The sequence below is a fragment of the Pleuronectes platessa genome, chromosome 16 (genome assembly GCF_947347685.1).
Source record: "Pleuronectes platessa chromosome 16, fPlePla1.1, whole genome shotgun sequence".
Lineage (NCBI taxonomy): Eukaryota > Metazoa > Chordata > Actinopteri > Pleuronectiformes > Pleuronectidae > Pleuronectes > Pleuronectes platessa.
Genome location: NC_070641.1, coordinates 8109906 through 8179649, shown reverse-complemented (window position 1 = coordinate 8179649; position 69744 = coordinate 8109906). Strand labels below are relative to the sequence as shown.

The window sequence follows — 69744 nt, the reverse complement described above, 5'->3', positions numbered from 1 at the left end:
AAAGTCATCGTCCAGCTTCAACCGAGAAATAGTAATCGTCGAGTCCTCATTCCTCATCATCATGTGACAAGACTTTAGAAGGAGACACACGTCTGTGTTGCTTTTATTAGTGTGTGTTTCCGTGTTTGTGAGCGTGTTTGTTTTGTATTTTCTGTGTGTGTGCGTATGCCTGGGTGTGTCACTGTGACCTTGTGTGTGACACGTTCCTGTGTTCCCCCGCCTCCCTCGTCCGTTTCTCTGTCGTCGCCTCCCCCACTTCCCAAACTCCCGGCATCCACAGACTGAAACGCTCGTCTCGGGGCCAAACGTGTCTCCTGTCCCGTGTCTTTACAAGGAGCCATTTTGTGTGTGTGTGTGTGTGTGTGTGCGTGAGTGTAAGTTTGGGAGAGAGAGAGCATGTGTGTGTGTGTGTGTGTACGTGTGTACTATACGTGCCTCATTGCACTAGGTGGGGGAACACTGTCTTTCATAGACATTAGTTTGTATTGTCTATGTCGTCTCAGCTGCCAATCATTCAACCCTCCTTTCCTCTCTTACCCTTTGCCTGATGTAAGTAACTGTGTTGACCGTGTACTTCTTTCAGTAATTTGTGTACTGTATGTGCGAGAAAAAAAACAAAAAACTGAAGGCACAGCTGGTTGAAAATTAAATTGTTGGGTGTGTTTTGATGAAAGAAGGAATGCAAAAAAAGAAATGCAAAAAGCCTCATTTGTTGCGGCCTACAGATCATGACCAATTTAGTTCCCCTTAAAGCAAGACATCAGGGAGGAGGTGTTGTGAGAAAAGAGGCGACTGGATCTTTTCTGCACTTCCTGTGTGAACCGATACAGACTTATAAAGCCATGTCTGTCACTGCTACTACGACTACTACTGTAACCTCAGCAAAACAACAGTATAACACCTCACTGCAGCTACTTGTATTGCTGTCGTTGCCCTTCTCTCATCGTTTTCACACGAAAACACACACCGTTTCTTTGTGTGTACGTGTGTTTGTGTGTGTGTGTTTGTTTCAGGGGGAGGGATCCCGTTTATTTCTCTTTACCTTTGGGTGGTGAGAGTGCAGCGAGACTTGCGGGGGCGTGCTTGATCAGGTATTCAGGAGGTGACACGTCCTGCATTATACCCAGCAAGTATTCAGGGTGGGTTTGTCAGCTGCGGGGTTATCGATCTGCTTGTATAAGTAGATATGGTATTGATCCATCGGTCTCGAGGCCCCATAATTCTCTCTCTTTCCCCAGTCTCTCTACGTCTCTGCTTTTGTCTACCCTATTTAGCCCTTGTGTTAGTGCCTGGTGATAAATTACAGAACTCATAGTGGAACCAGCACATTCCCCTATTCTCTCCCTCCCTCGTCCTGCCTCCCCCCCATCTCTTTTTCTGTCCGTCTGATTACTCTCTGATTACTCATTCTCTCCCCCAGCGATCCTTACCTTTCCTCCTCTCCCGCCACCTATTCCTTTCTCGCTCTATTTTTCCTCCCACCGCCAGCCCCTCTCCCCCGCTCCCTCCACATCCCTCCATCTTGCCCTCTTTTTTTCTCTCGTTCGTTTCTCCGTGTCTCTCCCCTCCCTCTCTATTCTCTTTCTCTCGCTGTCTTCTCGTGTTAGTGCAGTTCCGAATGGTCATGGGGAAACATGTTTGCATGCTTATATTAACATGAATGATGTCAACTTGATGCAATGAAAAATTATATAAGTGATGCTTTAAGCAAAATCTGACAATGAACTTGATACTAATACTACTAATGATGACTAAATGGAGACCTAGCAATTGTTTATCTCTGTGGTCAAAAACAACAATGATGAAAAAACATTGTTTATGCTGTATTTATCTTTCTGGAATTGGTATTCTTTTTTGATCTTCAGTTGTTTTTTATATATGATTTCTTCAAGAGGTTTACTTTTTTATTGGTTATTGCTGAGAATTTGAGTGAGGGGTTCAGTCGGGGGGGGGGATTGTTTCAGTCAGGACAGCTGTATCAGGTCGCAGGATGTTGGTGAATGTGTAAGCAACAGTGTGACTGAAGCAATGATAATGGAAATAAAGAATATGTATAATCCAGCCTCGTGTTTCTCGCCCCTTTTTTCGTCTGCTCGCTTTAGGAGGTAGACAAGGTGGTGAGGCCTTTGTCACATGTGTCAGGTGGTGAGCTATATATAAAATACAAAGCCGTGAGCGATTCAGACGCACATAGTCTATATGTGACTCAGGTATGGAAGGTTAGACACTCCTGGACAGAAATAGCATGAACTTGAAATTTATTTTTCAAGCTCTGACTTTCTGCTGTGCATTAAGTCGTGTGTAATTATTCAGCCACTTTGTCATGAATTCTTTATTGTGGCCGCGTTTTTGCCTAAATGCAAAATGGAGCACGGAGGCCTGCCCTGTGTGCTTTCCTCCCCCCCACATCTGTGTCATCCCCCTTTATTTTTAAACACTCTTATTATTATTATTTGTCATGTGGCTATTATGTCCTGTTTATGTGAGGAGGCCCAGTAGTAGCAATCCACACACAGAGAGAGATAGAGAGAGAGCGAGAAGAGGAAGACCAAGCTAAAATGTGCAGGGAAATGACAGAGGAGGAGGAGTGGGAGAGGATTAAACAAATGAAAGAGGATGAAGAGCGGGAGAATGCCAGTGAGGAGGTGGAGCAGGAGGAGGACACAAATGGGAAAACCTGGAGAGGAGAGGAGATGGCTGCATGCAGGATGTGAGTGGAGACTGGAGGTGGAGGAGGATAGGCTCCGTATATAGACACACTCATCATGGGGCACCTGCAGCATACTGACAGTGTTAACAGTTCAAGAAGAGGGAAACACACACATACACACAAACAGTGATCACATGCACACACACACATACACACACACACACACACACACACGTGACAGCGCACCAGTTAGCACAGCTTTAATGCTGTGGACTGTTGAGAGAAAAAGTGGGAGGAGGGAGGGGGGGGGGGGGGGCTGTTGTCTCCATGGCAACGTTCCCACCGTGCTAAAAAAAAAATTCATTTAGTCGGAAAGACATTTCACTCAGTTCAGTGAGCTGAAAGAGGCAAAGAGGGAGGGAGGGGGAGCAAGTTAGAGACCAGGGGAGGTGTGTGTGTGTGTGTGTGTGTGTGTGTGTGTGTGTCTGTGTGTGTGTGTGTGTGTGTGTGTGTGTGTGTGTGTGTGTGTGTGTGCTATATAGAGCTGTTTGGATCACACTGGAGGGATTTATCTCAAGTGGGCTGACAGAGGCATTAGCTCTCATTGCTAATATACCTGATTATTATACAGCACATATTGATAATGAACTCCCTGGCATCATCAAAGATGGATGCAGTAGGTTTGGGTGATACTCGTGCTATTACGTTTGCATGTATCTTTATGTTCAAATGTATTTAAGAGCATGAGATTGCACGCCATAAACCTTCCGTGACTCTAACGCCAAAGTTTTGTTTGCGCAACAGGACCCTGACCTCTTCATAAAACTCCTTATTATGCCACGCACACAGTTTTTAACATTTTATTCCATCACTATAAATAATACTCAAAACCTTTCAAAATAATGAATTCAATGAATGCATGCGAGTGGAAACCTCAGCCAGTATTAAAGTAGCTTGCCTCTGCAGGGGAACAGTGTATTAATACGTGAGCGGGGCCCCGGGATCTGACCTTCTCTATAAATTGCTTTCAAGGCAGAACTTAACGATGTTCACCTTACAAACACAAACTTCTGTGAAACATCCTCTGACATCACGTCTCAGGCACCACGGCTTCGAATAAGGAACGCTAAAGAGCAATTCACAACTGTGGGATTTTTCATCAAAGGAATTAAATATTTTATGCTATTTAATAAACGGAGGCCAAAAAAAATCCATATTTAAGCTCTGTTCATTACTCACTACCTGAACTGCACCGCACCAGTGCCAGACTCGATAGAAAGAGCCCCAGAGGCAGGCAGGGCAGGGTTACTATCCCTGCATCCCAAATGCTCTAGGTAGTTCTGGTAACCCATTTGTGTGGATGTCAGTGTATCAGCATGCTGGCTGTGATTACCTGTTGTGAGCGGACCATCTGGCCCTCAGCATCCCAGCTGGGTACCACGGTCAGGAGAATGATTGTCTTCACCGCACCACCTGGACCTTGCAGACATGCAGCACCGGCCATATTCCTCATTCATATTTTATTATGTCGTTTTCTGACCAAACAAAACAGAAATTTTTTCGGAGGTACACCCGAATGCAGGCTTTCTGTAATTGCTTGGCAACTGCCGGCACTGTGTGTGTTGAAGTTCAAAGCAGCGAGTCACACAGTATATTCCTCTGAGCAGCATAAAGCATCAGAGTTGCAAAGTGAAGGGTTGCCTACGCAGGCACATTCACACACATTAACACACACACACACACACACACACACACACTCACACACGCTGAGAAACATTCATGAGCCATTCTGTCAGTTTAATTTGGCCATGTTGCTCAGTCAGAATAAAAAGCTCTTTTGGGGCGAGGGGGGGGGGGGGAGGCTACTTCCATGCAGGAAGTAGCCTTGAGCACCAACCCTCCTCAGATGAACTCTTCTCAGGTCACCTGTCCCTGCTCATTGACGCCTAAATGGAAAAGCTGCTCGAGCCCACAGCTTGTTGGCCTTCACAGGATTTGGGTTAAATTGACATGTAGCATTGTTTCTGTGGGAGGCTTTGAGTTTGATGAGCTCTGAAGCCCTTTGCTTTGCTGAGCAGATGAGCTGGCATTGCCACAGGGGAGATGATGCTATTGTTGGACCCACAGAAACCGTGCTACCAATGTGTTACAACCACAGGTTAAAGGCCCTGGTGTATTCCACTGATTTGACAGCAGGGTCACATGCTGTGAGCTGGTGCAGTAACTATCCACCTGTTTTCTGTACTGAAGCTATAAGGGAGGTTTAGTGCTGTACAGGAAATATTGTTTGGGGTAGAAGAGCTGCAAACCATGTGGCAGCTTCAGTGTTTCTATCAAATCACAACACGTTTTATTCATTTAAAAACAATTTAAAGAAGAATCAGATGAGATACCACCAAAGGATCAGGCTGTTGTTGGTTTTTGTCCCTGGAGCTATTCCTTTATGTAACTTTACTTAGTCTAAACATAACACATACATTCTAAAGATAGATCCATCTCAAGGCTTTCCGGCTCATGGGATTGCAAGGCCCTATGAGTAACCATATGTAACAGCAAGAACCGGCATCTACTGTATTTACTGTAGATATTTGCTGACATCTCCTGGAGATCTGGCTCAACAGCATTTTGAAACCTCCAGTGTTTCTGCTGAGAACGCTGTTTCAAACAAGAAGGAACAGTATGACCTGTTATCCATAAAACATTTTATTTCACCAATGAATGTCTCTCACAGGACTTAAGGTTAGGTTTGCTGTCAGCAAATCTCAAGCCGACACCCGTAGTTTTCTACATGTTTTGTCCAGAATATTTTAGTCTTTGAATGGTGCATATTTCTCACATCGCCCTGCTTTCTATGCAAGAAACATACTCAAGGTCAATCTTGAGCAGGGGCTGGGTATCCAGCAGGTCCTGTAGCAGCATCTATTCTGCTGCTCTTCACGTAATGCCAGCAACATGTCAGGTTTCTCTCTCCCCTTCAGGTCGAGCATCACACCAGCAGCAGTTCGATTTGTATATAACCTCACATCTGTAAATGATCTTCACTGGGTCAGCAGAGCAAAACTGAATTGTATATCATGCCTCTGTCATTGCAATAATTTAAAAGTCAATGGTTAATGCAATGCAATCTTTTCACAGTCATTTAGGATTTTAAATGTCTTGCACAGATTTCCAGTTTTACCCTTGTCGAAAGTCATCTGTTGGCCCTCTGCCCTGTCTGCCTCAGAATGGCCATTAGATGGATTTGAAGCAGATACGATAACAGATGACCTTTGCAATGACTGATGCCACCCGAGGAGCACTTACAAAGAGTGAGGTTTCAAGGTTTAATCCAAGATAATACTGTATGAGTGATGACCTGGCGCTTCCCAGCTTCATTCAATGTCATCATCTGATGTCAGAAAAATGCAAATAGACTTGAAATCAATTCAACTTCACTGGATGCACATGCATAAATAGCCCCCTCAAATACAGAAGGGCTGCACATTACAGTTTAACTGAGTTAATTTTCTTACCAAATTATATTCAAAGAGATTGTAGATATGGTCTCTTGAAAAAGCATTGCAAATTTCAATTTAAAACATGTTTGGCTGCTCATTGTGTCTTTGGAGGTCTTTACAAAAAGTCACTGACAATGAGCCTATTCAAGAAAGGGGAACACATCACACCACTTCTCAGACCTCTATGCATTTTCTCTCTGTTCATAAAAGACATTAACAACTAAACTTTACTGTTGGATGGTTGGGGGCCAAAACAAAATATCCTATTTTGTGAACCGTCCAGATGTCAGTTCTTCTGAGACAGTTGTGTTTACTGCCCAGAGGCAAAAAGCCTAACAAAAGTGTAAACTTTAATGCACCAAGAATCGCGAACAACCGCCGAGCAGATTTCCAAGCTATTCTTTAGGCCACTGCCATATTTTCACATCTGTAACCATTATTCATATATACTGCACTGTCTCTGAGCAGTATATATTTTGTTCTATACCTGTGTATACCTGTTTTATTTTTTTATGTTTAGAAAAAATATTTTCCTTTACATTTTGCAAATCTCAATGTAATACATTGTATGTGTCATGACAAGCCCTTTTTGGTATTTAAAAGTGCAAATAAATAAATTTGAAAGGGATGATAATGTGGCATTATCACAACCATGACACAGAGATGCTTTAAATTGAATGGATCCTGCTGGCCAATAAAAACAGGATAGTGGATGCCTGTGGTCTTCAATAAAATACATTTGGCCCCATGATAAAAACAAGTTTCCACTTTGATAGTTTGCAGCATGATTTTACACAGATTTTCCCAAGGTAAGAGCTCTATTGATCCGAATCAATATAACATTGTAAAATTTATTTATAGACAGCACATTTTTCAAACATGGTTGCATAGTGCCTCACAATAAGCAAGACAGCAAATCAGTGAAATCAACATTTAAATAATCAAACAACCCAATGTATGTTATTATTGTTATAATCTTGTGATGAGCAGCATTTAACAAACATCCTTGAATCAGCCTTTTTGTTTTGCATCCATCTTGATTGCAGACTTTAAACAGTAGGTGGCAGCACTCCGCCCCGGTGCGTCTTATCTGCACAAGAGACGGACAAGATGACCCCAACGTCATATTTTATGGGCGTGTCTTTGTGTCACTTCCGTCATAAATACAACAAATGGCTGATGCTAGCTGTTCCGCTTCAGTCTACTGTCGATTCAAGCTCTGCTTTTCCTTAATTTTGTGTGTTTTCTGAGCCCGAGTCTCCATTAGCGGCCGCTCACCATCAGGTCAGTGCACAGCATGTACCACCCGGATGCTAGCTGGCTAGCTCAGGCTGCTTTAGCTGAGTTAGTTCAAATCGTACCCTGACGTTTACCCTCAAACCACCGTCAAAACCCTGTTGTGGACGCGCAGCGTTCTTATTGTATTTCGTGTGCGCGTGAATAGATAGGTAATATCAGTCATAAGGACATTATTGCTTTGTCTTAGGTGCTAGGGTGGACGCTAGCTTGTTAGCATGCTAGCCCCAGTGCTCACTAACTTTTGGGAACAACAAATACGCACAAACCTAATCCACAAATGACACTAGGTAGGATCACATTATCAGGAACAGGAAGCGGTTACAGTGCAAAAGTCAAACTTTGATTACACGTGTGATACTTTTGGTTTTATAGCCATCAGAGGAATAAAATGTCCCATAAGATGCACTGGCTCCATTTTTCAACTTGTATCGCAAAGCATGTTGGGTAGTTCCATGTCAAATCATCAGGCTCATTACTTCATTATAAACAGTGATGTAAGTGTGCTGAACGAAATTAAATTGATATGTATCTAAACGGGATCTTTCCCAGCCCATCAACACATACGTGCTTTGGTCTGACCATGCTGTGATGCTACTTGAGATAATCAATGATATCCCAGCAAACCAAAGACCTGGATGTTCTGTTGATATAAAAAATATACCTGGTTGAAAATGTTACCAATTTGATTGAACTGCTGTTTTTGTAATTCAACTTTAAATGTTATAATCACTCATGTGCTTTTCTATTCAGGATAGTGCACTGTTAATTTAAACTGACATGAGAATTTCTCTCCGTGACTTGTCAAGGGAGATGTGACCAGTTTAAATCACTGAGTCCCCGCAAAAGGTTTATTCATCAAAATGAGCTTTCCCTTAATTGAGAGCTTAGACACATCCAATTGTGGTTCCAATGATCCAGTCGTTCAATGTAGTTAGTGTCACTGAATGCTGAAAAGATTTGATGCTGCTGCTCGTCTCTCCCCGTTGTTCCTTTTCTTTGCCGATAATCAACATAACAGATGAATGAATTTTCTAGGGAGGCATTTCATTACATGTCAAATCTGCTCCTTCTTTGTCCAGTTCCATGGTGGCAGGTTCGACACTCATGGAGCCGTCAGCTAAGCCTGGGACCAACCAGGTGGCCGATGTGGTGTTTGTCATCGAAGGGACAGCGAACCTTGGACCCTACTTTGAATCCTTAAGGAAAAATTACATTCTTCCAGCTATTGAGTAAGGACACAGCGGCACTCCGGTTCTCAGAAATTCATTTTTTATTCATGTATTATTTATGTTTTGATTTATTTCTGATTTTTGTTTACCATAGATATTTCAATGGAGGGCCCCCAGCAGAAACAGATTTTGGTGGAGATGTGAGTTTTTTTTGTCCTTTTTACTATAACAAAAAATGTAATGGGTAGTTTAATAAGTGTTTTTTGAATGTGACTAATAAACTGTTTTTCTGCTGTTCAAGTATGGAGGAACACAGTATGGCCTTGTGGTGTTCAACACAGTGGACTGTGCTCCTGAGTCATACGTCCAATGCCACGCACCAACAAGCTCTGCCTTTGAGTTTGTCTCATGGATCGACAGCATCCAGTAATACATCTATTATCTAATTAAATATTAAGAAGTGGATGTAACCCTAACTCTAATCGATTGAAAGCAGACATTATAAATGGTTAAATATTATCTGTTTTTTTCCACACAGGTTCATGGGAGGTGGAGCAGAAAGTTGTAGTCTAATTGCAGAGGGCCTCTCTGTGGCCCTGCAACTCTTTGATGATTTTAAGAAGATGAGGGAGCAAATGTAAGACAGTCTCTCTGTTACACACTCCTTACAAAGTTATCTTTAAACAACTATGCATCACTCAGCCTATTGCACTTTAGAAGTTTGTCCTGTTTGGTCATAATAAAGTAAAGTAATTATCATAGTAGCAGTTGGTACTTAACTCTTATAGGGACACTAGTCATGGGGAAAATCTCATCTATTTGCCTTTTCTCTTTTTGCCTTTTCCAGAGGTCAAACCCACAAGGTGTGCGTGCTGCTGTGTAACTCTCCTCCTTATCTGCTCCCTGCTGTGGAGAGTGTCAGCTACACCGGCTGCACAGCAGAAAACTTGGTCAAAATCATCAGAGATGTAAGTTCTGAGTGATATTTTCTCCATTAGGCACTTTTATTTCAAAATTAAGTGCATCGTTATTTTTATTATACATATTCTTAGAATTTTGTTTTGTTGTTGGCTGTGTTAGCTTATTATAGAACAACATTATTTCATTTCATTAAAGGTGTTTTTATTTTCATACTTTTCTTAGAAAGGAATTCACTTCTCAGTGGTGGCTCCTCGGAAGCTGCCGGCTCTCAGGTCGTTGTTTGAGCGGGCGTCTCCTGGAGTTGGCGTGGTTGAACCCCATCCAGACTACAGTCAGGACCCTTTCCACATGGTCCTAGTCAGAGGAATTTCACTACCTGGTGAGAAACAATGATTTAAACCTCTATCATTCTGAAATGTCCTCTGAAAGGAACAAGATTGCATTAGACTGTGAGGACATGCTTAATAATATATCTTCACTGATTAGCCCTATTGCTTTTCGTTTGATTATTCAGGAAATTTGAATCGCATTTTTTATGGCTTGAACATACTCAAAAACTCCCCAAGCTTTGCAAGTGCTTCTGGCCTGATGAAAATGTAGACTTTTTTAACTTAACTCAAGTACAGTATAAAGACAGAAGACAACTTCTTAGGTAGAGATCTTATTTTTGAATTGATGATTCAATTTAGTGTACTGTTTTCTCTAGCAGTACGCAGAATAATGGAGTTTTATAGTTTTCCATTTTTCTTAGCACAGTACTCTGCTTTTTTCTACTTCTTCAGGCTTCAATTGACATGAGTAAACCCGACTTCCACTCTGATTTTGTTTTTTGTTTTATTCTTGCCAGTTTCCTTTAATCACATCCCGATAAAATCTGGTTTTACATCACCAGTTGCTAATTTTACATCTGTTAATTGCTGCAGGAGATATAAAAAAAAATGTGTTAAGTTCGCGTTAGTTCCCATTGTTATAAATAAAACCATTTTGAGCTCTTCCCATTGGCTACTCCTACACTTTTTAGAGATGAATAGAGAATTCCCTGATAACTATGTGTTATTTTTTACCTATAATGAGGCACTGTTGTACTCTAACACTGTGAATTCTAAATGTTCTCAAGTTTGCCTTGCAAAACTCAGCACTAAGCATCTATTATTGACTGTCTCCAGTTTCCTCAGGTGTAGGACCCGGACCGCTCAAACCCGTCCTTCCTCCTCAGCCGCTCCCTGTCTCTCAGCCTCTCGTTGGACCCTCACAGCCCCCTCTACCCATAAACACACCCCACCCTTATCAGGTAATGGGCAAGAAGCCATACAGCGCAAGGCTGACTGGAGACTTAATTCCTACCGCTTGCTTTTGGCTCAGTTTCAGACTGTGGTGTTTAAGTTCCTTCCCCAAAAGTTTCACCCTTCTTTGTTTTACTCTGCATCTGCTTGCTGACAGAATTCGGCTGCCATGAGTGCAGCTCAGGTGGCTGCACAGATGGCTGTGGAGGCAGCCAACGTCCAGAAGAGTCGCTGTAAGTTACCTGTGGATTCTGTGGGCGTCTGTGAACAATTCATGTTCGCCAACATTTTAGTTTCCTTGCCTCTGTGTTAACGTACTTTTAGTGTGACTTAAAGTTTGTGCTTTTTACTGTATGCTCTCTCTTACTGGACAATATTTTCTTAAAATAGTATCGATGTATAGATTCTGCATATTTAGATGATTCACTTGTTGCCCAGAATGACAGAAAAAAATTGACAGTATTGATTGTTTTGGGGCATCATAGCTTTTTTGTCTCTTACCATCAATAATGTTCATGTTTTTAAATATATATAGTGTATGTTCTGACTAAACCTTTTCTCTCTCCTCCTCCAGTCCCAGGAATGGTCAATCAAGGCCCCCCGTTCAACAGTCAGCAAAACATCCCATCAGTCCCTGGGGTGAAGCTCAGTCAGCCCAGCATATCAACGGTCACCACGTCATCGCAGCCTATGATGCCACAGCAACAGGTTCCTCCAAATCAGCAGCAGCCGGTCCCACCCCCAGGGCAGCCGATACCCAATCAGCAACCGCAGCAGCAACCTCAGCAGCAGCCCTCAGTGAATCAGCCCACAGCGCCTTCAGTGCAGCCCAACATGGTATGTTCTGACAAGAATCAATATTATTAAACTAATGAAATTATACCATTTGTTAAAACTTCCGGAACAGTAGCTTAACACCACCTAACTCAATATATAGCCATTGTCACATATTGTTTTATCACTTGAACTCCTGAACCTAAATTTATATATATCCAAAACATAACAAAAAGCAGAACCTAGAGCCAGAGCCTTAAAGTATACGTTAACACTTTTTAAAGTTTCCCGTATCGGTGATTGGTTGCTGTAATCCTTCTTCCTGTCTATACTGGTCTTAAAGCAATCCCCTAATCTATTCAAGTGCCAGATTCCCTCTGTGCTTCCTCTCTGTGTTTTCTTGAGGAGCAGTAGTTGAAGGATCGTAACGCATTGCAGGAATTTGTACAAAAGACTCAGTAACTTGGAAGAAACTGGCTTGATTTGATTCGCTCAGACTGCTAAAACCAGATGCTACCTTCAACTGAACCTGCACAGAACGAGGACTGTAGATTCTGTCCCCTTTGTCTTACATTGTGAATATAAAAGATCTACTATGTAGAAACAAATATAATTTCTAGGTTAAAGGAAGCTCCTCTAAACCTTTAAACTGGAAGACTTGCTTTGCTGTTTTCACCCCCTTGTAAACAATATTAATGCTTAAGTCGTATTGATATATTTGAATGGAAATGGCCCAGCTTAAGTCTTGAGTCAGTAAAACCAAGACTTCACTGATCTGTGATGCTGTATCACCAGCAGCCGAGAGCGGAATTTGCAGACGAACACACTTGTCTGAAGTCTGATATCAAAATGAATTTTAAATGTTAGTAGTACGATCAGATCAAAACCAGAACATGTTCCACTTTCACTAGAAAAGCACAGAGGGTACAGTCATTGTTTTCTTTCTGTTCTCAAATTCATTCATTGAATCTTCTTTCTAGTAGAAGAACATGAGTTTTATTTAAATATTGGTTAAACCGTCTAAAATGAGCCAAACCTAATATTGAATGATGTTCAACTTTAATCCACTCTGCAGAATGACATGCTTTGTATTATTAACTTAATGTGAAATATAATTTATTTTATGAATATGTGCTTCAACAAAAGTGTTTGACAGGTAGAGGTTCTTAAATTGCAGCTGTTGACAACATGTAACCACCTCCTCTTCTATTTCTTTTGACAGCCTGGTGTGTCAGGACCTCAAAGCAATGCAATTGGACAGCAGCAAGGAGTAGCCAATAAGATTGTTGCATGGACTGGCGTTCTCGAGTGGCAAGAGGTAACACTCAGTAAAGTCTATTTTTTAAATAGATCCTTTTTAGTGAAAGTTGACTCCCACTAACAGAATGTCTGATACCTTCAAAGAATGGAATTTCCCAATGGAATTAGTTGGGAACTGGATTTGAGCTGCACTGGCAGGTCGACTTTGTCACCTACAGACAGTTTTTCAGTCTTAATGCTAAGCTAAGCTAGCAAGCTTCTGGCTCCAGATTTATATTTAACAGACAGATAAGAGAGTGGTATTGATCCTCTCATCCTACTCTCGGCAGTAAAGTGAATATTTCCCCAAAACATCAAACTGTTTATTTTTAATTAACTTTCCTGGCCTGATGTCCCAGCTGCCTGTAGTACAAAGCTGAAATCAAAACTTGAGTTGGTATCGACTCCTCTGCCAACATACTGTGATCATCACCACTGTGGTATGTCTTTAATAATCGTTGGTCATTGATTGTTATGCACTGTGATTAATTGCACATCATTATGCCATCCTATTTCTATTGGTTTAGCTCAAGGTCAAATTGATTTAGTTTACAGTCGCTGTGCTGATCTTGGAGAGTGGATGTTAAATGGCTTTTATGCGACACTCGTAAGGCCTTTAAGTGTTTGTGTTGGGTAGGACAGACTCGGATCAATCCCCTCTATCGACTACACCCTCATCCTCTCATCTTCTTTGTCAAAAATTATTTAAGTCGGTTAAATGGACCGCAATAAGAATGGAAAGCTCAGGAAACTCTAAATCTAGCAAATTAAAATGTACAGTCGCAAAATGGCCTGAGAGGGAAGAATAGGAGAAGGTAACGCTGCTCGTAATCTGCTGTTAACTCTTCAGAGTGTTATCAGTATGATGATGTTTTGGCTGAATTTCAATCTGTTGATTCTGCAAAGATTTTGCCCTGCAATAACGTTTCAGAATGTGCTTCTTTTATTTTGTCCCACCTATAACTGAAGGGAGATGTGTTTAGTCACTGTTCATCCTCCTCCAAATAAGTAATCTATTTGTCCGCATAGAAATCCTAGCATATTGCATAGACGGCACAGGGCGTACAGTAGGTCTGACTAATATTTGATTGATGAGCATTGATCCTTTATTGATGTTCTGAAGATTAAGAGTGATGGAATGATTCCCAGTAGGATTGCTGCACAGACGTGTTCTTTTGTGATTTTTGACATCTTGCTTAAGAACAGGTTATCTGCACGTCTGTAAAAGTGCACCCATCCATCCTTATTTTAATTGCTTGTCCTAATTGAGGTCACAGGGGCAGAGGGGTGAAGAGTGCAGCTCATTTATGATTATTATCTGCTATATTCTCAAACTCTTCCTAGGCCGGTTGAGAAAATACTAAATATTCCCTCAGACAATCCCAGTGTCCTGTACCCGTGTATTACACCAAGATTAGTGGGTATACGAATGTTTTTTAAACATGGGTAAACTAGCTAGAGAAGGAGATAAACTCCCTTCCCATTGAACGTTGCGGAGTTTGCATTTCTGTTTACCCTGGTGATTCATGTTTGACATCACAAATGCACCATAAGCTGTAGCACTGTCTCACCTCAGTGTTTTGCCCAGGGAGCGCTCACCTGGGTGTCATGTTTCCATCAATGCTGATTGGACCCTGAGCCATTTAACCTTAGGGACAGGCTCTCCTCTCCCTTACCATGACTGAGCAATCAAGCCTATTCCTGCAGAGAACCTTGATGTTTGATTCGCAGATGTCGTTCCTCATCCAGACCTCCAGCGAACATTGATTATCACGCTCGGACACACACAATACAGCAACCTTATCCACACATAGCAGAGGTGTTACTGCAGTGTCACCAGCAGCACCTTGCGGCCCTGCCCATACATTTTCCAAACAGAAGGAGTGACACTCTTGCTGGAGTCCAGGGATCATGTTGAACATGCTTTAGTAAACACTTCATTAACAGCTAGCGTGCTACAGACCACATCGTAATCTTAAAATCTCGAGCTGGATAACCCTGTTCTTTTGCCAGAGGCTGTAAACTGATTTAGTCCTTGTCGTGTCGCAGTGTTTTCTTGGTGTGTGTCTTGAACTTGCTACATGTTTGTCTTTTTTCCCTTTTTCCCAAAAAAATGCACATGCTGTCTGTTTCAAGGTTTTTATGACAGGTGACAGTGGAAACAACACCGCTTTTGTCCACAGAGGTGCCAAAGTCGACAAAAAGGCCTTTAATGGATGTGGTATGGTTCTGGGAAGAATCTATTTCGGTGCAGGTCTAGATCACGGGGCAGATCGAGGATTTTCTTTTTAAAACTTGTTTTCATTTTCCAGTGACTTCGATTTTAGCCATATTTGTATTTATGTCATAACTTCCTTGTCTTTACTGAGCACAGTAGTATCTTAGTAATGTGTCTATAATTGTATAGTAAATAAGTTCAAAGAGATTTGTTTTTTTTTGTCTCAAAACCCTGTGAGGTACTTGTAAAGAAATGTTACCCCTGTATTTGTTTTCAGACTCGCTTCCTAATTTTCAATTTGTCTCATTCCACACCCATTCCCCTCTGAATCAATTCCCTGCAGAAGCCTAAAGCCTCATCAATGGATTCAGCCACCAAACTAACGCGTTCTCTGCCATGTCAAGTACATGTGAACCAGGGTGAAAATCTGTGAGTAGTCACTGAAATACTCAACCTGATCTGTATAAAATTATACATTTTTTAAAACAATTTTGAAATTGCTGTCCAATTTGTTTCTCCATACAGAAACACAGACCAGTGGCCCCAGAAGCTTATTATGCAGCTGATTCCACAGCAGTTACTAGTGAGAAATGTTTTATTTTTTTCATTTTGTGAAAGTGCTCTGCCGACTCTTGTTTGCAGCAGTGATTTCTTTATAAATGATGCATAACTAAGTCATTTCTCCCCTGCTCTCTTTCTAGACAACCTTAGGTCACCTCTTCAGAAACTCTCGAATGGTTCAGTTTCTCTTCACCAACAAAGACTTGGAGTCGCTTAAAGGCCTCTACCGCATTATGGCCAGTGGTTTCGTAAGTTTTTAATCACTTGTCCTCTTGCTGAACCTCAAATGTGCATTTTCTCCGTGTCCCTCGTCTTATGCATCATTCAGTGTGCCTCAATACATTTTCCATGAGTGACAAATGAGTGCAGCTCCCACCTCTGTCCTGAATGTGTGTTGCAGTGTTGTGTTCCAGACTCTAGAGGGGGTTCCAGGCCATACGTTCAGTCACATTCAGGCTAGATAATAGGATTTTTAAATATGCTTTGCCATCAGTTCAGACAAAAAAAAAGCTATAATTGTTTAGTTCTGATTCAGTTCCAGAAGGCTAGCATAATGATAGGGGTTTTGTCAGTGCGGTGCATTGTTAATAAGGTAACACCATTGAGAAATAGCATTAATAGTATTCAGTCCAGCTGAGCTCTGCCTCAATTTGATTTACGGCCTAGGGAAAGCACTGTATGAATTAAATTAATACCATTTCCATTCAATTTATAAAACCGATATGTTTGATTGAGCCAAGGAGCTCAGGAGGAGGTTATGTCCCCAAGCTCGACCCCATCCCATAATCACACAAGAGTCCCATGTCAAGGTCTTAATCTGCCCTGTGAACCCCCCCCCCCCCCCCCCGGCAGGCTGGCTGCGTCCACTTCCCCCACACTACGTCGCCCTGTGAGGTGCGGGTGCTGATGCTGCTCTATTCATCCAAGAAGAGAATATTCATGGGCCTCATTCCCAACGACCAGGGCGGTTTCGTCAACGGCATCCGGCAAGTCATCACCAACCACAAGCAGGTCCAGCAGCACAGAGCGGTGAGTGGTGATGGCAGGAGGAAGTGGAGCGGGGTGGTGGGAAGAGAGGATGGTTTCAGTGCGGGGGAGAATATGTGGTGTGTAGAGACCGATGGGAAGTGATAATGAGGAGGCATTATAGAGCAGCACCAGGGAATTGAGGTGCAATGTTTAAGGCATTAAGGTGCATTGTTATTGACATTTCATTTAGTGAACCCAGTATCTTCACAGCAGCCACTAACTTCTCTCACTCTAGTGGAGGCTAATGGGGTTAGCATTAGCTGACTGTTGCACTCTCACCTCATTACCTATGCTTAGGTGATGGGAATATAGATGCAATACATCAGTGCATTTTTGTGCAATTAATAACATAATCCATTGGATTAAAAAAGGTTTACCTGAGCTGAATGCTAAAATATGGCACCCTTAAGAAATGGACGTAGCCAAAATATTTTAGGTTTAACAAGTATCTTTATCAGCTTTTAGATGTCAACTGAAGTGCAAAGCTGTTGTCATCATCATCAACCATTCTATTACTGTGGCAGATACAAGCTGATGAGCACTGCTGTGAAAACTGTTGAAACTAAATTCAAGCTAAAGCCAAAAGCAGCTAAACCCTTCCTACATTTATCTTCAGTAGTGTTTTGTAGCTAACTGAGAGTGAAACTTACCTCCAAGTGTTTTTAAAGTCAAAGCGATGGTGATGTTGTCTGGAATGGACATTTATTTTGGCCGGGCTGCTGCAATTACACAGTTTCATTTGAGCCTGTTCACACAATGGAGCGCTTTTCAAAGAAACCCCCATGTGCCAACACACAATAACATCATCATCATAAAGCAACATTAGTTTAGGTTTTATTTAAAATAAAAAAGACATGGACTTTTATTAAGCTGCTTTCAGAGATGCACTGGAGTCCAGATCATCTCCTGACATGCTGTGGAGGGCCTCTATGTGAGAACACAGCAGGAGATTCTCCGAAGGATTCACAGCGAGTGGGGGGGGGGGACGTTAATGATGCAGACGCAGAAATTCACATCTAAAAATTGCGCCTAACATACAAATACAAATTCATAAACCAAACATTATTTAAAAACGTATCAGCAGATTTATCCGTAACTAAATTAGTTTCAAACCCAGCCCTCTGGACCTGTGTTTTTTTTTTAACAAAATACCAGTTCAGTGTAATGTCATTACAGTAACACAATTTAGAAAATACATCGTATATCAACAACAAGGCAAAAGCACTTTGAGATTCAGTTTTAAATACATTTGAATGTAGTACAAATGTTGCTTTGCCAGGCTCTCAAGATGTAATTGTAGATGAGATGCTTTTAGCAAAGTGAGGGAGTGGCAGCGATTCAGGCCCGTCTTAAGGGACAGGAAAAGGGAATCTCAAATCCAGGCCCGTCCTTTCAGCCCCCACGGACCAGGTGAACCAGTTCCTGGTGCTGAGTTCATCACGGGTTACAAACTGCTGCCTCGTCCACGTTGCAGAGGAACTTCACTTTCCTGTCCCTGCTCATCTTCATCCCTTGAGACGGGATAATTTAAAATGTGTCCTCTGGATAAGCCGTCTGCTCCGCTCCAGCGTATTGCATAGCTGCATGTGAGACAATGCAGCATCCAGTCACAGAGAAGAAGCATTCCTCTGTTTAAAAAAGAATGAGGCTTTCTGTTTGGTTAACACGAGTTAAATCACGTTTCTTGTCGCAGTCTGCTCTCGTCAGTGGTGATGGCATTTGTTTACTCACCCTGCTAATTTTATGTCATTGTAAAACCGCGTCGGCCCTATATGTAACTTGAATCTTTGTGTATGAACATCGGAGCATTTAGAGAAGCCAGAAGACATAACATTATAATGAAGACATTTTTTTTCCCCCTACCTCTTGTGTATCATCACATATTCAGTGCTGCATCGCTAATAGGGAAGCGCTACAGCAATCTTAACGTAATTAAAATTTCAATTTGGACCAGTAGTTAAGGTTTCTCTGTACAAAGCCCTGGAGTGGCATTCTTCAGGAAGGAGATTGTAGTTTGTTCTGTTCACAGCGAGGATAAATTGAATAATTTCACCCTGAAAAGTGATGTAGGCTTTAAATCGTGATCCAGGATGTTACAGGTTACTGGGTTAAAGACGGGAGATATATCACAGACAGCACAAGAGAAGAAGAAGCAGATGTTATTTTCGGTCAGAAAAAACACCATCCATTAGCGCTGTCCCTGGGTGACTTTTTCGATGAATCTCCTTTTTCTCTGAGTCTGTAGTTAATAATTTGTGGTTCAGAGGAGGAGAGAAAAACCCTTTTCCCTCTGTGTCTCCCCCTCTGTGTGAAAAATACACAACCCACCACTGTACCTGCAGAGCACAGCTAACAACATCAAACTTCTCCAATCTCCTTTAATCCTTTTTAAGTCCAGGACCGTCCAAGTAAAATGTGCATACATATTTGTTTTAAATATAAATCTGGATTGTCAGGACCTACTTCGAGGTGTGTGTTGGTGGCAGTTAGTGCAACAGGTTGCCTCCTTTCTCCTTACTTTGCCTTCCACTGTGGATTGATAAGATTTTTTTACACTGCAGACAGCTGAAGTCGTAAATCATCAATTTGTTTTAAAACCGTGAAATCCAAAATAGCAATCACCTCAGCGTGAGGTGCTTAAAGTAGAACTGGTGCATCATCATCCTCCAAGGTTATTTTTACTTTCTATCTGTACGCCCGCCGACAAAAGGAGTGGACATGCAGATTTAGAGCAACACTTTCAATGTTGTTAACACAGAAAACCTCAAAAACATGCTGCAAATGTGTCGAATTTACATATTTGTTTGCTTCCTCGAACTGCGTTTTGTGAAGGTACGTTGGCGACGAAAACTGAGTTGTGGGCGCTCACTCATGGATTCGTCAGAGCAGAATCCGTTTTGACTGAGCCTGTCCACTCATACATGCACTCCTAAGTTTTTCTGGCATCGTCTGAGCACACAAGATTGATGTAGCAAGCTGAAACAGGACACACCCACATCCAGATGTTGGGGTCATCATTTTTTTAATCTCAAATAACCATGCCTGTCTCCACAGAGCTGGAGAATGGAAAGCTGGAAAATAAATAAATACTTTTTTTGTGAGACATTTACAAAGAACATCAGAAATGGTTTATCCTCAGAATATGTAAATTTGACTGAAGTCTAATGAATATGTGAATCATGTCCGTATCTGTCGATTTCACTGACTCCAAGAAAAAAGGATGATTTCTGATGCAAATATCAGCAGTTACACAATAAGGCAATTCCAGCTGCTGACTGTGTTAATTCACAGTCAGCACACTTGTTTGTACACTTCATATATTATCATCTCTCACCTCTGTGCAGAGCCACATCACACCGTAAAAAAAAGCTTTGTACATCTTTATAAAGAAAAGATCTGCTCTGTTTTAAAGGTTCTTCATATATTTGATTTTTTTTTTTCAAATTTAATAGTTTAATATTCATTTTGCCACTTTACAAATCTGTGTATTTGAATGTTTATAAAAAGCACAGGTTACTTGATCTTGATACTCATGTCCTACGAGAACTGATATGATGTGCTTGAGCAAAGTAGTGAGACACCATCACTTTTAGCCCCGAACGCAAGAAAATAAAGACGTATTTGAAATGGGCATCTTAAAGAGATCTATGGTGATAGAGGTAAGGCAGAGTGGTACTTGAGAAGAGTATGCATACTGAGTAGAGAGTGGCCGGTTAGGATACTGATACTCACTGAGAGTAGAAAACTTCCAATACTGATATAGATATATTCAAATTTGCAATGATTCCTAAAATGTCCTATTCCAACCCTTCCAACAAAGAAAGGTAGTATTGATATTATACGGTTCAACCATAAACGTTATTATGAATAAGAAATATATGTTTTTCTACATGAAATGTTAACATAAATGCACATCTTCTCTGCATTGACTATTCTGTAGAATAAAAGTTCTTATTGGCAAACAAAGCAAGATACAGATTTTTCTGTAAAAAGCTCATATTGTTTCATCCATCAGTCAGCTGGGCTCAACTACTGAGTTGATAAATAAAGGTGATGAAATGTTGCATGTTGCCACTTCTATCCTCCTGTTTCACATTCTCTCTGTTTCCATGCAGCAGCTGGGCGGTGCAGGTGGACCAATGCAACCTGGTCAGGTCCCACCGAACCAGAACTTCCTCAACAGGCCCTCTGGTCCCATCCCTGTCTCCCATGGCAACGTCCAGCAGCAGGTTTGTGAGCCCACTCTGTGCTGGCATGTGTGCCTGTGCTCCCACATCAGTTCCCCCTCTCTCACTGCCTATTGTTGACACCTTTACTACCCCCGGTGCTCGCTGGTTTTCTGCACGTCTAACTATTAACACTCTCCTCCGCTGTGCTCCCTTTTTGCCCCCACACTTCCACCACTCTCCCCCCATTCCTCCTTCTCTCTGATCCGTCCTGTGAAGCAGTCTGTGGTGGTGGGCATGCCTCCTGTTAGTCAGGTTTCTATGATGGAGGAGCAGCAGAGGCAGAACAACATGGTGAGCCCCTCAGAAGCCTCTTATCATACAATGTGGACAGGAACTCAAGTTTAAAAGCTTTAAACCCATTGAAGCATAATTCAGTTTTCTACTATGCATTAGCAGGTTTTATTGAACCACATATATTCATCCATACATCACAGTCCTTCTGTCGTATTTGTCTTTTTTAGAGTATGCTCATAGAGTGTATATATAACTCGAAATAACCACACATACCTAGTAAGCTGCTTTTAAAATTACATTAAAACCTGTTTAGAGCTGGGTAACAATAATAATGCTGAATAATAAACAATAACAATAGCTGCAATTTATTTTATCCATAGCAATATAACAAAGTGCATTATAGAGATATATTGCTTTGACATTGTGCATAGAGTACGTACTTTTAAAGAGTGAAAGATTTGTAAAAGGTTTGTTTCACTGTTTAAGTGCAAGTTTTTGTAAAAAGATTAATACCACATCTTTCAATTAAGAGTAAAAATCTTTAAACTTAAAACGAGATTTTTTATAATAAGTATCGATTTGATATGAAAACTGAAATTGAAAACTGATATATTTACATATCCTTCATATTTTCAGACATATTGCCTAGCCCTAAACCAGTTTTTCTTAAGTTTGTGGACATGCTTCTTTATGTTCAATCAAAGTCTCTCACTGCATTAAAACCAGTAACTGTGTTTAATGTTGTAGCAGATGGCTGCATTCTAAACAATCATTATTGTGCTTCACAACATATTCTGTAGTTTCAGTTATATTACATGACGTCATTGTCTGAGACAAAAATACACTGATAAACCATAACATTAAAACCTTTTACCTGCATTAATGTTGTGGCTGATTGATAAACCCACTGCTCAACATCATGCTGGTGTACATCTAATTTCCTATTAGCATGTGTTGACTCGAATGTTCTGCTTGTAGCATGTCTCTGAACAAAATATATTAATTGATAACATGCATGCAGGAGTTTGTGTTATTGAAGAGCAAGTGTTTGTTGGTGAGCACGAGGTGACGGGCAACACAAAACCAACCGGATAGACAGACCTGGTCACGACATCTGACGTGTGTAACACATTAGTTTCATCCTTAAGGTGGTGAAGATAAACCTGGAAAGATCCGTAATAACATGCCAGTATTATCCAGATCATCACTTTCCGACTGAAAGCAGCGACTTGTTAGTATTTTGGTGGTTGACACAGAACATTCAAACATGTAAAGGCTGATCACATATAGCCAAAATCTGTAGATTTTTTTAAACAACTCATTCTCTGTGTATTCTTGTATCACCTGATGGATTTTAAATGATAGGTGCAGTCTTGTTACATTTCCTTCCATCTGATATTTGTTCCATCGCCTCTTCTTTTCATTTGAAGCACAAACACAAGCATGTATTTCCTGTTCTGATGTGATGTTCAAGCTGGTTTTGGTGAATTCACAGGTCAGGTCTGCCATTAGAGGCACTTTTTTGCTGTGCTTGGAAATGTAAGAGTTCTAATTTCATTTAGTTTCACTGGCATATTTACTAAATGATAACACGATAGTCTGTAAACACACTGGTTAGTGTCTGGGTTGCGTGCTCTGTAAATTAATTGAGAGGAAATGTAAAGTGACCGTATCTTGTGTCTGGTTAAAATGTGTGGCTTTCTTTAGATGGCAATGAGAGCAACCGGACCAGGTAACCAGCAGCCGCCGGTCGGTGGTGTTCCATCCAACCAGGGGGCACAGGGCGGACAAGCCCCGCCCCAGGGCCCCATACTGCGGCTCTCAAACCCAGGAGCCAATCCACAGCTTCGCAGTCTTCTCCTCAGCCAGCAGCAGCCAGTAAGAATGCAGCCAGCGGCTTCTTATTAGTGGATTTCTCATACTGTTAATGACTGTTCCAGAAGAGTTTCAGCACAGCTAACGTTGCTCTTCTGTCTCTGTGTCCTCGCAGCAGGGCGGCGTGTCTCACATGCCCGGAATAATGTCCCACCAGGGTTTAGGGCAGCAGTTGGTCCACTCTGCACCAGGAGGGGGGGCTCAAATGCAGGGCCAGTGGAGACAACCCCTGGCAGGTCAGCATGCACCCCCACACCTTTTGAAGGAGTTCTCAAACATGTGATTCAAGTTCACATGAAATTATTAGAAGGACTGGAAAGCTCCTCAATGAAAGGTCATAAGGTTGATATCTAAAAGGATATAAACACATATGAGATAAGTCATTTTTTACTCAACACAACTACATGAATCGCATCAGTCACCCAAAGTTACATGTAGAAAAGCTCTTTTATATCTTATTACCTACACTGCTTTCATATTTACATTACTCTAATATATTGTCCTAAGCAAAGTACTGTTTATTTAATTTACCAATTTTATTTTCTAATTTCACTGTATCTGTAACACCTACAGAGACTTGCTTGAGTTGGATGTTCCATTCAATATTTTTCTTCTCATTGATTGAACAAGTTTGCAGAACTTAAGGTCCGTTTAGATATTGATTTTGAGATTGAAATGGGTTTTTTCCGGCACCATGATCCCACTCAGACAAACAAAGATGCACTGAAGATGAGATACAGCTAGTGACAAGGCAGATTGGTTTCCTCAGGCCCCGTGTCAGTCAATGGTCGTCCTATGTGGTTTGACATGTTCTTCACATTTGATCTCTTCAAACCTTTTTCACCCAGTTTTTCCATGTTCCATCTTTTGACTGAAATGCATGAAGTTTATTTATGTTTATTTCAAGATATATTTGTGAGAGCCCAACTAATTTAACATCACCTGTGTAGTTCTTGTCCATATTCGCTCATTGTTAGTTCTTCTGGTTTGTTTTTCCGACTAAATAATACACAAAAATTTTAAATTCATTGTTGATTGTCCTGGATTTTCGAGGCTCGAGTCGGTTTATTATCGTATCATGTAAGCCTTTCAAATCCCTGTTCACGATTGTAAACTACCTATAGGTGTTGACCTGTATCAGTTGGGGGCTGACTCAGGAAATTTCAGGAAAATATGTGGACTTCATTTGATGTCCGAAAGCAGCTTGAATAATTGGTTACTGATGGCTGCATTGAGTTCAACAAAAAAACAAACGTAAAACAGTTAATTTTGTATAAAGATGGGAAATATTATATTTAACTACAGACATGATTTAATCCACAGAAGACGCTGTACTTTTCATGTGTAGTTAAAGACAATATTGAAAAAGCACATAATTCTTAAAAAGCAGCACATCAGGACATCACAGAAACAGAATTAAACAGGATGGAGCTTTCATCAGGTGGACGATCATCCTTGAAGTCTCTTTGTTAACTTACTTTAGTTTGATTTCCTGAAATCATAAAGAGAAAATCCCTCTAATGTATTTCTCTTCTTTTCTTGACCCCCCTCTCAAATCCACGTGCAGGTCCCGTGCTGATGTCCGGGGGTCAGAGAGGAGCGGTACCGCAGCCCGGGATGCCCATAGTCTCAAGCGCCATGGAAGATGAAATCCTCATGGACCTTATCTGACCGAACGCCGTGGACTCTGGGTTTTTAGCGAACACTCTGCAGCCATTTGCCAGTTTTGCCAGATACATCCAGTCCGTTGCTCTATTGCTACAAATGTTCAACATAATTAAGGAACAAGTCATGAGTAATTTCTTCGTTTTTTTCCAAGAGACTGAGCATCTGAAGTTAATTAGGGGCAGACAATGCGAGTGTTAGTTTTTCTTGTAAATGGTCAAACCGACGGGACGCTAATCCTCCACGTTGCACACTGGATGGAGCCAAACCAGTGGAAACGGTGAACTGTGTTATGCTTCAGAAGAAAATCTTCTATCTCAAGATTTCTACATTTTGTCAAGGAAATCTGGAAAGTAGTATTAGTTTTTTTTATTGAAATTTTACTTTTCTGTTTTTTCCTCTGTTTATTATTGATGAAGTTGTTTTCTGAGGGTTGAATAAAACTAAGGAGCATAGATCTCTGAAGAAGTCATGATTGATTGTGAGGAGGTTTTGCTGTTGATGCACATGCACATGATGTCGTGGTTTTGACAGAGGGCCAGAGACCCCAGAGTCCTGCCCCCCCCGCGCGCGGGTGAATGCTGCGTGGACCCTTAAGGTGAGAGAGACTGATTTAGACACAGTAAGAGATGGTACAGTGTCTTTTTCTGCCAAATAGTGTCACAGTGTTAATTTCAACCACTACAATATGTCGCGGAACCACAGAGTCCCCTTGTGCCAAGTAGTCCTACCAGATGGCATCAGTTGGCCATGTTTCCTTTGGCATAACAGACTCCATATATACGCCCGCAGTCTGCTTTTCCGAAAACGCGCCTTCGCACTGCACAAGCCATGCATGCAAGTCAAACTCCTGCACGCCGACAAACGCCACCCCGTCGTGGCATGGCGACTCGGGTGCTTAAACTGCCGACTGCGCGGGGGAGCGGGAGAGGAGCCCGTGAACTTTGCACAGCTTCACAGACACGTTCATGACACATTCACGTATCAGTTTGTGCCGGGTCTTTTTCTTTTTTCTCCCTTATCCCCCCCCCCCCACACTTGGACATTGTGTATACATACTCTCACCAACAGGAAGTGATGTCAGTCCCTGTCACCTGGGAGACAGAGACGGTTGCTAAGAGACCGTGACAGTGGGTTCTTGTTTCCGAGCTTTTCCTCAGCCCTGCGTTCACATTGACTCACACAGATAGACACTAGTCCCTCAGTGGCTGGTGTTCATCCCTCCCATCCCTTAATCACTGGCTGGCCCTCGGAGCCCGGCTAAGCTTCACTTTCTCTTTCTCTCTCTCCCTCTCTCTCTCGCTCCCCCCCATCTCAATCTATCCGCCTCCATCTCACTATCACGCCATTAGCGTCTGTCTGAGCTCATAAGTTTTTCAGTATTTCTTCTATTAACAGTGAAAATGTTCACAAGTTCACATGATGAGTATAATGGAGGCTAACTGGCCTTGATTTATCACGGTTATTTGGCGAGCATCCACCGTGTGAGCTTAAAAACTCAATACAGATCACACTTAAAAGAAAATCATTATTATGTTATTCCCTTTTCCTTTAACAGCTTGATGTTTTCTTTTGTACAGTGAGTATGTCCCTCGAAGAAAATTCGGGCCCCATTTCTCCACCATGTCACATAGTGTCATCGTGTCATCATGCTAACTGTAGGACAGTTTTCCTGCTTCTTTTATCCTCAGCAACATAACATTACGCTTTAGTGTAATAATGATCTGACCCGTGGTTCCATCAAAGAACCGCCACCGAGCTCTAACACCATTCTTCCTAAATACACTCCCTCATTGTGCTCCATGGAGAATTATTCAAATCTTGTTCATGCACATTTAGCCACAGTCATTTAGTTACAGTGGCTTCAGAATACATTCCCTTTGTTGTGTTGTAGACTTAAAGGCCCCATATTTTACACCTTTCTGGGACTTAATTTGAGGTATTGATATAGCAGTGGTGTAAAGTCATAAAAAACTGCTGCAATGTGTATTTCCATGTCCTCTCCTCTGCCTCTCTCTGGAACTGCAGACAGAACAGGCTGTTCTCGCCTGCCTCTTGAGTCCCTCCTCTGATTGGCTGACTGCACTTTGAGTGACATGCGACCAGCCTTATCACTGGTCTCATTCTGGTGCAATCACTCTAAACACAGCTGAAAGTCAAGTTATGTTTGGATACATGCCATATATTTACAGTCGGTTAAAACAGGAAGTTAATGAACGGTAGGTTACACCGTCCTCATGTATGTTCAAGTTTTAGCTGGACAGTCGGCCCAGGTAGGAGTAACGTCCCGAGTTAAAGTACGGAGTTTCCCAACGGAGTTTCAATACGGAGTAATGTATGTGGGTTTGGAGGCTGGACTGGTACCGGCTGGGTGGGTGGGGCTGAGAGACGAGTGCGATCCCATGATATGATTCAGATGGGGGAGGAAGTATGAAACGTGACGTTTCGATAACATGTATCTTAGAATGGACTAAGTGAAAAAGTCTGCGTAGTGACTGTTTCATACTTTGAGGGTCCCTACTGACCCCATTCAAGTCATTTCGGATAGTAAAAGCCCAGATAATGTATTTTACACAATATGGGCCCTTTACATATAGTTTCCATCATTGAGCATCAGTCTAGCCTCAATAACACTTAATTCAATTAATTTTACAAATCCATTAAACGTCAAACTCACTGAAGCCACTGTATTTTGATCAACGAAAAAATATTTTATAGCTAAACTAATCAAAAATCTTTTGATAACACTTTTTAAATTTGGAGTTTTAATTGGTCTGACTAGTCTTAACATTTAAAGATGTTAAGCTGTGACTAGAAATAAGTGTTCCTCCCTTGATGAAATCCTTTAATAATCAAGAAAATAATCAACTCATCAATCTGTTCAGCCCTACAGTGACCTCTGGTGCCTCGTGTGGAAGCACTTGTGAGTTTTCCCTTTAATCTATCAGCACCTGTCCTTAAAATCCCACCTAAGTACTCAGTGCACCAGATGATTGATATTATGTTTCCATATTGCTTCTTGTGCACAGTGCAGTGTTATTGTGCAAATGAAGATAACATTATGGTAAATGAAATGGAGATAAATAACACAGAACGGTTCTACCATTAAAACATCTTGGTTGTAAAGTGGGATTTCAGTTGAACTCTAATATCTCCTCCGCTTGTAGTTTCTCCAGCTGTGAACTGCAAGTGTTCAGATTCTCTTCCAACAGCAGCTGACATCCGAACAGCGCTGCTTGTAGAAATATGGATGTGCCATTGATTTATTTTTGCAGCAGACACATTAAAGTGGATTCATCGGTCAGTAAAACAGATGAAAAAGCAACAAATGGGGTGAATGATTACAAATGGTAAGTAATAACCAATGACTTAAACATACAATGACAACAGGTAAAACCATACATTAGGTTTTATAACCTGCATTAAGCTCAGAGTCCTTTAACATTTGAACCAAACCCTTTTAAAGTCAAAGTCCTTCACCGTCCCACTGACACACAAACATTTTCTGGGGTGGCAACAGGAATTGAGTTGAAGGACTCATCCTCGGCTGTTTTCAGTTTTTCCAACAATGTAAAAGCTGCGTCTGTCCACTGAGATAAAGGTTCATATGGGAGAAGCCGTTTACCAAAGACAACAGTTTTTCTGAGGGGACATCTCACTGGATGGAACACTGGACCAATCTTAAGGCCAGGAACAACGAAGAAGGATCTCCAAAGTGATGCTTTAGTTTGGGATCTGGCGCCATCACCTTTAGCCAGAGATCTGTATAGAAGAACTATCTGATCCGCTTCAACGTGTCTCGGCCATTTGCATGAACAAAGCCGCAGCCCTGACATCTGCTCAGCACCTGTTGATCAGGTCTAACTGGCAGACCTGTGAGGGTGAACTGGGAACGCCTGGAACTGAGGGGGGTTTCCTACTTGTTGAGAAATGTTTCTGGCCTTCTTGGAGGAGCCTTGAGAAACCGAAACCGCGTGGACCTTGTTACAGAGGCTGCCGTCTACACGAGCTTTGTGGTTTTGAAGATCTCGCCCCCCCCCCCCCGGGATGTCGTGTAGAGGGCTACTGTGGGAATGTGGAGAGGTGGGGCTGTTAGAAGGAGTCATAAAAGCCATCTGGGCTTTGTACACCCGGAGAGAGAGCCATAGCAATTTCTCTGTGGGTGGTGGGCTTTATCAAGTAATATGAGAATATTTCATTTCAAGTTAGAGTCATGAGAATGTTTAGATTTCAGTCAAATCTTCTTGTGATGCAGGTGCTGCTTTTCCTCTGATGGGAACCTGTTTGTGTGGCAGCAGAATTGTCCTAATTCAAAGACGAATAAGACACACAGACACAACCACACACACACACACACACACACACACACACACTATATCAAACCTCAGTTTTCTACCGAAGCAACTTTAGGGCAAAACAACTTTTCTAGATTTTTCTGAAGAACATCAGACATCGCTCAGCTCCCTATGGACACCACGTGTGCCACAAATGTTTAGACTCACTGAAGGATACTGCACCTCATGGAATCGAAACTTTCCAGCCCACATGCTCATGATACCTGAGATTTTCATTAATTAGAGATTCTTTTTCTAGAAGGTCACATTTATTCTCATCTTAATGCATCAAATACTTAATGTTCATTTGTACAGATCATGAGAGGCATGATTTAACACAGTAAACTAAATCACCCAGGTCTCAACATCTGATTGGTGAACTGTGTAATATGACAAAATGGGTGATACAATAAACTTAAATGCAGTCTGGGTTTCGAATGGAGACTATTTTCTCTAAATTCGACTTTTAGATTGTTAGGCAGATTTTTTTACATTTTCTTTTATCTAACTTCTAAATTCCCCACAGTGACCTATTTTACCTCCAGATCCTGGTGGCTTCATCTCTGCAGACCAAGATGCAATGCAACAGCACTCGCTCTGCTGCTGTGACTGTCCGTTTCCACAGCTAGTGTTCGCTCCACGTACACCTGCAGCCTGCAGCTGAATGTAACATGACCTGGCAGTTACTTGTGAAGGACGATCTAAGAAATCAAGCTCTGTTCAACATATATAAAATATTTCCACCTACACACGGAATATGTAGAATGTTGATGTTGCTGCCCTCTTTATAGGAACGCAAACCAGCTCTATCTCACGTAGAAACGCATTATGGAAATTATGGAGCTAATTTAAGGTGAAATAAATTATGGATGACAGTGTAATAGCCTTGATAATAGCTAATAATACAAATAAATTGACATTTATTTTATAAACATTTTTTGGGTATACAAACTGCCAAACCCAATTTTAAGATAATGTGTTGTTGGGGTATTACAAAAATAGGGCAAAGTGGTGGAAATCTCTCGACTGTAAACCATAAGATATTAAACGGCTCAATAAATAATGTGAGTACGGGGATTTCCTTTAACATGCCTCATATGGATTTATAACATACCTTAGTCATAATATCGTAGAACACATCTTAACATATGATCGTATCCTGGTCCGCTCTTTACTGCAAAGTGGTTCAGGTCAGAGCAACGTTGGCCTGAATAAAGAAAAAGGTCCTGCTACATGTTGATCGTGTGGCATTTCGGTTGTTGTCTGTCCCTGTCGTCACCACGAGGAAAAGGCAGAGGACCAGTTTAAAGGCCAGTTAGGGGAGGCTGTGGGCGAGAGATGAAGATTATACAACCTGGTGGCAGGAGTGCTGCTCAGCATAATGGGGTTTATAGGCCTGGGGGCAGAGTTTGTTTTACGCCCTGCCGGAGGAGGTGATGACAGGAGCGAGCGACGGAGGAGCAGGAGAGACGGTCTGATTATTAAACCTTGCCACATGGAGAGTGGATGTGTTGTGAAGGTCCTGGTGGTGGATGAGCTCAGCCGGCACATGAGGAGGTGGAGGAAGGTGGCGGGCGGAGGAGCACATAACACCGAAAATTGGATTTGTCTTCAGGGGCCTTGTGGTTGAGGTCCACTTGGCCTGGGTGTGGGAAGATCAATGTCACTATCGGCCCTAATGGATGCGGTTGCCAGATAGGGCTGTTTCTGATAAGGGATGAGTATTGGCTTTAGTGTTGGAGAAACAAGCTTGGTTAACTCTGTGTTTAAAAGAGCTTCTCCTTTCTCTGTGGGAGAAAACTTTATGTTTCGGGGTGTACACAGGCATAAGCGTTCAAGCATTCAACCCTTGCTTGCTAGTCACGACAGCCCAAATGTTCAGTTTGGTATCACACAGGTTGGGATCCCTGCAGCCGGTGGCGTGCTGTTTCACCATCAGATACGGATCAGGGCTCCGTTAGGGCCTTGGAGGCTGTGGAGGGTTTGGTGTTGAGATAGCGTGTGAGGAGGGAGGAGGGAGGACAAGATGCAGAAAGGGCAGGAGGAGAAAAACAGGCGGTGTGTTCTCAACCCCAGTGGCGTATCTGCCCCACTTCCTCTCGCCACGCCATTCCAGCGCAGCGATGGCAGGGGTTTCACCCCAGGGCAGCAACTGCCGCTGAGGGCCCGGGACCTGAACATAACTCAGGGCAAAGACAGCGGCCGGATGTCTCTCCAACCAAAATGCCAGCACAGCACAACACACAGCAACACAAGGCCGAGGCACGGGAGGCGCGAGCAGCCTCATCCGTGGAGCAGCGGCAGAAATACTAGATGGCAAGCTTTCCGTCTTCATATGAGGCGCATTAATCCTCGCAGTGGCTCCCATCTTTATTCATTTATCGGCCTGTGGTGTCCACTCAATCAGTGAGTTAAAGGCTGGCCTGATGGAGCGAGCCCTGCACACCCACCAGAGAGAGGAGGAGGAGGAGGAGGAGGAGGAGGAGGGGAGGTTGTACTCCACAGCCCGAGCAGACACTGCAGTACAGAGATACAAACAGAGTGGGTTGGGGAGGAAGAGGAGGAAATGTGAGGGGGCTCATTTAAATAATGAGGCAAGGGGAGTGTGTATGTGTGTGTGTGTGTGGGGGGGGGTGACAACTGGAGGTGAAAAGAGAGGAGCCTTGCATCAGGAGTGAGCGAGATTGAGAGGTTCAAAGTAAAAGGGGGGGGGGGGGGGGGCTGAGAACAGTCAATATGAAGAGCGAGCGGTGGGGAGAGATCCAGGACGACACCTCCACAGACTACTGAGGTATGTATGTGTGAGGGAGAGGGAGGGAGACGAGGAGGAGGAGGATGTGGTGGTGGTGGTGGAGTGTGTGAGAGTTAGAGAGAGGGAGGGATATCCACTGCACTGTTGTGTGACTGGAAATTTAATAGAGAGAGAGAGGGAGGGAGGCAGGAAGGCAGCAGGGGAGGGGGGGAGAGAGAGAGAGAGAGAGAGAGAGAGGAAGGAGCGACGCAATGCAAAAGCAGCGAGCGGGAGCCGTTGTTGTTGGAATTACAGAGGACTGGGACGGGCTGTGGGCGCTGCTAGACCCTCACCGCAGAGCGTGGGGCTGTGGGGAGGGGAGGTGGGGGTCAAGTGAGCGAGAACATATTGTGCATAAAGTGGAAAAGGGCAACCAAGGCCATGTGGTGTGTGTGTGTGTGTGGCAATGTTTAATAAGAGAAACAGGTTGGCCACCCTGTTGCTGCAACCTGACTAAATATGTCAGGGTCAGTCATTACCTTGTTCCCCATCTACATCATGCTTCTCTGAGTGTGTGCGTGTGTGTGTGTGTGATTGTGTGTGAGTAATAGAGCAGTGCTGGAGGCAAGACACGTGTGTGGGGAGTGTGTGTGTGTGTGTGAGAACACGTGCCCGTGATGGAGAGCTGGCGTTGAGGTGCGGGGATGTGAGAAAGAGTGATCCTCGGAGTCTCGATATAGAACCTTATCAATCCAGCACTAATCACCCGTCTGAACACCCCACCACCACCACCACCACCACCACCACCACCGCTCCCCCCCCCCCCAACGTTCACCCATCGCTCTCCACCTCCCTCCTTCTCTCCCTCTGCTATCTGATGGACGCACTCAACCACCCACCCACCCACCCACCCGCCCGCCACTCTCGCATCCTCGTGATGATGTCCTTCTGAGGTGATTGACAACTCAACCCTGACCAGATCTGTGACCTTAACCTGACCTTAACCCCCCCATACACACACACACACACACACACACACACACACACACACACACACAGACACACACACACACACACACACACAAACACACACACACACAAACACACACAGTCTCAGGATTTCTCTCTTACTTTACATGAATGACTTAATTTCTCACTTTCTTTGAATAGGAAATCTTGTTTCTGTAAAAAGAACTCAGACACACCAGTATATACATGCTGTATCGATATATATATATCCATATATATATAGATAGATATTTATTTGATTGGAGCTGAAATGGCAGGCAGGACACAAATCCAATGAGGCGGTGCTGCTCAGGTGTGTGTGTGTGTGTGTGTGTGTGCTTCAGCGTTGCCAAGGGAACCGGCCAAGCAGCAAATGTCCCTTGTAACAAGCTGTAAACACCATCATCGTATTATAGAGACATGAGCGCATGGACACACGTCAGGAATCAAATGCTACATAAAACAAAATGTGCAGTTTAACACTGTAGAGGAGAACTGTGGGGTCCATACAGCCAATTGTAGCTCTAATCACTATGAGGAGTATTATTGCCATTACAGTTGATGCATGTGTCTTATGTCATCTAATTTTGGCTTGTTCATATTTAAACCTGCGCCATTGGCTGTGTGCAGCTCTGGTGCAACGTGCACGGTCTGCGGAGAGCAATAGAGACACTGTGATGTTTGTTTGTTTATTTGCATGTAATACAAAAGAGGACGATGCAGTAAATAAACATATTAAGTTTCATTTTCACTGTAGCAGCAGCAGCAGCAGCAGCAGCAGCAGCAGCAGCAGCAGCGGTGCAGTCAGACCTCCCCGCACCGTCCTGCAGCAGTGGTTCCATCCACCTGAAGATCTCTGAGACAATTCTCATTACCAGCGGTGGCAGCAGCACCTGGAGAGGGTGAATCAATCTGAGAGAGAGAGGGAGAGAAGGAAATATAGGAGAGAGAGATAGAAATAGAAATAGAGGAGAGAGAGAGAGAGAGAGAGAGAGAGAGAGAAATAGAAATAGAAATAGAGGAGAGAGAGAGAGAGAGAGAGAGAGAGAGAGAGAGAGAGAGATAGATAGAGAGATAGAGAGAGAGAGATAGAAATAGAAATAGAGGAGAGAGAGAGAGAGAGAGAGAGAGAGAGAGAGAGAGAGAGAGGGAGAGAGAGAGAGAGATAGCAGAGGAGAGATAGAAACAGTTAGGGAGAGAGTAAAGAGAGTGAGAGAGAGTAAGAGGAGGGAAACAGTGAGCGAGAGAGAGAAAAGGAGGGATAGAGAGATATAGAAACAGTGGGGGAGACATAGAGAGAGAGAGAAAGAGAGGAGGGAACAGTGAGGGAGACGGAGAGAGAGGAGAGAGAGGGGAGAGAGAAACAGTGAGGGAGAGAGGGAGAAAGAGAGGAGAGGACTCGGCTCTGCAGTGGAATACTCGCTGGTTTGAGGGAAGGCGAAGCTCTCGGAGTTATCGGAGCTCCGATGCGTTTCAGGAGCGGATCGCGAAATAAAAAGGTAAGAGAGACGATGCCATCCACACAGACGTGGTGCACACGCATGTGCGCGCATTCTCCTGTTGGTCACGCGTGTGTGTGTGTGTGCGTGCGTGCATGTGTGCGTAGCCGGACAGTCTGTGCATTTGCAACAAAACTACTAATTAGAAAATCCTTGTCCACGATGTGATGTGTGCGTGCGTGTGCGTAGGCCCCCCCACGGCTCAGGATTGACATGTTTGACGCGTGAGATAATTATTTCGGGGGCTGGAAAACAATTAGATAGATCAATACATTTCCAATGTCTGATTGCTTTGTCAATACGCAGGATTTCAAACTTTTTCTACACCCTCATCATTGTATAAATGAGTCTTTTTCTATTGCATCTCCAAGTGTGCTCGTGCATACAAGTTGATAATACTGATCTAACCTTGGCGGTGGCAGGAGCCTCCGCCGGAGCACAAGCTGTTGACAGGGTTTAATGTGTGATCCGGTTTGCGCGCAGCTCTCGCTCACACACACTCATCCGAACCCGCCTAATCGCACCAGTTTACAGTGTTAATTTGTGCGTCGGGGGCCGTGGCCCCTGCTCGATGACCCCAGATTTGGAGGAAAAATGCGCAGCCACCTTGCGGCTTATGCGCGGTGGGTTAAGCTCTGAGTCAGAGCCCGGGTTCCCTCCGGCTGGAGAACAAGGAGCAGATAGATTAGGACTGATGGATGAAGATCTACTGCCTCTATCTGCAACACAGCGATACGGTTATGAGAGGATTTGAATGCTAATGTGCGGTGTTTCAGGGAAATCCGAGCAGGCTGGGAACTGGCGGGAGGAGGTGTGTGCGTGTGTGTGTGTGCGTTTGTGTGTGTGTGCGTGCGCGTCGGTGTGTGATGTGGACGAGCCAGATGATCTCCCGAGTTTTCTGATAGACAGAATAAGTTATTAATGGTGGGAGGTGAAGTGGGGCACTGGGGCAGGATTTGACAAGAGAGGGGTGTGGGCTCCAACATGGAGGGACATGATGCCCCCCCCCCCCCCCCATCCTCCTCACTCTGCAAGTTTTTCCTTCTGAAGGAAATTGTGGTGCTAAGATTTAAAGCATCTCTGCCGGACACAGTACTGGACAATGGATGTGGTGTCATTTTTGATGTTCTTTTATCCCTCCCCCCCGGGATGATTATTCTCTTCTGTTTTGCTGCTTGTATTTTACAACCTGTGTTTTTTATTCATGCACCCATATTCGATTTTATGCTTGTTCCAGTACCTGTAAACTCCTACACCGTCGTAGCCCAGCCGTCAAATAGGAGACCACGACACATGCCATTTACGAGGCCCTGCTTCACGACATATTCTCTCCATTAGATCTAAAATAGACCCAGTGATGTAAAACTTTAAGAGGACGGTATACTTTTATGTAGCCTGTGAAAGTATGTATTTTATCCACTCATATTGTGGTGGCTCTGAGTTCATATAGTGAGGAAGTGGGGCTTCATTCTCAGCACCTGATCAGGACCTGTGTGCAACAGCACCACAAGGCCTCGGCTTCATGACAGGCTTGTCACATGGTATCACATTTAAAAGGCTGGGCTGAGCTCAGGGAGGTGCTTCACATATCGAGACGCACGAGCGAGACCTAAATATCAGTAGAATTGGTTCATCCCGAAACTTGGGACGCTGAACTTTCTCAACTCGTCGAAACCAACGCGTTGCCAAATGGATTGAAACTTTGCTCAGGCTGCATAAAGCCAGTCATTTATGAGAACGCAGCCACTCGTCAGGGACACAAGGAAGCATTTATTTAAAATCTGTCTTGTGGTTTTAACGTCCGAGGGATTTAAACTACTGCGAGCCTCATTCGGGAAATTGGTGGCAGAGAAATCCGAGAGCACGCTGTCCTGAATAAGTAAAGCACTGGAAGTGGAGGGAATCTGTTGCACGATTTAGATCCATCCAGCTTTTTAACTCCTGAAGGTGCAGAGGCACGCCACCTCTTGACCTCATATGCATGTTATTAAAATTGAACAATGTCATGATTCACAAGGAAAGGTTAACATGGATTAGTCAATGGGATCCAGGTGGAATGTTTTATTCAGATTTACTCCTCCTTAAAGGATTCTGCACCTGTAACAGGCTCCACATTCAGACACCTCCACCCGAGGCTTCATTCTCCTCATCATGGTGGACAAAGGGAAAGACTTGCGTTACAACATGTGAGAAGAGTGTAACCACCAAACATACTTTTAATAACGGATACAGTTTACTCCTCTGCTGCGGTTGGAGGAAAACACTTTTTTTTTAAATTTTTTTTTTTACTTTTCCATCAGCCTGATGACTTCCTGTGGTCATCCTGCTAATTTTAACATGGTTGCATAGGTCCCACAAAACCGATCGCAGAGTCCTCCCCGTGTCACAAATCAAACAGCGGCTGAGTGATTACAGTCATCTGAGGAATCAGGCCATGGCCGATGAGCCTGATGAAAACAAGCAAGCAGGCTAACAGGGACATGGTAAATTACACCTGCACACCTGGCCTAGAGGGAAGGTGTGACTTTGAGATAATGCTCGGCCCTCCGCTGCTCCGCCGCCGTTGGATTTGTGGAGCCAGTGCGATTTATTTCCGGAGGAGATGTGGAGAAGTCGCAGCAAATCCTCCGAAACCAAACACGCGGGGTGGGAAAGGTCACGGGAGGAGTCCAGCATATAAATGATTACCCCCCCCCCCCCCCTCCCCAAAACACAGCCCAATGTCAATGATTTGTGCGTCTCTCAAATGACGCCCGGGATGCTTTCAATCCGGTTTGTCTAGTTTGCCTTTCCCTCGTCCCCGTACTGTACTCAAAAGGACAAAGGACCGCATTCATTCTGAGGGACGTCTCTGCTGCTACATTAAAATGCAAAGAGTGAAACTGTTGCCCTAAATTTGGAGTCTGTGTGCGCGTGCGTTTGGGCGTGCGCGTGTTTTAATGCACATTTCCGCGTGTGTGGCGGAGGGCCAGAGAGAGACAGATTATAGATGACACTAAAACTGCTCTAATCAGGCCAAGCTGGTCGCTGATCTCTTCATAGGGCGCGGGTGTCATTGATTGATGGCCGCACGACTTGCTGATGTACACAGGTTGAAGGGTGAGGAGAGACTTGCTGATCAGCGGGAGAGGCTGACAACTGAAGGAACAACCTCCGGCTGTCCCTTAATAATGCAGCACGAGGAGCCCTTCCCCCCCCACCCACCCGATCGGAGACACTGGGATCATATCACACTTGTCGCCGCCGGCCGCCACGTGGTCAAGCCATGCCTGAACCCGCAGACAGAGATCTGAGATTCCGTTTTTTTCGCATGATATGGCACAATTCGAATCTCGGTAACCGGGGGGGGGGGAGTGCATAAGCACTGACCCATCCGCTGCACAAATGCTAAGCTGTCTATGATGGCGGCGGGGGGGGGGGGGGGGGGGGGGGGGGGGGGTTATGATTAGCCAACATTGGTTGATTGAGTTTCCCCATCCCGACCCGGGTGTTGGCCCTTCGAGGATCATGATGTCTGCCCGGGTATTAATTATTGAGTAACAGTTGGAAGAGCGGCAATGGTTAATGACACCAAATGAATGCAATAATCCATTGAATTGACATAATTAGAAATGGTGAGATTTCCCCAGAGGAGAATATCCTCATCATGACCCGAAGTGGAGAGGGGAGCCTGGAAAGTGGACCGAGGCAATTCATCTGCCTCCCCTCCTCGTGTCCTGTGGGTCGGTGCTCGGCCACACATCCGATCATCTGTTTAGGGGAGACGGTCAAAAAGTGGCCGCTCGCTCGCGTGTCATCGCAGTAGCTCCACGGACTGAGAGGGTCCAGACGCAGTCGGGTGCATGCCGGTTGAAACGGGCTGGCCACAGAGAGAGCGGTCAGCCCTGCGTGTCTCATATTGAGTTTGGCAAAGAAAGGAGATATTATCTTCTTAGTAAATGTGATTGGGTAATGAAGGCGGTCAGGCCTCGGTGACCACCACGCTTTGCGGCTACAGCCAGCTTGGCTGTGTCTCGGCACAGAGTCTTGAGGGAGTTTGTCGGGGGTCAGTGACGGCATAAGAGCCCCATACAGCATTGCAGAGTCAGGCCGGGGCCTTTCCTCTGTCTGCCTCACTGACTGGCTGCGCTGGCTGGAGGCACAACGGTAGTGGCATACTGATGCTGCTCGTGATGACACTATAAATATTGATGATGTAGATGGCAAGAAACAGATAGTGCATGAGAGCAGTAAACATCAAATTATAACCAAAGTGTGATGCTTAACAGGTTTCCCCCCCCCCCCCCTCCTTGTTGTTGTTATTTTTCTGTGCCATGATTCAATCCTGACACAGACAGGTTTGGTTTCCCCGGCACTCTGAGAGATCACGACGAGGCTCCCGGAGAGAAGCGTGGGCGCTCTGTCGCACGAGAACCAGACGTCCTTTTTGGATCCGGTTGGATGTTGTCGTGTTTTCAGGTGGGGCGGGCAATTTGGTGATGTCACAATGAGATGGTGACGATGAGACATGCCAGCAGAGGTCCCAGTGAGGCCGCTGAGGGCCCCGGGAGGAGGTAGTTAGGGAAGCGACGCCCCATCGACGTGATAAATCACAGATTGGGCCGTGCGGCCGGGACGATTACTCTCGGTGCCACCACGTGAACCCGTTCATGCCTTCGCTGTTTGTTCTCCAAGTCCCTGGACTCCCCGCGATATATATGTAGAGTGTTGACTCAGTTGTACGGGTTTATTTATATATTTTGCCCGTCTTGCACTTTTCTGTCGTCATACTGGATTGGGTGGCGCAGTGGCGAGGCGTTCGGGCTCAAATTTCACTGTGTGGACTTTTGAAACTTTGGTCGATAATTGGTGAGGTGAGGTGCCCGATGTGCCACATGAAGCCCAAGTGAGTCCTAATTTGGACATTTTATTAAAAGTTGGAAGCCATAACCAGCCTATCCGGAGAATTGAGAGCCAATTTCCCTCTCGGCTGTGTGCCTCTGGTGACCCCTGTCTAATGACATGGCAAACTAACCTGCAGGTAACTATAGTCATCAGTCACTGACCTCTTCAGAGGCATGGTCGTCTGCAAGTGTGCAGAGAGACTTCTCCATCACGTCGCAGGGCTTTACTGAAGTGACGCCCCGCTTTGGGAGCTGCAGATCAGGGCCGCGGACACCCCCGAGCCCCCCCCCCCCCCCCCCCCCCCCCCAACATGACGGAGGCACGCAAGATGGTGAGTGGTTACTATGGCAGGTTACTATGGCAACCTCAGGTCTCTGTGAGAGCTTCCATTTCGCACAGCGTGGGAGAGAGAGGGAGAGAGAGAGAGGGGTGGAGAGAAGAACCCGCAGAGAGGGGAAGGGTGGAGAAACCGGCAGAGGAGGTGAGGTGTGGAAGTAAACATGCCGTAGGTGAGGGAAAGGGAAAGGGGGCGCGGAGAGGAGCAGATGCGGAGGTTGTAGGAGAAGAAAAAGTGACGGAGGGGTGTGAGTGATGGGGTGAGGCCGAGGTGTGAGAGGAGCTGATCGGAGGGCAAGGAGGACGGTCACATGGCCCGCTAGACCCGATCTGCGCCGGGTCCGCGCATATGCCGGAATATTTCAACGGTGCCCTGCAATCATTCTGCTGCTGCTGCACAGTGTGTTTCCACTCTTTATCTCCCCCTCTCTCCCCCGTCCCTCTCCTTCCTCTCCCTCACCTCCCTGATTCGGTTGGCAAGGCGCTCGGCGGCGAGAGACATTGTGTCAGTCTTGGTGACTGGTCTCCATGGAGACGTCCATCAGTCAGTCCCGTGTCAGCGTTTCGTGGGCAAAGCCTTATCGTGTTTGTCAGTGTGAGTGTTTATCTGTCTGTGTATTAGTCAGTGTGTCACTCATACGGAAGGCTGGGGCGAGGCCCGGATCGATGGGAGCCGGCACGGTGTTGCTTATCATGCACGCACGCACACAACGTTTGTTTGTTTGTTTGTTTGTAAAAAGGCAGCCATCTGTACAAGGAACTGTTAGGTCTGGACGGTCAAGGTACGGGAGATGCACTGACAGATGGACACATCATTAAAGCGTCTCCACCCCTGCTCCACATGTTGCACCACACTGTCTCAGTGTTTATTTCCCTTCTTTTTCACCTCTCAAATTCTAATTAGGCACAGAGCCCCCCCGCTACACTCTAAAATCTGTTGCCGTACACCGCAGACGTCGGCTAATGTTACACAGCCTGCTTTTTTCCATGTAATGTAATGTTGTTAACTTATGTGGTACAGCAACAAGACCCTGTGGTGGAATCTCATTTCTGATTCATTATAGTGAATAATGCAATGTGTTTTAGCATTAGCCCTCTTTTTGGACCTTTACATACGGATGCGTGCAATGCTGCCACGTCGCCATATTTGTGTATAATATATTGTTAACCTTGACTTATATTTATAGAAAACTGCACTAATTTCCTTTGGACCCATTTCTTATTATTCATATTTTAAGTTAGGATTGTTAATCTTTCTTCTATTCTCATTTTCTTTCTAAGAGATGTGGCATGAGGGGAGGCAACAGCTCCATTTGTAGAATGTTTCACTGATGACCTTGACCTTGAGTTGTAGGGAACTTGTAATACTTGAAACGACATTTACTTATTTTGATTAGAGGCTCCTGTGTTTGCATGTTTAACACGCTCGGGTGGAGCAGCGGGGTGGAGCGTGTGCATAACCAAATCCACCTCTAAAACAGGAGCACCTCATGAAGAGGCAAAGTTAGGACCATTCAAAAAGGCCTGTGACTGCGGTCACTTCTGTTGCATTTTGCATTAGTGGCTTAAAAATACAATATTTAACAATTCTTAATTAAAATGTCTGCAAAAGACTAGATGTATATTATATATTTTTTATCGGCTTTTGTAATTAGAGTACTCCAAAAACTTTCCAACTAGGTTTATACCCAGAGAATTCCCCAATTTCATTTTGGTCGTCACATCAGCTTCCTCCCACAAATTGCTGCGTCACATGAATAAAACCTAAATACATGACCTCATGACTTGTGTCAGGTAGATTGTCATCCGTAGTGGTGGTGAGGACAACTCCCACGATCCCACACTGCTTCACCATGTCATTAAGCTAGGTCTTTTGTAATTGTTTGTTTAATATCGTCACAAAAATTACACACGTTTTAATAAATTGATTTCAATCGATTAGAATAATGTATTAATGACCCAACAGTCAAGTCAGTCAAATTCTTCAGTGCAGCCTGATAAAGACACATCATCGTGACATTGATATAGACAGTGATGACACTGGACAATGCGTGGACAGGACCATATCACATAGAGCAGAGCAAAGTGCAAAGTGTTTAAAGAGCATGTCCATCGTGGCTGTTGCAAGGAGTTCAGAGTCCTGCATGGTTTTGGGGGAAAAACGTTTGAAACGAGATAATTTGGTGGATAAAGATCTGTTGCGCCTCTTAGATCGTGACAGTGAAAACAGATGGTGAGCAGAGTGGGAGGGATCAGAGGACTTTTGTGCCCTTGTGATGGTGCACAAAAGTCGGGGTGCCGGTGATCTTTGATGATTTGTCGACCATGCGTTGTATTTTTTGACGTGATTGACTGTCGAGGCTGTCGCATCAGACTGTTATGGATGAGGTGAGTGCTTTCATTGATGCCCATGCAGAACTGGACGAGGAGGTTCTGTTTGATTTTGAACATTTCGCTCCACTTTTAACCGACGTTGAATCAGTGCTGAAGTTTGAGAAGTGACTAAATCACTTGTCCCTGTCTGGTGCCAGGCCCAGCCGAGCCCTCTCCCCAACCCACATACCCCAACCAATGAAGCAGCTGCACTCCCAACTGAAGAGGGAAGTGGGCAGCTTTGAGCTGAATCATGCGTCAGTTGCAAACTTTAACTTTATTATAATAAAAATAACTAATGGTCAAATCTTTATCAAAAATAAAACTGCACATATTGTAATTTCTCACGCAATTATAATCGTCCTTTGGCGCCACCATCCCACCCTCTTTTCTTTTACATTATACAGCTGCTTATTTTCTACTTGAGAATATTCATGCTCACTTTCTCCTTTTGTTTGTTATTCTTTAGAATATGTAAAGTTAGCAGAGGTTAATTTACAATTCAGTTGTATTTATTATAGCCTACATTAATAATTCAATGTTTGCCCTAAAAGATGCCTTCAGCACATTTCTTATAGAGTTTGTCAGTTCTGGATTAAATGGTGCATGCATGTCTGCACACAGCTCTCAGTGGTGATGGGGCCCACTGTAACATTTGGTTGTGGGCCTCCAAATCCCTGGCAGCGCCCCTGCCTGGTACCGCTGCAACTCCACTTTGAGAATCAGGGAGCTGTGTCTTGGTATGTGGTTGGTCAGCACACCTGTCTCTGACCATTAGATTCATATTTAATAACAAGAGTGCACGCTCTGGGGCACTGCACCACCTAAATGGTGCAAAATATAAATCCCCCTCAGAGCGTGTTACACACAAATTACTGGAAAAAATTGCAGAGGATGACACTTACTGTACGTGCTGCTCCAGAGAAGCTCGAAAAGGAAACTGCAGGGTACAATAATTGAAGTTAAATTAAGCATTGCACAGACAATGTGTTTAATCCAATATTTGTATTTTTCAAAACATATAGTGTTTGTACTTGCTGAAAATGTCAAACCACATAATTTGCACACAAAAAATCAATCTCTGCAAATTTTTATAATGTACCATGGGGAATCCATTATAGATAAGTTCTGGTACAATTTAGGAGGTTCTTTGGATATGGAAATGGAAAATAATATTCACATTTAAGTTTGTATTAGTGAATAATCACATAAAACGAATCACTGTTTTCATTACCTTTGAATGATCCCTTTATTTCTACATCAGCAGCCGGTCCTCTTGCATGGAGTCTGCCTTGTTGCACCTCCATGTTTCTACAGAAGCTCAGAATGGACAAACCTAACACTGGCTCTAAACATTCTCCTTTGCGTTCTTACTTTACCAAAAGGCCACCATACTTTCTTCACCCTTGGACGGGGAGTTTGGGGTGAAGGGGTGCTCACTTAGTAACACTATTCACCTTCACCACTAGATGCCACTAAATTCCACACAATAAATCTTTAATACGTATATTCGCCTTATTAGCTGTGTGTCCCTTTTACCATGTGTAACGTTAGCCGTTCAGTTCAGTTGACATTGGATGTCTAACTGCTTGTCAGCGCCATTCCCTCTTTGAAAAATGTTTTGTCATTGAGGTGCAATGAATCCCGGGATTCATAGATTTGTTGGGCTGGGATGGATCCACCAGTTGAAGTCATCGTTTGTCTGGGATGTATGGACACATTTGTCAGCCGCGTTTGAAGGAGCCTCAGAAATGGGACAGTCTAGTCATGTTGCTGTTATGCAATCAGTCTTCGAATGCAGCCTCCAAAGGATGTGGCCCCTGAAATGAGACACAGCTATTGTTTTATGATGATGCATTAAGTGTAAACTCTTTTAAAGCATGTATCACCAGCTTGATGATGCATTCACATGCGGGTTAAATGAGATGTGACATGTAAAAGTTTACTGCAGAATAACGCTGAATTCCAATTCAAAAGAGGCAATATAGATATATGTGTACTTATAAAAGAAGAATGTGAATTTGACAGCCAACAGCTGTAATGTTTTAATCATAAGTTATTGTAGAACAATCATGTTAATGCATCAATAATCCAAGAAGTGTCAGTGAAAGGAAACAAACACTCCTCTCCAGTTTGATCTGAGTAAGAGCAGCTTTTTTGATTCAGTAAATGCTCCCAGTTATTGTTGCCCAAAAGACAAAAATCAATGGATTCAGTGGAGGAAATAAAGACATTATAAACAGATATATTACACCACCTAAGCATACCATATTAAAAAAATATTTTTCTCAATTATTATTGTTATCTTTGATGAGCTTTGTCTTGGACCCAAACATTAATCTGCAATTATCTTATTCTGTTCTATTGACCACAAATTTAACTGAATATGATTTTAAGGAACACAACTCTGCTCATGCACATTGTACACACGTATAAAAGATTCTTGCACTTTCACACATGCTCTATTAACTTTATCTTAACACAAAATACTCACTGAACGCAGCATCGACTGAACCCATCGCAGCAATATCACCGAGCACACAGAGACGGTCACATGGAGTCAGAGTTGACACGCCACAGTTTGACCTCCTGGAAGAAATCACGCACACTCACAAGCTTCCTCCTGAGTACAGAGGGAAAAACTGCAAAAAGCGAGGGCAGAGTGAAAACACAGAAATGCTGAACCTAGTCGTCCTCGCCAAAAACAGCTGGGAGCAACAAACGCTCGGCTCAGAAACACCAGCAAACCTGATTCACAGCAACCCCCCCCCCCCCACAAAAAAAAATTGTGCAGTTTACATTGCTCTGTAAATGTCTGAGAGACGTTTTGATTAGTTGCTGGCTCCGGCTTCCCCCCTCAGCGCACAGGAATTGAGTGTATCAACACACTTAACAACCTTAAATACAGATTAATTGTTCAGGAAATCGGCGCCCCGACCAGGCGGCGCCACAGAACGGACAGTAATAACTGGATTTCATTTGAAGTTGAGAGCTGGTGTAGTGAATGTGAAAATGTTAACATTAGAAAGACTTTCATCCCAGCATGTAATGACAAGTGGTACGGAGCCCCCAGTTAGGGATTTGAACATGCGGGGTAGGTAATGTAATGTCTGTTAATGGGAGTGCTTTAGCAGGGTGATGAACACAGTGACTTTTAATCTGCAGCTCTTGGCCCCCTCAGAAGGGGAGGAGGTCCCCGCTCCTGTAGGAGCAATTGTGAATAGATCAGGGCTCCTCGCCGCATCCAGCATCCTAATGAGAGCAACGGCGCGTCTTTGGACATGTTGAGTGGGAGGGCGAGCTCGGAGACGGATGCAGTGCAGAGGGGGCTGCAGTATATCCCATTTGACAAGGATGAGTGGTGATTAAAACGTGGAACGCCGAATGCTCCGGTTTATGAAACCTCATCAGGCTGTTGTGCTGTTTTCCCAAAATAAGCGTTTATTGTAATATCGCTCCAATAAAGCGGCCAAACAAAATGTGAGCGTGGCGGCGTCGGAGGCTGCACGTCCTGCCACGAGATCACATCAAGAATCTCAATAAGTAAACAAGGAGGAGTTCAGTGTAGTTAATAGTTTATTGTACAATCATAAGCTCAATTGACCTTCTGTGCATTCAGCTTCACAGGGCACGAGGAGACATCAAAAGTGCATTAACTACATTATAAATATGTCACATTCATTACAACAGGGCCATGATATAATGCAGAGAGGATCAAATAAATTTATGTTTGTCCCGTACGGATTTAAAATGGTATGGTCTCCATCTCATGCTGATTTAATTTTAAGGAAATATTGATGAGTTTGTAATTTTCTTGTAACCCATTAAAATGCGGTGTAATGCAGGTTTAGAGGAATTCCTAAATAAATCGGACTTTCAGAGAATCCTCATTTGACACATTTGCATTAAATATTGATTATCAATATTAGAATATCACACAGTAGAATTTGGACCTCAAATAGTTCCCTTATGAAACCACATTAATATCACCACATCAAGATTTTTGCTTGGATCTGGATCAAATTTGCGCCCGCTCATAAATATCAGTCTGCTAAATGTGCCTGATTCTTTTTCATCAAGATTTATGAATTAGATTTGAGAACTACTGAATTATTAGTTGAAAAACTCTTTATCTCCCTCTGATCTGGATCCGCACCAAATTTTAATGGGCCCTTCCATGACTCATGCCCCACCCCTCTGCAGTAGCTTTTGTGTTATTCTGCAACACTCAAACAAAAAAACATTACCCCCTTGGTGGAGTTTCTAGATATATGTATTAAAGGTGACAGAATAAGAATTTAGTTCGTAGTACACCTACTAACTCACTGTGGAGACCTCCCCTCTACCAAGGCTGCACAGTCACTTTAATAACAGAAAATCTGTATCACATTTAAGCCGTTTTCAGATATGACCTCCGGGTAAAATCCGGAGAATTGGCTCCGGAGTTTACCCGGAGTTTGCCGTTCACACATGCACAACACAGCGGGAGGTTTTCTGCACAGACGCATTTACAACAGCTTCAAATCCTGTGCATTATTCTAGAGAGAGGTGGAGCAGCCGGGTGCAGCAAACAGAGGCAGGAAGTGACGTATTAACTCTGCTGCAAAGATCACGTGATTTTCCTTATAGCAACCAGCGACTTCTCCTGGATATCTACCGACATTATAATAAGAGGCCTGGTGGCTAAAGTCTGTAGAAACTGCCGAGCGTCTCACTCAGACATTTGCGTTCACACATGCAAATGTGTCAAATCTGGAAATGTAATAACCTAACCTTTTTTTCCTCCTTACTGAAGCTCCTACAGCTCTAGAATCAAACGTGAAGACTTTCGGTGGTGCATTCTTCTTCTGCTGCTCAGGTGCAGGGAGGTGATTCAGGATGAACAGGGAGAAAAATGTGCAGTAGAGTGAGATAGGTGAGGAAGAAATTGGATGAGGTTCCTGTTAGAAAAAAACAAACACACTATCTAATTCCTTCTGCTGTTTTCACCATCAGCAAACATGTTGAGTTTCTGTGTTAGTCTCCTCATTTTTAACAGGGATAGTGTCCCGAGGCAGAATGGAGAATTAGTCACAGTTATTGCTAAATCACTTGACTTTCATCTCGTCTTCTTCATGGGAGAAAAGGTCACTGATGACCGTATTTAATCTCAACTTTCATTAACAAACGCTCATGCCTGAATCTTATTGTAAACAAGAAATAAATCCATGAATGTGGTCTTCCGTGTAACATTTGCAGATGCACATCTTCATGATGCACCAGATCTTTACAGGCATTATTACCATGGCGATGATGATACAAATAATAATAGTTAACCACGCTTCACACATTCACCACCTGCAGCCCCGTTACAACATACCAGTCACTTAATGATACCAGCGATCAAACACAGACTGAGTCAATAGGTGGAAAGACTCAAATATGTTTCTTCATGAACTTACACTTATGGGGAAATCACGGTGCCATATCAGGGAGAATAAAAATCGATATCAAGTGCAATAGCGGTGTGTTTGGCATAACAGAGCCCCGTCCTTAAATGCCTGTTGGGGGCTTATTGACTGGCATCATTGATTCACCTGTAAGAACATCTGACGTCTCTGCATATTTCAGCAACCTTGGGGGCTTCTTCCCCTGGGAGCCAAATATGAATCAGGTATAACTGAGGCAACACAAAAGGACGTAAGTACACTATTAGTCACACCGCTTACAGTGTGTGTGTGTGTGCGTGTGTGTGGGCAACTGACGTCAGGGCTTCATTCACCAGCAAGGCCAGTGCTCGTCCAGCTTCCTTTCAGTGCCATGGGGTGGGAGGGTAAACACAGCGGAGGAGGCCGACAGAGGATTCGTTAGGGAAGGAAGTGGGCGAGTGCGAGGGGCTTCCTCTCCTGCATCCAGCACAATGTGACCCATTCCCCCCCCCCCCACCCCGCACCCCTTGTGAATAAGAACTATTCACAAGCACCTTCTGTCATAGTCCCATATTCCAAACCCCACCCCCACCCGCTATCATTAAAAAGAGAAAGCCCTGTGCGTGACTCGGCTTTTTCTGCAGGACAAAACGGCTTTTTTTTGTTTTCCATTAAATCAGGGCTTCTGTGTCCTGATGCAGAATTTCCCTTTTCATTTTTTTAAAAGCTTCCTGGTCTTTCATGCCTAAGTCAATTTTGCCTGGCAGTTAGTCAAATGCTTTAAATGTTTATAAGGGCCTGTGAAGAATGTAGGCTTTAAGTGTGATAGACTACCCTGGGACCAGGAAGGGGCTGAGCGTGAAGGGAAAAGGAGGCTGGATGAGCAGACTGGGCTAAAAATGTGTGGTGGTTAGTAGCAGACTGTGGATGGTCTGGATGGGATTAGAATGGGCTGGTTATGGTGAAACTGTCTCCACAGCAGGATTATCATCTGACATGACTATGAAAGGCTGAAACAAACCAATGTTTAAAATTTTACATTTCTGGATATTTTTTTTTAGCTTAGGTGGCACGATTTATATTTAGTTTGGCCTCTGCATACTGTATGGTACTCTGCATGAGCTGCTTCCCCCCCCCCCCCCCTCCCCCCTGGCTGGGACAAACAAGATATTGCAGGCTGAGTGAGGAACGCCTGCTAAGTGAAAATTTAGTGTATTTTTTTTCATGTTAACCAGCAGACACTGAGGGTAATCATATTAGTGCTGATTTATCATATCCTAAATTTGTCTGCTTCTTATGAGCTGTGCAGCACCGAGATCACACGTGTGGCAGAGCAGTGCCGCCGCGGCCCGGGAAGGCCTGGAGAAATTAACGTCTGGGAAAGTGAGAGACCTCTCTGCATCCTCCGGCTTGATTGTGTTGTGCCCGGTCATATTCCCTTCTAATAAGAAGCAGTGAGGTGGAACTGATTTGGTTTGGATCCTTGTGGTCAGGTGGAGTTCACTGGAGGAGCGAGTCTTTTTTAGGAAACCTGAATTATGACGGAGCTGCTCTGCTGGTATTCAGAGAAACGTCTTCCTGGTGGTCACTTGAATGTTGCATGCGAATAATTACACATTCACTGGTTTTAAAATAACTTGTCAACTTCAAACTTTGACTAGCAGTTGATTAGTTGCTAATTCACAACTTTTACGCGGCATTCCCAAAAGATCATTCCTGGTGGATTTGATGACACCTGTAGTTACAGATCTCAGAATTCAGATTCAATGCTGCACATGACATTAGTGTGCAATCAGCAGGGCCCAGAGAGAAGAGCTGGTTACCTGGCTGAGATGTTGGAGGTGTGTTTTTCCAACAGCTCGCACTGTGGCTGCTCCTGTCTCCCCCGCCCCCCCCCCCCCCCCCCCCACGGTCAGATAACGCAGGAAATTACGTCTAACTTGTTTCATAGATGCATTTTTTCAGAACTATAGCGATGTGACAACTTCATTGACTTGTGTTTTTCCTGTTAAATTACTTTAATGTAAATTTGCAGGAATAGGACATTGTCATGCATTAGCACCATTTTAATTTTTTTTTGTGTAGGAATGCTGCCACACAGTTTGTAGTACTGCTAAGTTATCAATATTTAAATACTTTCAAAAGTGTGAAACTACAGTATGTATAATTATCATCTGGCTCTGCAGAGACCCTCAGCTAAACAAAGCTGAAAAGTGAGACTAGGAAACCTTTTTCAGGAGAAATAACCCGTTCTTCCCCATTGCAAATAAAAATGTAATTCATTAGCAATAAAACACACCATTTCTCAATTGGTATGACTAATAGCTTATGGCGGCTGATGTTAGCCAATTTTAGCTAAATGTTGCTGGAGAACACATCACTAAGTCAGCTGGTGACCTTTTTGACTGGTTTGCAATAGTTTAGCATTTTTACTCATTGCTGCAAGTAGTAAATTTCAGATGCAGTAGCTCCATTTTCTGTCCCATAATGTTGCTGTTTTGGTTATTTCTTTCTGCTCCCCGAGCATTTTTGGGTTTTGGCCACCGTAGGCTGCTGTTGTCTGCAAAAAAGCTTTGGCAATGTAACTGTACACTAACCGCTCAGCACCACACAGAAGATAGAAACTCATGAATATAGCCGAGCATTTAGCATCAAAAGAGACGGGAAGACCCTCAGGAATTGGTGGAGACCAAACACAGAGATTAAAGAGTAAATATTGGACAGAGACGTGAATCTAAATGACCTTGTGTAATATCTAGAAGAAATTGAGCAAAATGACCAAAATTTTGGCTGATGTTCAAGAATAAAGTAAAATTAAATTCGATTTTATAAAAATACTCAAATAAACTATGTTACCTGTGTAAAAAAATTGGTGTTGCTGAAATTAAGAATTCCTTTTTCAAGATACTCCCCTCAAATCCATAAGCCTAGGTGATAGAAGGTATAAAAACTGGATCCGACAGAGACACAGTCGGTGACCCAGTGAGATGACCAGCCGCATGAGCACCCAAAAGTGTGACATAGTCCTGGAAATGGAGCTCAAAAGAATCTCCTCAAAGGTGGGAGAGCGGGGACAATCCTCTATTCGACACACGGACCTCACATTTCCCCTGAGACTTTGCCCCCTAGCGATGCCTCAAGGTGCCAAGCCTCTGTCAGTTTGTGAGGAAACATCCACTCGTGGCTGCTGGCGCTCAACCTGAAACAGGAGACGGAGGGTTGGAGGGGGCGAGGCAGGGGGTGGATCTGGTATCTCACTTTTGCCCTGTTCATCACCCTCTGCCAGTCGTGAGCAATTAGACCTCGAGTATTGTCCCTATTTCCTCGTTTGCTGCGAATTCTGAAGAAGATAGTTTCTGAATCATTTTTTATTGCGATCTGTTACGTTGGCTGTTAAGGCCGATATTAATGCTGTTTAGATCAAAGGAGCCAATTTCCTCTCAGAATTTTCATTTTCTGTGGGTGGTAAAGCCTCAGAAACAGTTGTTACTGCAGAACGTGCGGCACTAAAGGTCTGTACTGAGACACAAGATTTACGTAAATGTAGCCGCTCCCAAAGGAATCTGATCCCTGAATCCTGTTCTGATTAAGAGGCTCAGACAGTGTTGTCGATCAATATTGATATTGATCAGAAAAGCATTATCATATTCATCATTCCAGACATGGGCCAGCGCTAACTGAATTTTAATAAAAAGTAAATTGGGTAAATTGACTGAATCATCAGCTGCCGTGAAATATGCCATCCCTCATATAACAGAAGTATCAGCAGCTGTGTCTCAGTAGGGAAACTTGTTATCTGCTGTTCGGGATAAAATCTGTTTTAGGTAAATGACTCCCTCGTCCCAGGAACTGAGGTGTGTGAGAACAAGTTGTCCACTGTCTTTAAGCGGTCTTTTTTTCTTCCTGTGGCTGAATGAGCTGCCATCTTTGTGCGTGCGAAATTTCAACCCACCATGACCTCAGATATTGGTTAGCGCACTGACGTTTTGGAGCCGAGAGTTTGGCATTTTGTTCAGCACCACCATCCTCTTTTTTTTAAACTTGCAGCAATTCGGCGATACTATCTCTCAATCTCACGCTATCCAAGCCTAAATGCATACAGTGCTTTATCGTCTTTTTTACTCTAAATGGAACCATCATTTATTAAATGAAGTGATCAAGTGAGAAGTTAGAGTCATGCAGTCATATACATCTATAGAAACTGACTTATTTTTACAACCCCAACCCCAGCGTCTCTCCGGTGCGGTTCCTGCCTGTGAGCTTTGCTGCTCCTCAAAAGTCTGGGTCTCACCTGTTTTATCCCCGTGCTGCATGTGGTTCACAGCACAATAGACAGTGAGAATAATCTTTCTCCACAGTTGTTGTTGAAGTGTTTATTTTTTTGTATGTCACAAACGTAAATACCTCCTGTACCCGTTTCAAAGTAAAAGCATCCAGTGTTTTTGTTAACGGGATCAATTCATTTGTTTTAACCCGTTTTTTATAGCTTCCAAGTCGGCCTCCGTTTCTAGACCCAGAGTCCATAAGTCCATTTTTATATCAAGTTGTTATTGGTGGGCCTACATGCTGATGTGCAGCAGAACACTTGAGAGAGCAGCTCAACAACCATGTGCTGCACAGCCCATTCATGATCATTGTATCCTGCTGACGATCCCTCACTCAGCACAAGGAGTAAAATCCTGTGCTGCTGATACTTCCCCCTGACATTATGGTTCTGTGGTCACAGGCAGAGTTGTAGTGGAGGGGGAAATTATACAAACTCAATTACCCAACCTTATGAGGCTGACATAAATCTTTATGAAATAAATACGTCATTGCAGCTTGGATCAAAAACATGAAGATAGGGGTCTTTTCACCTTTTAGACCCTCTGCTGTGGCAAATCAGGCATAAAAAATTCATATTGCGCAACCAAGCATTTGCTCAAATGCACAAAATGTTGTTTTAAATTCCTGTCAAGATCCTAAAGATGTCAAATGAGTCAGACTGAATTAGAGGGAAGTACTGTATCAGAAGAAAAATGCAGAGGACATTTGGAATTTTACATTTGATGAACTCAATTCATCGAGCAGAGATTATGTTGTATGTGTAATGTTGTCTAACAGTGTGGGGAGACGTTTTAATTTAACTTTGAAGCTACTCTGTGAAGCTCAAGGGAAACTTAAAAAGGAATACTGGGAACATTCTGGGCCATCAGCTTCTGACCATTTAGCAGAACATTCAACTGGGTTTTAGGAATTTTAGTGACTTTAATCCTCCGTTGCAAGAATCTGCTGGTTTTATTCATTTCTCTTTCAGAGAAAAAACTACTCGCACACTTTAATCTCGTACGTGTTGCTGTCACCACTTCAGTTCTGAATTAACTTCCCCATGTAGACACTTAACTCTACTGTACGTTATCATCTAATGATATTGAAGTTGACTCTGCAACATCAGCAACTATCAAACTGATTATTAGTTTTTGAACGGAAATGAATGAAAACAGCAGCTGCATGAAACTGTAGAGGAAAGGTTTTACACTGTATTACACTACCTGGTTCCATATGAATGTCAGTCCAATATTTACTCTACTTTAGCGCCTACTTTACTTACTCCTGATGGAAAATTCTGGATCTTTATCTTCTAAATGCTCTCCCTTGTTCAACAGCATATAGTTTGTAACTTTCACGGCTTTGCTGATTGGTTGTAGGCAGGTGGTGAACAGTTGGTTGAGCAGAGAGTTTCCCCTGAAAAAAGCATCCGACTGCAGCTGAAAGAGTGTGAACCAAAACAATCAGCTGAAAGAGGCTAAAAAAGCTCCACTGAGCTCTGATGTTCTCTGATGAATCTCTGTGGGTTTGTCTTTACTAATAACCACTTTCACATGGAAGTGATCGATTGTTGGTATCAAATTATTATTTATAGTTTTCAATAGAATTAAATGTATTTAAATAAGCAACATTCAAGTTAAAATTCAGAATTAAAAACAGTTCTACTGACTGTTTATTAAAGGGAACGTATCAAGCCCAAATTCAGGTCCACAATTACCTCCACCAAGAATGTTCTGTTTTCACCCCTGTCCGTTTGTTCGTTGGTTGGTAGGAATGTTTGTTTATCAGCAAGATTACACAAAAACTACTGGATGGATTTCCATATAACTTGGCCAGAGGATGCAGTGTAGGTCAGAGAAGACATTAAAGTTGAACACAGATCCAGAGTTTTATTTAAGTTTAAGCGAATTTTTGGTAATTGGTGGAGGTATGTAGCCTGGATGCCAGACGAACTTAGCCCCGCCCACAACAATTTGGTCGGGCAGTTCGGTCTGGAGTCGCTCCATTGGGAAAAAATGATGGGGCGTGTTTCAACTGACCAGGAAGTAAAATTCCTCTTCGCTCAATTGGATAGACCTACAACCAATCAGAGCAACGTAGTATGTGACGTATACTAAGCAACGCATTGTGAGTTATTTACTAACCCGGGTTCACACCGGACGCTTCAGCGCAGCGCCAAGCCTTAAATAACAGCTGGCTCCCATCCACTCCCATGTTAAAACTTTGTGCCGGTCACACCGGAGGCTGAAGCACCGCGAGGCAGCCTTGGCGCAGCGCGGTGCTTCAGCCTCCGGTGTGACTGGCACAAAGCCGTGCAGCGATCTACTGGATCAACGGGTGATATTATTAGCGCTGCCCGGCGGTTCAGCGTCGCTTCAGTGTCCGTTGTGAACAGCCAAGCGCCGGGGCGATAGGGATTAGCGCGGTGCTTTGGCGTCGCCTCCACGTTCTGTGTTCCTCTTTCAAAATGAATGCGCTGTCGATGTCTTCTAAAACAGACTCACTGGCAGCATCTACACATCTCAGCTCGCCAGCGGCAGGCATGTTTGTTGAAAACGAATTCAACCCGAGGGCACTGTGATGACGTGGTTGATTACGTTACCGTTGATCATCTGTCAATCATCGTATAAAGCCCGCCCTGACAATCTGGTTGGCCCGGTCGGGCCATAATTTTTTCCCAATGGAGCGACTCCAGACCGAACTGCCCGACCAAATTGTTGTGGGCGGGGCTAAGTTCGTCTGGCATCCAGGCTAGGAGGTATGTGCTCCACTGAGTACTATTCCAGTCTCAAATTGTGTTATTACTTGAAATGATTAAATTCTCTATAATGTTCAGAACTACAGTATGTCCTCGTTTAAAAGTAGTTCTGTGTACTCAAATAAATACCAGGACTATTGAGTATGAAGCTGAGCATCCTAAGCACCTGCAAATACTTTACAATAAATCTCTTTTGAAAACAAATGAATGAATTCATTTGTTTACAGAAGAGCTTCAGTGCTTTTGTTTTGAAAAGGGTAGCCGATAGGAAGTGTAAGGGTGCAAGAAGAGCACCACTGAGAAGCAGCTGATCACCCTGTGCTCCTGGCCAAAGAGTTACAATTTGAGCCGTTTATTTTCTGTGTGTGCAACGCTTTGCTTTCACTCAATCCATGTAACCTGCAGTGCCTCCCCGTAGGCATGCATCTCTTCTCTCACTGCAGCAGCTGTCACATATACATCTACAATAAGAAGTTATTAAAGTTAACAACATCTTGATCTTTACAATAATCCAAATTATATACAGCCTTCATGCATGAATACAAACAAACAAGAAAACAGATAACCAAATGTATTAAGCATGGCAATAATGAGCATAGATAACATTTTAAGTCTGGCATTTCATGGAAGCTCAAACCCAGGATTAGCCTGCACACTACTGGAGCCTCACAAAATAATTAAACCCTCTGCTAGGAAAATTGTATCACCATAATTTTTCTAACCCTTTTTATTATGTTTTTACTACAGAAGTCTGGCTCATCTAAAGCCAATCTCTTTTTCTTAAGTATCTCAAAAATGTATCTAAAAAGTATCGGTATCAATATTCATGACTTGGTATCGGTATCAATTTATAGTGACAACTGCCCACTGCTGGAGCTCCTCTTTTAAGCCTCTGTCTGTAACACTTGGTTTTAGCCCCTGTCTTTTTAAGGCCCCCCTCTTGGTGCAGCCCAGTTTGCTCTGATTAGCCAGCTCTCCCACTCTGTTGTGATTGGTCAACTGCTTCCGGCTCGTGTAGGAAATGTCACTACTTGGCTTTGTTACAGTGCGTATCAGACTAGCTGCTGGATTTGCATTATGAAATTCTGGGGCATTATGATGTTTCATTTTGTCACGATTCCTGGTAAGTATCAAGACAGTAACGACTGTCGTGTTGAAGAAGCTTCAGTGTTTTTATTTTTAACCTTGAAAAAGTTTTACACACTAGAGGAGAGAAACTCATAAACATAAAAACATAATTTGTTCCTTTTAAAGAGTTGACAGGAATGCAGAATGCAGCAGCTCGACCGGTCTTCTACCTGCCTTAGTTTACTAACACCACACGCTCCTCCGCTCCCTATCTTGGCTAAGAAGATGTTCAAAGTCGAGTTGCACTTATATGTAGCACTTGGTTATTTGTCCTTTCTTAAGCTAATGTACTTACATGATTCTTGCTGTTCATGGTTTGTACCCTTATGGTTGAAGGCACTTCCTGTAAGTCGTAGTCGTTGTTGGCTAAATGATACTAGTAATGTAATGTAACAGGTTAGCATCATGAGGTGATTTGTTCTAGGTAACATGTAACATCACCTCTGTCATGCCCCACAGTAAGGACACGAGTCACAAATATGGAAATATTTCCTGCCATCACCAAAACTGTTTTTGACTTGGGTAGAAAATTTGATGTCTTTTCATGTCAAGGCCCATCGCTAATATTGAGAATCTGATTTAGGGCCGTAAGGTGCTAAAAGCTGCCCTTTCATTTAATTATTTCTATGTCCATTTAATTTATTTTAAGTCCCCAGAATGTCAGTTTGCTTACCTTTTAATCTGCCACTGCATCATCACTCACAGGAAGAGTGACCCTGACCTTTGCGTGTGTGATTTATGGCTGTTTGTCATTTGGGCCGACACTCTGGACAAATTAAAATGATCGGTGCTAAAAACCTGAATGCGGCCCGCTGCAACGCAGACTTAATGGTCTCTCAGAGAGTCGATGTCATTCACACTCGTGTTTCGCTCTGTGCCTTCTCTATATGAATGTGTATAGGGTGCTAATGAGGGGGGAGGAGGAGCGGGGTGGATGTGGAATTGGTGGGATACAGCTGGACAGAGTGTGAGACTGTGGTGAATAGGTAACCATGGTAACTCTGTTGGCTAAGATTTGAATGCAGCGAGCGAGAGCAAAAGGGGGGAAAGGAAGCTGCAGTGTGTTTGTGTGTGTGTGTGCCTCTGTGTGTGTTTGTGGTGGCAGGAGAATCGGGGGTTGTGATGAGGAGTGTGTGTGTGTGTGTGTGTGTGTGGGTGTGTTTGTGTGTGTTTGTGTGTGTGTGTGAATTTGTGTGTGTGTGTGTGTGTGTGTTTTGGGGTTAAGGATTAATATGCATCATTGTAGCAGATTGATCTTTCATCAAACTGGGAGGTCAGTGTGGCGTTGACCCCCCTGATAGTGGACAGAGGGTCATACAGGTGGGCAGGTGGGCTGTGGGAGGTCAAGGAAATACAGTATGCTGTACTAGGGAGGAAGGAAGTGTGAGGGGAGGCAACATGGGGGGGGGGGGGGGGGGGGGGGGGGGGAGGGTGAATGAGTTTGCAAAAGTGTTCACAGAGAAGAAGAAGACAAAGTGAGTGTTCCTCGTTATATAGAAGGAGATGGGAGATATCAGGGGAGACGGAGAGAGGAAGAGGAGGGAGGAGTGCAGGTAGAGACTATTGTATCATGTGGGAAGTGACAGCAGCGAGGCAGAGCACAATCAAACAGCCTCTAACCAGCTGTCAGCTCCAACTAGTCTCCGTCTTCTCAGCCACCCCAACCCCACCCGCCCAACATCTGAGCGACCATCTTAACCCCGGCCTCCACTTTCTCTTTTTCTCGCACTTTTCGACTACGCTCAGACGCCGTCTTCCTGAAATAGCTCCGCAGCGTAGTTCTCGTTGGTAGATGGAAGAAAAAGGTGACTGGAAATTAATTTTTTTTTAAACGTAAAAAAAAAAAAAGGTGAGAACTGAGCCAAAAATAACGCTTGAGTGCCTCTTTATCCGTCGCTGCTGGCACCGCTGTGTGTCGTGATGGAGGCGAAGGGCGGTTGCAGGGCAGCGAGAGCCGATGTCCCCCAGGTGACGGCTGCATCCCCCCCCGCCGCCGCCGCCGTGTGTTGCAGTCGCTGCAGTTGTCGTCCCACCGCCGCTGCCGTCGTCCTGTTCTGTCTGAGCGGAGATGATGCCACTGATATGATTTATCATGTCGTCCTTGTGTGTGTGTTTTAATGTCATTGAACTATACTGCGTACACATTATTGATTAATCTCACCCCCACCTCGCCTCCCACCCATCCAGCACTCAGGAGAAACCTCCCTCTCTCTCTCTCTCTCTCTCTCTCTCTCTCTCTCTCTCTCTCTCTCTCTGTCTCGCTCCCTCTCTGTGTCTCCACCTGTTTCATATTCATCCCCTCATATTGTCTCTTGCCTCCATCTCTCCGTTGCTCTCTGTTTTATATGCGTCTCTGTGTTGTCATTCCCCTCCCTCCATCTCTCTCTATTTTATATTCATCTCTCTATTGAAAACCCATCTCTCTCTCTCTCTCTCTCTCTCTCTCTCTCTCGCTTTCTCTCTCTCTCTCTCCCTCTCTCTCTGTCTCGCTGGTGATTAATATTAATGTGTCTTCTTCCTCTCTCCCTCCTTATTTTTCCCTCTTCCACTTTTTTTTTACCTATCTTTTTACTGATCTCTTTTTTGCTCTTCTCACTATTTATACCTCTCCCTGGGTCTTTATCCCTCATCATCCCTCTCACTCAACCTTTCCTCAATCTGTCTCCATCGCTATCTCTTTATTTCTCTCTCTCCCTCTCTCTTTCTCCGGCCCGCTCTCTGCAGCTGTTCAGTATTCATCTATTACTGTAGTGTTGATAATTCCCTTCTCTGCCTGCAGCCATACAGTCATCTATCAGATTAATAATCCTTCCCTCCTTCTCATTCTCTCTCTCTCTTACCCCCGTCTCCTTTCTTACTGTGCCAAGCGAGGATGCTCAGCGTTTCAAATGAGTTTGCGTGTCAAAGTCCCGTCATTACAACCATCATCATTGATAACCATATCCATATTGCTGGATGCCCTTATTTGAGGTTATTCAGGTCTAAACAACCTCTAGAGGGGGATTTGCTCTCCGTGCTGGTAGAGCCGGACTGAATCTAAACATTAGTGTTGATGTAGACTGCACCATTCGCTACCATTCTCCAGCCCCTGGCGCACACAATGCTGTTCTTATACAGGACGGAATTTGCATTTTACTCTATGCTGCTGTTGCTGCAAAAAAACACTTTTCCTACTTGGATTCAGCCTAGTGATGTTTTCCAGAGCGGGAACCTGCTTTGATAAGTATGAGTTTAAATAAGGGGATAGTTCAACCAAAAATGAAAATGCACTCTATCTACTCCCCACTGTGCTGATGGAGGGGTGGGTGATGTGTTTGACTCCGCAAAACACTTATGGAGTTTCAGGGGTAAACAGAGTTGCAGCCAAATCCAATACAATTGAAGTAAATGGCGACCATTCCTCAAAATAAAATAAAATAAAACATACTGCTTCTGTTGTGTCATCAAAGTGCCGTAGGCAAAGATATTCAATTTCCACTCGAAACAGTTTAACTTCCACCATGTTTTTAGCCTAAATGTTCTCTGTCGGGTCGGCAGACACCTCACCTGGTAGAGCTGCTGCCCCAATGAACTTGCAGAGACCTGGGTTTGATTGCGACCCGCGACCATGTAAGCATGTCCTCCCCACTCTCTCTCTACCCCACTTTCACAAGCTTACTCTGTCCTATCCATTAAAGGCGATAAAAAAGCCCCCCCCCCTAAAAATAAATAAATAAATGTTTGCTGTTATCCCCCTCCTAATTACTGCTGCAGTAACTGCAGCTATCACGAGTTCTCGCAAGAGCTGCACCAGTAACTAGGAGGCATAGTGGTGAGTCTATAGAGTGAATTTTCATTTTTGGCTGGACTATCCCTTTAAAGGTGCACATTCAAACATCAATATGTCATTGTCTTGTTAATTGCTGTACCGTGGTATAATTAGTGTTAACAAATGTTGCTTTCACAAAGTGGAGATTTTTTTACTTGAAAGGATTGTGAGGACTACCACAACCACAAAGATCACTCTGCCAACGATCGGCGATTCATTTTGTTTACCAGAGAGCAAACACGATGTCCCTTTCTAAGCATGCTGTGGTTTTCTTCTACTACTTTTTCACAAAAACTAGTGGTTATATGCGGGTTATTTAAATCTGCCCGGGGAGTCAATGTCGACAAAAGGAAAAGGGGGTTTAGATAGTAGGTCATCTATTGGAGTGTAGTGTTAGTGATGAGCAGCATATTGGTTGACATTGGCTGTGTAGTTCCCTTACCACAATAATTATGTATACAGTCTTGTACCTTAGCCTTTTTCCAATATTTTTTTAGTTTTGAATCAAAAATGATGTGGTCACGATTCAGCTGGTAGCTGGTCGGCTAAAACCAACAGGATTTTCTCAAAGGTCTGACATGGAGAAGATGAATGGAAAAGTTACTTATGAAACCAGATCTGTTGTAAAAGTTGGCGGTCACTGTTACGCTCTACTTGTGCCCTTTTAAGATACATGAAGCTGTTTATCTGTTCACCCTTTAAGGAAGACAACATTGGGATTCACATTGTAAAGAGTGATTTATTCATAGGTTGTAGTTTTAGACTCACTCGTATTTCAGCCATGAGTTCCCCGAACCACATGTCAAGTTCTTTAGTTTTTCATTGATCCTGTGGTACACATTTATTAATACTCTTTTCACATTTTACCACATACAGATTAAAAATCATACATGATTTAATTATTTTATTTTTGATTATTATTGTTATTATGTGGTAATATCCTCATTTGGCCTCCCTTAGATGCAGAAAAACCTGATCTAATCTACAATTTTGATAATTTGTTTAACAATCAAACTCATTAATCAAGTGAAGCTTTAAAAACATGAAAAAATATAATAAAACTTTTTGTTTTTCTTTTCTGATGGAAATTTAAAAGGTTGGATGCTCTGCATTATTTCACTTATTTATGAAAAGCACACTTCTTCAGGCTACTAGTAGTGGTCTGTAGGCAACCCTGCCAGGATGCTTTGTTATTTGAGGAGCAGTTAAGTTCAGTAACTTGCTGCTATACGCTAGTTAAATTAAGTGCATCGTGTGGATTATCGTGTATTAATAAGCAATAACAATGTAACATTAGCATGCTAGCTCCAGATATTTCTGCAGGTGTAAAGAATGACCACAATACATTGAAACGAAATTAAACTAACTTTAAATCCCTATTAATGGAGAAAATCCTACACTCGTGGGTCTCTCTTGCCAGTCATTTGCAAGGCATTCTGGGAAATCTGTAAAGACCTAACACTTGCCCCAAACCCTCCATCCCAACAAGAAGTAGGACACCCTACCCCTCCGTTTGGCGCGTTCGCGTGCAGGGTGAAGAGGTGAAATGGGATAGGCCCTGATATCCTTCAAAACACATCTGAAAATCTTCCAAGATCATTTTTCCTGAAAACATTTGAGCTAATATTTTACATTGATTAATTGAATGCATCACGAAAAAACTTGCAATACTTTATGCTCTGGAACAAACCATTTCCACAGTTAATCGGCCTTGGGAACTCTAAGTGGAAATTATGGTAAAACCACAATTGCTTTACCGTTTCAGTTTGATGGTGTGTGATGCAGCTGTTTACAATCATAAAAAATTATTCAAAAATGTATGTCTTTCTGATTTATTCATGTGTACATGCTGAATGCAGTCCTGTAAAGTCGGAACATATCCTGCTGTCCTACTTAAAATTGAATGGTTTCGTATTTCCATTCCAGCACCTTGAACCATTAATTACAGAAATCGGCTTCCACCTGCCCTGGGTGTAAGGATTTGATTTCTGACAAAATGTCTGCTCAGGGATTATGTGGGATTTGATATGAGCAGAGACAAAGAAGTTCTAATGCTTCTCACAGATTTTTAGACAGTCTGTCCCATGATAAGCTGCACTGTAGATGTCTACCTATTATTTGCTCTATTCATTCTCTGTTGGTGAAAACATGGCGCGCAGTCTGTGTTCTTGCTTTAATATCTGCTCTGTCTTTGTCTCTCTCTCTTTTGTTCTTCCACAGTAACTCCTGGGTTCTTCTCACTTCACAAAAAGCCTCAGTCGAATCCCCAGACAACACACGGGAGGAAAAAAAAGGGAATAACATCTGTTTATCTGCATATTTCTATGTTGAAAAAATCAAGAGGAAAACGCACAGAGATCGACAGAGGACACAAGACATCTCAAAGGATGTGGACTTAGAAAGAACAAATTGCCAGTGGAGTACGAAAGGGAAAGTAAACCTCTTCTCGCAAATCCACCAGAGTGGAGTCACCTCACCTGTACCTTCGGATTAAAGAGCAGGGTCATGTCCCAGTTGCCATGCGCATCGCCACGCTGACCTGCCTTCCCGGCCCTTCCCCCTTCCTCTTTCTATTGGCCCAGCTGCTATTGCGGCTCCTCCTCCCTGGGCCGGAGTTGGTAGGAGCCGCTTCCTCCTGCCCCTCCCTCTGCACCTGCTCCAACCAGGCCAGCCGAGTCATCTGCACCAGGCAAAACCTGGAGCAGGTGCCCGAGAGCATATCTGTCAACACGCGATACCTCAATCTGCAGGAGAACTCAATACAGGTAAATACTCACTCGTCAGGTCAAAGCATGTCTTCTGAGTGGTTACTTTCCCATGTGCCTTGTTTGGTCCGGACCTCTGGACGTTTCATTAAAGTCTGATCCAAATTAACTGGTGTGAAAGTTGTCTCGGACCAGGATCAAGACCAACTAACACAAATTGTGTCCAACACAATACCCCATGTGGTTTGTGTTGTGCACGATATACACAGCAAAAAGTATAGAACACAAATATGGCAGAGATGCACATATAGAGATGATAACTAATGGTCTAGGTGTCGGTAAAACGTCTTTTAGTTTAAAATAAATGTATATTTTATTGCTCCAACTCGCATCAAGCAGAGTAATTTAATGCTTGTCTGAAAGTATTATTGATTTCTTTTGACTGCCGGTTGTTTCTCGAATAGCGATGACCGAGCGGAGGTCATGGTTCACTCTGGTTTTTATTTACAACTGCATCACAACATAAATAGAACACGTCGAAAACACACATTCTATCATTTCATACATGCCAATGGGTCTAGTTTTCACAGTCGACACATCTTAATACAGTTATTGATTTCATTTATTGTAAGTGTAGCCATATAAGTTATTGATAGAAGAGACATATCCCGTGTGGCAGACTGAGGATTTTCTCCTTCAGAGTGCTCAAATAAATCGACACAGACCTGATTATACTTATGTGTCTTTTTATACTTATATATGCATTATTTTATTTGTTCATTTTCTAACCATTATAATAAGAACCTTAGGCAGGAACAGATGTTAGGATTAACTTGTTGATACAGGTTTTCTCACAGAACTTAAGTTCAGAGAATAGACAGGAAAGTAAGGGGTGATAATGGTAGAGAAAGTGCAGTAAAGCCTCGCCTGAACTGAGGGAATATTTTATGAATTGAAAGCAAGGCGTATTTCTATGACACAGTGCTGCCTTTTGTATGCATTACCAATTTATCTAGAGTCCCTAGACTGTGTTTTTTGGCTTTACAGCTGCAAGGGAAGATCATTTAACCACAGACCATCGATACAAAGCACACGAGTCTCTACATTTATAAACACAGTGGTTGGAGTTTACTCTTTGCAGCAGCATTTGAAGTAATTGGATTCCTCCTCATGGTGCTGACAGTGCTTTGTTCTTTTTGTGATTTAAAAATTCATTTCCACTACATTAATGAAAAGCAACGAGTATCCTAGACATTGTTAAAATTGTCTAGTGCATCTCTAATCATGTCAGACTGCTCTGTGCATCAGGCAGAGCAGTCTGATATCCTCTATTCCTCAGAGGAAACATCTTATTAAACGTTATGTGATGGTAACGGAGCATAAATGGGACATCATGCAGCATGATTGTGTGTGTGACGGTTAAAGCGATGCTGCTCACATTGAAGAAAAGAGTAAAGAACTAATAACAACATTTGTTGTGTTTCATTTTTAGCCTTCACATTTCGATTTGGTTTGTCATATCCTGCAGGCCCATTTGAAATGATTAAAAATCTAAAAATGTTTTAACACCTGAAGGCATCCTAGATTCTCTGGCTTATTTTGTCCTACACTGAGAGTAAAGCCTTGACAGCTCCCACCTCCTCTTAACATCCCCACTCCTCTCTCTCTCTCTGGCCCCCCTTTGCCTAACCCCCCCCCCCCTGCTCTACATACAGAAGAGGCGATGGCCTGACTCCAGGAGTCTCTGTGTGTCCCACAGAGGGCTTTGGCCACACATATCTCAAACAGTCACAGATTTAAGGGGCTTTTGGTCGCGCTCACGTGCTGTCTGTCTTTGACTTCTCGCCAAATGAGCCTGGGTTGGATGGACGGCAGCGATGCTAGTTTGTAGCGTACAGGACCTGCAGCTCCCATGTTTCACAGAATCGTGTCCTCCTGGAGAAAAAGATTGATTTCAGTTGTTCATCTGTGAAATGGGTTAAAGAAAACAGTCACACAGAATATTTTGACTGTTTTCTTTAATTAAATTGGTTTCTTAGCTTCGTCTCTGTGGTGATTTGTACTGTCACCTCTTGTGAATAGTCCAACACTGATAATCAGTGTGTTATCAAGGGATTATAATGTGTCATTACAAAGTCCCCAGAGTCTCATTGAATCAACAGAGTGAAAGTAACTTCTGTGTCTAAAGCCTGCACTGAAATAGGGTCAGTGTTAGGAATATGAATGGGCTCACAGTAGGTTTACCATAGTCCTTATTAGCGATGGAACCAAAAGTTTATTTTCTGCTTTTGATCACATTTGTTGAACGTAAGTCTGTTAACTACAAATTAGGCGTGATCGCTGATTCTTGCCTTTTTTTAATCTCACAACTTCTGCTGGTCTGTGTGTATTCTTCGTCAACTTATTGATATATGAAGGGAAACAAAATCAAAACAAGATAACTATGCTTATTAGCTGTTCAGGATTATGGTTTGGGGTTTTACTGTACAACGATGATTTTAGTGGATCAGGGTATTCGGTAAAACTCTCTGTCAGTTACCTGATGGCTTAGTCGCGTGGAAGAATGTTTAACTGGCTCATGTCACTATCAGCAGTTAGTGTCAGTTTGTCTGAAAGCCCACTTTCCCCTGCAGGCATCAATAATAGCCACTAAGATGAAGAGATTAGCTTTTACCGTTATGAGCAGAGAAATTCACTATTTACATCTGCATAGGTTGTTTATTAAAACATATGTTTTGCCATATTAATTACATTTCCATTGTCAAATTGACACAAAAATCAAATACTTCAATATCTGTTTGTAATCTACATTCTACTTCTTGTACAGTAACTTCCTCATTGTATATCTTTACAGATTATCAAGTCTGACACCTTCAAGCACTTGAGGCACCTCGAGATCCTCCAACTCTCCAAGAATCAGATCCGTCAGATTGAAGTCGGAGCATTCAATGGCCTCCCCAACCTCAACACGCTGGAGCTCTTCGACAACCGCCTCACACTGGTGCCATCACATGCCTTTGAGTACCTCAGCAAGCTGCGGGAGCTGTGGCTGCGCAACAATCCCATTGAGACTCTGCCAGGCTATGCCTTCCACCGCGTGCCCTCGCTTCGTCGCCTGGACCTGGGTGAGCTCAAGAAGTTGGATTTCATCTCTGATGCGGCATTCGTGGGCCTCATCAATCTACGGTACCTGAACCTGGGCATGTGTGGACTGAAGGACATTCCCAAATTGACAGCCCTTTTGCGTTTGGAGGAGCTGGAGCTGTCTGGAAACCGACTGGAGATCATCCGACCCGGCTCCTTCCAGGGCTTAGAGTCTCTCCGCAAGCTCTGGCTCATGCACTCACAGGTGTCGGTCATTGAGCGTAATGCCTTCGATGACCTGAAAAGCCTCGAGGAGCTTAACCTGTCCCATAACTCCCTGCACTCCTTGCCCCATGACCTGTTCACGCCCCTTCACCAGCTGGAGAGGGTACACCTTAACCACAACCCCTGGGTCTGCAACTGTGATGTGCTTTGGCTTAGTTGGTGGTTGAAAGAAACGGTGCCCAGCAACACCACCTGCTGTGCCCGCTGCCATGCGCCGCCATTCTTAAAGGGCAAGTACATTGGAGAGCTTGACCAAAGCCACTTCACCTGCTATGCGCCTGTCATTGTTGAACCACCGACAGACCTCAATGTCACAGAGGGTATGGCCGCTGAACTCAAGTGTCGCACAAGCACCTCCACGACATCTGTTAACTGGATAACCCCTAATGGCACTCTAATGACACACGGCTCTTACAAGGTACGGATTTCAGTCCTGCATGATGGCACGCTCAACTTTACAAATGTCACCCTGCGAGACACAGGCCAGTACACCTGCATGGTCACCAATGCTGCTGGCAACACCACAGCAACTGCTGTCCTCAATGTCACTGCTGCTGACGCCAGTGTCAACTACACCTACTTTACAACAGTCACTGTGGAAACAGTAGAGACCATAGGAGATGAGGAGCCTGCGCTGGTTGCCACCAATGAAACCATCATTCGAATTCACCCTGGCCCCACTCCCACGCGTCACTTGTGGCAAGATGGTTTTCCCACCACAGCTTCTTCTCTGTCAGGTGGCTGGTCCTCTACTACTCCCCGCACCACCCGACCCAGCTTCACTCCGCCCATCACTGAGCCGGGCTTCTCAGGTCTAGATGATGTGATGAAGACCACCAAGATCATCATTGGCTGCTTTGTAGCCATTACTTTCATGGCAGCAGTGATGCTGGTGGTGTTCTACAAGTTGAGGAAGCAGCACCAGCTGCATAAACACCATGGCCCTGCTCGTGCCATTGAGATCATCAATGTGGAGGATGAGCTTGGGGCCGGGGCAAGTGGCAGAGGCAGCGGCATCTCAGGAGGCTCCACCGTTACGCAGAGTGGAAGCAGTGGAATTGGAGGTGGCCAGAGCCTCCGGCTGCACCATCCGGAGATGGTCAACCTGCCGAACCTGGCTCGGTCAGAGCACCTCAACCACTACTACAAAACCCATCACTTCAACAACAACATGATGGGCCTGGGCATGGGCACAGTCTCCGGTATGGGCCTCAACAACAACAACAACCCCTCATCCTGCTCTCAGAACACATCCTTATCCTGTTCCCAGGTTCCAACTTCCACATGTGGAGGAAATACCACAGGTGGCACCTTACCCTCCCCTGTACCCCTTCCCCAGCTGGGTCTCCACAGTTCTCTGAAAGGCCTCATGGGGAAAGGCCAGAATGAGCCACTACTTTTTAAGAGTGGCTCCAAAGAAAATGTGCAAGAGACTCAAATCTGAGTAAAAGTGAGAGTGGAAGTAAGAGTTAAGGAGAAAGGGATGCTGGATAGAGACAATGACACAGAAAGTGTCTGTGAGTATATGAGACTGATTGTAGCCTTCTGTCCTCATGGACAGGTTCCAGCAGACATGACATTTCACATAGTCACTGCTTTGTGGGAGAAGCAGATAGAAAGACTGAAGAAGACAGAGGCCAATATCTGATCACTAGGCCCAGAATAGCTTCTGCACATAATTTTTAACGAAACAAACATTTATAAAATACACCAGAAACATCAGAATCATTCAGTTACCTGTGCAACCTGCTAAAGTCTTTGCCAAAGTCTAAGATCAAGCCAACTATTTCCATATGCGTCCACAATCAGAGTGGAAAGCTACAATGTGCACATGAGCAGTGATCCTCTAGGTTTTATACAGATTCGTATATTTCCAGACATATTCAGTGTACGTATTTGGAGGGCGATGTGATAATGGCCATTGACCCTGTTGTTAGATTATTGTTTGTCAGAGACACTGAATAACAAACGAATGGTTTGGATGAACGGAATGGGCCCCAGGTTTCCAGGAAGCGAGATTAGAGCGGTGTAGCGATTCTGTCCAGGACACACGTATCAGACCTGGAGTTTGCAGGGAGACAGATCAACAACAGTGGTTTCACTCTCCCTTTCTCCCTTTTTTTCCCGTTCACACCTTACTGGCTACTGTCTTCTCTGGTGGGTTAATCGTGGGAGGAGAAAAAATCCCATCGCAAAAAGGACAACGAGCGATAAAAGAGATAAAAAGTGACTGAAAGTACATATTATATATACCGTAAATATATTTTCATTCAAATAAATAAATTATAAAGAGTCCTTATCAAGCTTCAGACTGAAAACTACAACGTCTGAAGAATATATATATTAAAAAAAAGAAAAAAAAAAGACAGATGTTGTAGTTGCCCTCCCACAACTACTCTCCAAGTTGGAACAAGATGACCGCCCAGACTGTACTGCTAAAGGACACACGTGGCACAGAGGTATTTCATGAGATGGAGGCAAAACTAAAAATCTTGCACAGTAAATTTGAGTGAAATTATTTTGGTCTCCACTGTTTTTGTAGCTGCACAAAGTGTCCACCCCCCCCCCCCCCCCGAAGCATTCACATTAAAAAGATCATTGGTGGATATAGGATCTTTGTGATACTACCACGAAAATATGAACTACAACTATAGCTCCTCATCATTTGGTATCCAGCTCAGCTGCAGTATTAATAATAATGATCATAATGGTAATAATGATAACAAGCTTGAGCTTTCTTTTGTTATTTAAAGATCGACACAACACAATGATCAACAGTATGTTATGTATATTACTAAAAACTTGCACATGCTACTTAAGCATGCGCTGGAAAAAAACAATTCTAGATTTGATCAGCATTCGGTTTCAACATATAAGATCCATCACTACGGCACATGACATATTATTGTTGTGTTATCATTATTAGCGTTCCCATGACTATTATTATTACTACTGCTTGTTCATACAAATAGCTGGGTACATTTTTTTCATTTGTATTTGACACTGAAGTTGTGTTATGACTGATGCTGTTGGACTTCAGCTGGTGACCAGCAGTGGGGCGGACTCTTCGTGCCACTAAGTGAGCTCCACATGCATCTGCAGGAAATAACCTGGCCCTCAAAATGGCTCCCTCCATCCAGCCCCCACTGACTTGTCTGCGCCGATGTCTCAAGCAGTCAGGACCCCTCATGTCACCACGCATCAAAAACAGGACATGAACCTTTTGATGAAGACTGCTCCTTTGCAGAGGATAATTTCACAACTGTATCTCAGTGTTGTCGTGTGTGAGTGGATTTCATGGCAACAGGGAGCTAAATGGACGACAGGCATTGCCAAGCATTTTTAAAGGTAAGCGCAGCTCGTTGGGCGAAGGAGAAGGTGACATAAAGTACAGTATACAGTGGTGGGTGAATTTTTTTCTAAAGAAAAAGACAATGAAATGAAAAAATATAGAACCTTATAGATCTCTTTTAAAAAAACAAACTATTATAAGTGTTTTTCATTTTGGGTTTTTATCTAGTTTGGATTATTTTCTGTTTTTTTAAAAGTGTTACCTTTATTGTAATATTGTTATTGTTATTATAATTAGCTAATTACACTGGTTATAATTATGAGAGATGTTCTGTTAGCAGAGGTCACTTTGAAAATTAAAAAAACCTGGCACATAAAATAGCAGTTGAAGTCTGTGAAATTTGGTGGCTATTTTTTATTTTTACTTTTGTTCTTATCATCTTTAATTGTAGTGATGTTTCCCTTCGGCTCTGCTCGAGAGGAGAAACAGCGAATGTGAACTGGTCGGCACTGGCTCCTTTTTCTGTCTGCACAGGGGGAAATAGGAAAGACCCTGCTCTGGTTTACAAGCTCACTCACACTCGCTCTGTGTTTTCCTGAATGTCATCGCCATCCCAGTGCTCGGAGTGCGACTGCGCCATGTCAACACCGCGTTGCCACGACTACGAACTCAGACTAATGCGCCAAACGGCATGACCACCGGCGCAACGCGAGGCACCTCGCTGCCCCTCGTCAGTCAGGCTCCCTCGAGGTGCCATATCTCGACTAGTCGGCCAGTGTTCCTTCAGTGGTAGCAAATCAACCTGAGCATTGTACCCGTGTCCTCACGTAAAACGCCCCCCCCCCCCCCCTCCCCCCTCTACTCCTCCAGCACCAACCCTCAGCATCCTGCCATCAGGTTTCCCTGGCAACTGTTGCCGCTGCAGCAGCCCTTATCACAGCGTCTGGGTTTGAGTTTCGAATGTTAAACAGACACGAGCGGAGCGGTATAGAATTTCCTCCACGTGCACAAGCATCCAAAGATTTTCTTTGCCAGGTAATTCGCCCCATAACGTTCCTCGTTTATATGTTTGATTTGTTTACACCAACGACTATATTTCT

General features: G+C 43.5%; 2 protein-coding genes and 1 long non-coding RNA gene across 9 annotated transcripts; 2 read left to right on the top strand and 1 right to left on the bottom strand.

Moving 5' to 3' along the window:
* Positions 1–7292: 7292 nt before the first annotated feature.
* On the top strand, positions 7293–25175 carry med25 (mediator complex subunit 25). Of its 7 annotated transcripts, none has more exons than XM_053443906.1 (20): positions 7293–7431; positions 8526–8675; positions 8770–8815; positions 8917–9041; positions 9154–9252; positions 9463–9583; positions 9759–9915; positions 10703–10827; positions 10977–11052; positions 11394–11656; positions 12816–12911; positions 15457–15539; positions 15636–15693; positions 15812–15919; positions 16524–16700; positions 20816–20929; positions 21146–21220; positions 22871–23041; positions 23154–23274; positions 24606–25175. In XM_053443906.1, the coding sequence occupies exons 2-20, from the start codon at positions 8530–8532 to the stop codon at positions 24707–24709; spliced, it is 2265 nt and encodes a 754-aa protein (XP_053299881.1). In that variant the 5' UTR covers positions 7293–7431; positions 8526–8529; the 3' UTR covers positions 24710–25175. The 7 variants fall into 7 exon arrangements, with proteins under 7 accessions (XP_053299881.1, XP_053299883.1, XP_053299882.1 ...); XM_053443908.1 differs by having other exon boundaries at positions 15454–15539; positions 20819–20929; positions 21149–21220; XM_053443907.1 differs by having other exon boundaries at positions 15454–15539; positions 20819–20929.
* An 8724-nt stretch (positions 25176–33899) lies between these two features.
* On the top strand, positions 33900–69022 carry lrrc4ba (leucine rich repeat containing 4Ba). Its single transcript, XM_053444396.1, has 3 exons — positions 33900–34275; positions 61499–62043; positions 64838–69022. The coding sequence occupies exons 2-3, from the start codon at positions 61798–61800 to the stop codon at positions 66794–66796; spliced, it is 2205 nt and encodes a 734-aa protein (XP_053300371.1). The 5' UTR covers positions 33900–34275; positions 61499–61797; the 3' UTR covers positions 66797–69022.
* Positions 42859–44721, bottom strand: LOC128459273 (uncharacterized). The gene is made up of 2 exons (XR_008342124.1): positions 44363–44721; positions 42859–43688 (listed from the first exon to the last, which is right to left on the bottom strand). It is a non-coding gene; the product is annotated as an uncharacterized LOC128459273 (long non-coding RNA).
* Positions 69023–69744: the final 722 nt, after the last annotated feature.

Bases quoted from the DNA above. Each gene is read 5' to 3' on its own strand.
- med25 (XM_053443904.1), top strand. From the start codon at position 8,530: ATGGTGGCAGGTTCGACACTCATGGAGCCGTCAGCTAAGCCTGGGACC. The intron at 10,828-10,976 runs GTAATGGGCAAG...GCTTGCTGACAG, and splicing joins ACACACCCCACCCTTATCAG to AATTCGGCTGCCATGAGTGC. The intron at 11,657-12,815 runs GTATGTTCTGAC...TTCTTTTGACAG, and splicing joins CTTCAGTGCAGCCCAACATG to CCTGGTGTGTCAGGACCTCA.
- lrrc4ba (XM_053444396.1), top strand. From the start codon at position 61,798: ATGCGCATCGCCACGCTGACCTGCCTTCCCGGCCCTTCCCCCTTCCTC. The intron at 62,044-64,837 runs GTAAATACTCAC...ATATCTTTACAG, and splicing joins TGCAGGAGAACTCAATACAG to ATTATCAAGTCTGACACCTT.